Genomic DNA, 72,089 nt, shown 5'->3' with positions numbered 1-72,089 from the left:
CTTTCAGAAAGCGCTGTAACTAGGTTTAAGGATATGATTCCTTCTTTATGTTCTCTAATGTCATATACCAACACAGAGCAGAGTAGCTACCTAAACTCTGTAAGGGAGTTAGAGTATCTCGTCAATAGTTTTACATCCTCATTGAAGACAACTTTGGATGCTGTAGCTCCTCTGAAAAAGAGAGCTTTAAATCAGAAGTGTCTGACTCCGTGGTATAACTCACAAACTCGTAGCTTAAAGCAGATAACCCGTAAGTTGGAGAGGAAATGGCGTCTCACTAATTTAGAAGATCTTCACTTAGCCTTGAAAAAGAGTTTGTTGCTCTATAAAAAAGCCCTCCGTAAAGCTAGGACATCTTTCTACTCATCACTAATTGAAGAAAATAAGAACAACCCCAGGTTTCTTTTCAGCACTGTAGCCAGGCTGACAAAGAGTCAGAGCTCTATTGAGCTGAGTATTCCATTAACTTTAACTAGTAATGACTTCATGACTTTCTTTGCTAACAAAATTTTGACTATTAGAAAAAAAATCACTCATAACCATCCCAAAGATGTATCGTTATCTTTGGCTGCTTTCAGTGATGCCGGTATTTGGTTAGACTCTTTCTCTCCGATTGTTCTGTCTGAGTTATTTTCATTAGTTACTTCATCCAAACCATCAACATGTTTATTAGACCCCATTCCTGCCAGGCTGCTCAAGGAAGTCCTACCATTATTTAATGCTTCAATCTTAAATATGATCAATCTATCTTTGTTAGTTGGTTATGTACCACAGGCCTTTAAGGTGGCAGTAATTAAACCATTACTTAAAAAGCCATCACTTGACCCAGCTATCTTAGCTAATTATAGGCCAATCTCCAACCTTCCTTTTCTCTCAAATATTCTTGAGAGGGTAGTTGTAAAACAGCTAACTGATCACCTGCAGAGGAATGGTCTATTTGAAGAGTTTCAGTCAGGTTTTAGAATTCATCATAGTACAGAAACAGCATTAGTGAAGGTTACAAATGATCTTCTTATGGCTTCGGACAGTGGACTTATCTCTGTGCTTGTTCTGTTGGACCTCAGTGCTGCTTTTGATACTGTTGACCATAAAATTTTATTACAGAGATTAGAGCATGCCATAGGTATTAAGGGCACTGCGCTGCGGTGGTTTGAATCATATTTGTCTAATAGATTACAGTTTGTTCATGTAAATGGGGAATCTTCTTCACAGACTGAAGTTAATTATGGAGTTCCACAAGGTTCTGTGCTAGGACCAATTTTGTTCACTTTGTACATGCTTCCCTTGGGCAGTATTATTAGACGGTATTGCTTAAATTTTCATTGTTACGCAGATGATACCCAGCTTTATCTATCCATGAAGCCAGAGGATACACACCAATTAGCTAAACTGCAGGATTGTCTTACAGACATAAAGACATGGATGACCTCTAATTTCCTGCTTTTAAACTCAGATAAAACTGAAGTTATTGTACTTGGCCCCACAAATCTTAGAAGCATGGTGTCTAACCAGATCGTTACTCTGGATGGCATTTCCCTGATCTCTAGTAATACTGTGAGAAATCTTGGAGTCATTTTTGATCAGGATATGTCATTCAAAGCGCATATTAAACAAATATGTAGGACTGCCTTTTTGCATTTACGCAATATCTCTAAAATCAGAAAGGTCTTGTCTCAGAGTGATGCTGAAAAACTAATTCATGCATTTATTTCCTCTAGGCTGGACTATTGTAATTCATTATTATCAGGTTGTCCTAAAAGTTCCCTAAAAAGCCTTCAGTTGGTTCAGAATGCTGCAGCTAGAGTACTGACGGGGACTAGCAGGAGAGAGCATATCTCACCCGTGTTGGCCTCTCTTCATTGGCGTCCTGTTAATTCTAGAATAGAATTTAAAATTCTTCTTCTTACTTGTAAGGTTTTGAATAATCAGGTCCCATCTTATCTTAGGGACCTCGTAGTACCATATTACCCCATTAGAGCGCTTCGCTCTCAGACTGCGAGCTTACTTGTGGTTCCTAGGGTTTGTAAGAGTAGAATGGGAGGCAGAGCCTTCAGCTTTCAGGCTCCTCTCCTGTGGAACCAGCTCCCAATTCAGATCAGGGAGACAGATACCCTCTCTACTTTTAAGATTAGGCTTAAAACTTTCCTTTTCGCTAAGGCTTATAGTTAGGGCTGGATCGGGTGACCCTGGACCATCTGTTGTGTGGGCCGCTGAAGAGGAGGTACTGCTGGCCCACCACCACCAGAGGGCGCCCTGCCTGGAGTGCGGGCTCCAGGCACCAGAGGGCGCTGCCGCCTCACGAGAGCAGCCAGGGTGACAGCTGTCACCCATCACTGGACACAGCTGTTCCACTCAGCACGGAGGTATATCAGCAGGACGGCGTCTCCACCTCAGTGCCGAGATATCGCCTTGAGATAGAGGTAACATTCTCTGCAGCATATTCTGTGTTAATTGATAACACTTGTTAAACCTTTCAGGACAGCTGACTACCGCAGGCCGAGTGATTAGATAAGTACTCACCTTCCTGCTTTTTTTGTGACGAGAGGTGGAGGCGGCTTCTCCCCTCTCCGTGTAATTGGGTGCAGCCGCATCCACACCTGTGTGTTTGTTGCTCTCTCTTGCCAGCAGTACCGGATCCGACGAGCGGAGGCAGTGGCCACCTGGGAATTCGGGACTTGGCGGTTCCAGTACTTCCAGGGTTCGGTGGCAGAGGAGATCTGGATGGTTCCGGTTCGACTTGGACGGACGTCTCCTACCTTCGAGCCTGCCCACACGACACCAGCAGAATTCGGCTTAACCCCAAATTGTTGATTGTTGTATTGGTTGTGCTCGTTTCACAATAGTAAAACTTGTTATTTATCTTCTCCATTGTCCGTTCATTTGCGCCCCCTGTTGTGGGTCCGTGTTCCTACACTTTCACAACACCATCCCTTGGTTATGTTGCTTTAGACGTAGACTGTGGGGGGGTTCCCATGATGCACTGTTTCTTTCTCTTTTTGCTCCGTATGCATCACTCTGCATTTAATCATTAGTGATCGATCTCTGCCCCCCTTCTCGGCATGTCTTTTTCCTGGTTCTTTCCCTCAGCCCCAACCAGTCTCAGCAGAAGACTGCCCCTCCCTGAGCCTGGTTCTGCTGGAGGTTTCTTCCTGTTAAAAGGGAGTTTTTCCTTCCCACTGTGGCCAAGTGCTTGCTCATAGGGGGTCGTTTTGACCGTTGGGGTTTTTCATAATTATTATATGGCCTTGCCTTACAATGTGGAGCGCCTTGGGGCAACTGTTTGTTGTGATTTGGCGCTATATAAGAAAAAAGTTGATTGATTGATTGATTGATTCTGCACAGTGTGACAAACCCACTGATTCATTCTGCACAGTGTGACAAACCCACTGATTCATTCTGCACAGTGTGACAAACCCACTGATTCATTATGCACTGTGTGACACGCCCACTGATCCATGCTGCAGTGTGACACGCCCACTGATCCATTCTGCACAGTGTGACACGCCCACTGATCCATTCTACACAGTGTGACACGCCCACTGATCCATTCTGCAGTGTGACACACCCACTGATCCATTCTGCAGTGTGACACACCCACTGATCCATTCTGCACAGTGTGACAAACCCACTGACTCATTCTGCACAGTGTGACACACCCACTGATCCATCCTGCACAGTGTGACACGCCCACTGAGCCATTCTGCAGTGTGACACATCCAATGATACATTCTGCAGTGTGACACACCCACTGATCCATTCTGCACAGTGTGACACACCCATTGAGCCATTCTGCAGTGTGACACGCCCACTGATCTATTCTGCAGTGTGACACGCCCACTGATCTATTCTGCAGTGTGACACACCCACTGATCCATTCTGCACAGTGTGACACACCCACTGGTCCATTCTGCAGTGTGACACACCCACAGATCCATTCTGCGCAGTGTGACACGCACACTGATTTATTCTGCAGTGTGACACGTCAACAGATCTAATCTGCAGTGTGACACACCCACTGATCCATTCTGCACAGTGTGAAACACCCACTGATCCCTTCTGCAGTGTGACACACCCACTGATCCATTCTGCACAGTGTGACACACCCACTGATCCATTCTGCAGTGTGACACACCCACTGATCTATTCTGCAGTGTGACACACCCACTGATCCATTCTGCACAGTGTGACACATCCACTGATCCATTCTGCAGTGTGACACACCCACTGATCTATTCTGCAGTGTGACACACCCACTGATCCATTCTGCACAGTATGACACGCCCACTGATCCACTCTGCACAGTATGACACACCCACTGATCCATTCTGCAGTGTGACATACCCACTGTTCCATACTGCACAGTGTGACGCACCCACTGATCCATTCTGCACAGTGTGACACGCCCACTGATCCATTCTGCAGTGTGACACGCCCACTGATCTATTCTGCAGTGTGAGACACCCACTGATCTATTCTGCAGTGTGACATACCCACTGATCCATTCTGCACAGTGTGAAACACCCACTGATCCATTCTGCACAGTGTAACACACCCACTGGTCCATTCTGCAGTATGACACACCCACAGATCCATTCTGCACAGTGTGACATGCACACTGATTTATTCTGCAGTGTGACACGCCCACTGATGTATTCTGCAGTGTGACACACCCACTGATGCAGTCTGTACAGTGTGACACACCCACTGATCCATTCTGCACAGTGTGACACACCCACTGATCCATTCTGCATAGTGTGAAACATCCACTGATCCATTCTGCAGTGTGACACGCCCACTGATCTATTCTGCAGTGTGACACACCCACTGACCCATTCTGCACAGTGTGACATGCCCACTGATCCATTCTGCATAGTGTGACACACCCACTGATCCATTCTGCACAGTGTGACATGCCCACTGATCCATTCTGCACAGTGTGACACACCCACTGATCCATTCTCCACAGTGTGACACATCCACTGATCCATTCTGCAGTGTGACACGCCCACTGATCTATTCTGCAGTGTGACACACCCACTGATCCATTCTGCACAGTATGACACGCCCATTGATCCACTCTGCACAGTGTGACACACTCACTGAGCCATTCTGCAGTGTGACAAACCCACTGATCCATTCTGCACAGTGTGAAACACCCACTGATCCATTCTGCACAGTGTAACACACCCACTGATCCATTCTGCAGTGTGACATACCCACTGATCCATTCTGCAGTGTGACACACCCACTGATCCATTCAGCACAGTGTGACACACCCACTGAGCCATTCTGCAGTGTGACACACCCACTGATCCATTCTGCAGAGTGACACACCCACTGTTAAAAACTGCACAGTGTGACACACCCACTGATCCATTCTGCACAGTGTGACACACCCACTGATCCATTCTGCACAGTGTGACACACCCACTGATCTATTCTGCAGTGTGACACACCCACTGATCCATTCTGCACAGTGTGATACACCCACTGATCCATTCTGCAGTGTGACACATCCACTGAGCATTCTGCAGTGTGACACGCCCACTGATTTATCTGGCAGTGTGACACGCCCACTGATGTATTCTGCAGTGTGACACATCCCACTGATCCATTCTGCACAGTGTGAAACACCCACTGATCATTCTGCACAGTGTGAACACCCACTGAGCCTTCTGCAGTGTGACAAACACCCACTGATCCATTCTGCACAGTGTGACACACTCCACTGAGCCATTCTGCAGTCTGACAACGCCACTGATCCATCTGCACAGTGTGACACATCCACTGATCCATTCTGCAGTGTGACACGCCCACTGATCCATTCTACAGTGTGACACACCCACTGATCCATCCTGCACAGTGTGACACGCCCACTGATCCATTCTACAGTGTGACACGCCCACTGATCCATTCTGCACAGTGTGACACATCCACTGATCCATTCTGCAGTGTGACACGCCCATTGATCCACTCTGCACAGTGTGACACACCCACTGATCCATTCTGCACAGTGTGAGACACCCACTGATCCATTCTGCAGTGTGACACATCCACTGATACATTCTACAGTGTGACACGCCCACTGATCCATTCTGCACAGTGTGACACGCCCACTGATCCATTCTACAGTGTGACACACCCACTGATCCATTCTGCACAGTGTGACACACCCACTGAGCCATTCTGCAGTGTGACACACCCACTGATCCATTCTGCACAGTGTGACACATCCACTGATCCATTCTGCAGTGTGACACGCCCACTGATCTATTCTGCAGTGTGACACGCCCACTGATCCATTCTGCACAGTGTGACACGCCCACTGATCCATTCTGCACAGTGTGACACATCCACTGATCCATTCTGCACAGTGTGATACACCCACTGATCCATTCTGCACAGTGTGACACACCCACTGATCCATTCTGCACAGTGTGACACGCCCACTGATCCACTCTGCACAGTGTGACACGCCCACTGATCCATTCTGCACAGTGTGACACACCCACTGATCCATTCTGCACAGTGTGACACACCCACTGATCCATTCTGCAGTGTGACACACCCACTGATCCATTCTGCACAGTGTGATACACCCACTGATCCATTCTGCACAGTGTGACACGCCCACTGATCTATTCTGCAGTGTGACACACCCACTGATCTATTCTGCAGTGTGAAACACCCACTGATCCATTCTGCAGTGTGACACACCCACTGATCCATTCTGCACAGTGTGACACACCCACTGATCCATTCTGCACAGTGTGACACATCCACTGATCCATTCTGCACAGTGTGACACGCCCACTGATCCATTCTGCAGTGTGACATGCCCACTGATCCATTCTACAGTGTGACACGCCCACTGATCCATTCTACAGTGTGACACGCCCACTGATCCATTCTCACAGTGTGACACGCCCACTGATCCATTCTACAGTGTGACACACCCACTGATCCATTCTGCACAGTGTGACACACCCACTGAGCCATTCTGCAGTTTGACAAACCCACTGATCCATTCTGCACAGTGTGACACATCCACTGATCCATTCTGCAGTGTGACATGCCCACTGATCTATTCTGCAGTGTGACACGCCCACTGATCCATTCTGCACAGTGTGACACGCCCACTGATCCATTCTGCACAGTGTGATAAACCCACTGATTCATTATGCACAGTGTGACAAACCCACTGAGCCATTCTGCACAGTGTGACAAACCCACTGATCCATTCTGCACAGTGTGACAAACCCACTGATCCATTCTGCACAGTGTGACACACCCACTGATTCATTCTGCGCAGTGTGACAAACCCACTGATCCATTCTGCAGTGTGACACACCCACTGAGCCATTCTGCAGTGTGACACACCCACTGATCCATTCTGCACAGTGTGACACATCCACTGATCCATTCTGCAGTGTGACATGCCCACTGATCTATTCTGCAGTGTGACACGCCCACTGATCCATTCTGCACAGTGTGACATGCCCACTGATCCATTCTACAGTGTGACACACCCACTGATCCATTCTGCACAGTGTGACACGCCCACTGATCCATTCTGCACAGTGTGACACACCCACTGATCCATTCTGCACAGTGTGACATGCCCACTGATCCATTCTGCACAGTGTGACACGCCCACTGATCCATTCTACAGTGTGACACGCCCACTGATCCATTCTGCACAGTGTGACACGCCCACTGATACATTCTACAGTGTGACACACCCACTGATCCATTCTGCACAGTGTGACACACCCACTGAGCCATTCTGCAGTGTGACACACCCACTGATCCATTCTGCACAGTGTGACACATCCACTGATCCATTCTGCAGTGTGACATGCCCACTGATCTATTTTGCAGTGTGACACGCCCACTGATCCATTCTGCACAGTGTGACACGCCCACTGATCCATTCTGCACAGTGTGACACGCCCACTGATCCATTCTACAGTGTGACACACCCCACTGATCCATTCTGCACAGTGTGACACACCCACTGATCCATTCTGCAGTTTGACAAACCCACTGATCCATTCTGCACAGTGTGACACATCCACTGATCCATTCTGCAGTGTGACATGCCCACTGATCTATTTTGCAGTGTGACACGCCCACTGATCCATTCTGCACAGTGTGACACACCCACTGATCCATTCTGCACAGTGTGACACACCCACTGAGCCATTCTGCAGTTTGACAAACCCACTGATCCATTCTGCACAGTGTGACACATCCACTGATCCATTCTGCAGTGTGACATGCCCACTGATCTATTTTGCAGTGTGACACGCCCACTGATCCATTCTGCACAGTGTGACACGCCCACTGATCCATTCTGCACAGTGTGATAAACCCACTGATCCATTCTGCACAGTGTGACAAACCCACTGATTCATTATGCACAGTGTGACAAACCCACTGAGCCATTCTGCACAGTGTGACAAACCCACTGATCCATTCTGCACAGTGTGACAAACCCACTGATTCATTCTGCACAGTGTGACAAACCCACTGATTCATTCTGCACAGTGTGACAAACCCACTGATTCATTCTGCACAGTGTGACACGCCCACTGATCCATTCTGCACAGTGTGACAAACCCACTGACTCATTCTGCACAGTGTGACACGCCCACTGAGCATTCTGCACAGTGTGACACGCCCACTGATCCATTCTGCAGTGTGACACGCCCACTGATCCATTCTGCAGTGTGACACACCCACTGATCCATTCTGCAGTGTGACACACCCACTGAGTGACATTGCCAGAAAAACCATAATGCAACAGTACTGAAGCCAGCAGCATCTTTCCATTTGAAGCAGCACACATGGGATCAGGTTCCTTTGTGAGGGACATAAAAGTGGACTTTTTCTTCAAAGACAATGTGAGTTTGGGGGGGGGGGGGTGCAACATGTTTTAACTCTTGTAATGTGGGCAGCCACAGCCCAGTACCTGGGAACCAAATTTGGGTCCCGAAACACTGCATTGGTCCCTGACATGAGCAAAACACGCAAACTCAAAGTGCCACTCCACCATGAAACTGTACAACTAGCGATGCAGAAGTTGCTTCTCCAATCACAGCCACAGAACTCCATAAGAATTGGCTTGGTGGCTTCCCTCACCAATCTCATTGCACAGTCACCCAGTTTTTGAGAACTGCTGTGGCAGACAGGTTTACCACACAGTACCACACTGTTTATGACATTACTTAATGCGATATTTTGTGTTAAACTTCTGAATTAAAGCTAAAAGGCTGCACTCCAATCACGTCTCGATTGTGCAGAAGAAAATGTTCAAAACTGTGTCACCTTCCAAATAGTTATGGACCATCTCCAGTGGTGCTTTAAATAAAATTAAGGAAATTCAAAGTTTTGTCCCAGAATAAGAAGTGTTCTGTCAGTTTTTTGTGGAACTAATGTGTCATCCATGTGAGTTCATATTAAATCTCATGTATTCAAAGTGAGTAACACCAGGTTCTCTGTTAGTCTGCGTGATGCAGACTGATGAGTCACACTCTCTGGTCTAAATATTTCCCACTGTGCCGTTAATCATCAGCAGTCACAAAGACAAACCCAGTTAAAATGGCGAAAACGCCCCATTATAACTCAAAACATATTAAACCTCATTCAGATCAAAGCTCTGCTCACGCCTTAAGACATTAAAGCTTACCTTTAGCGCAGTGACGTAATAAAAAGACCAGTTATCTTTAACCCCTGTAAAAAGATCCGAACTGCAGCCGCGTGTCTTCTTCCTCCAGCAGACGCACCGAGTGACTGGCACGCGCTGCGGTCATCTTAGCCACGCCCACCCCCGTGCAGCGCCCTTACACCCAGACTTACGGTAAAGACTGATTATACTAAGAGGGTCCGGATCTGCCAGTGGCGGCGCCAGAAAATTTTTGTTGGGGGGGCTGAGGGGGGTGGCTGGGGTAAAAGTTGGAGGGGCTCCACAAAATGCCGTCGAAATAAACAATATATAGTAAATTGCTTTATAAATGCCAAGGTATATGTTTTAGTCACCCGTGCTCCTCTAAAATGTGGTATCAATGCACACACACATCACTTAGAATGACTGAAAATTCAGTAAACTTGCACATAGGTATAAATAAAGATAAGTGAAGTTTTAAGAGTGGCCGTAATAAATATTTAGGAAACCTAAATTTTTGGAGTATGGAGTTAAATTTGTCTCATTAATACTTGCAAATGCACAGAGGGTGATTTACAAATATCCTTTTATTTGTACACGCGCTTTGTGATCCACAAACACAAATTTCTGATTTGTAACTTGTGTGTGGGTTTTTACAAATAAATGTTTATTTGCAAAACTGAAAATTCTGTTTGTGAAGGGTGATTCATCATTGGTGGATCACCGAACACACACATTCATCACTTTGCACAGTTACGCAATATTGAGACATTCTCAGCACAAAACTGCAGTTGAAATCCACAAATATGTCAGTTGCTATTCACATTATTGGCAGAATTATTAAGGGGGCTGTGGGTAGGCTTGGCTCATTATTGGGTGGGCTTAAGCCCCCCCAAGCCCCCCCTTGGCACCACCACTGGGATCTGCACACGTTTAATTTTGAAGTGATGTTTGAGCTATTAATAAAATATTTGGTGCGGATCGGCTTAGAGCAGACATCACCCTGACCAAGTTGTGACACAAAGTAGGAGGAGAAAATGTATTTGATTAGTTGATTAAAAGGAGACTCTGTCACCAGTTAGCTCACGAGTTCAAATAAGTTGACTGTTTATGTTACACGTGCATATATTTCTGAGTTGGAAGTTGGAAAATCCAAATTCAGAGTTTACAGCGAATGCAGCATAAACTTCATGACTTCTGCATGATTTCCAGATCTCATACTGTTTGCCATAAAATCTTCACTAAAGTAAATACTTGACCAGAAATAAAATTGTTTGTGATTTTTGTGACATACCACAGAAATAAATGTACTTTATAACGAGATCTCAAGAGGAAAGTCCATTTTGTGGAAAATCGAAGGGGACCACACCTTTAAATATAGTCTGGTATATTGAATTCAACAATGTCAATTTATTTTACATAGTTGACATGAAGGCAAAACAATTATAATAATTTGATGGTAATCATTTGTAAAATCATAATAAGCTGCAGGAGCGAGTACAGTTGTCAAATTCCTCCCCCTGTTGTATTTCTTGGGGTATTTCTTGCTCCTGGACCACATTTCCTGTTTATATGAAAATTATCCTGTGGCTGTGCGGGTCTGTTTTTGTTTATTTGTTTGTTTTTTAAGAAGCATCCACAGCATGAAGCTGCCATCACCATGCTTCATTGTAGGGATGGTGCATGGTTTCCTCCAAACCTGACGCCTGGCATTCACACCAAAGAGTTCAATCTTTGTTTCTTCAGACCAGAGAATTTTGTTTCTCGTGGTCTGAGAGTCCTTCAGGTGCTTTTTGGCAAACTTCAGGTGGGGTGCCATGTGCTTTTTACTAAGGAGTGACTTCCATCTGGACACTCTACCATACAGGCCTGACTGGTGGATTGCTGCAGAGATGGTAGCCCTTCTGGAAGGTTGTCCTCTTTCCACAGAGGAATGCTGGAGCTCTGACAGAGTGACCATCGGGTTCTTGCATGGTCACCTCCCTGACTAAGGACCTTCTCTGCCAATCGCTTAGTTTAGACAGGCTTCCGACTCCAGGAAAAGTTGTGGTGGATCTGAACTTATTTCCAATTACAGATGATGGCATCCACTGTCCTCATTGGGACCTTCAAAGCAGCAGAAACGTTTCTGTACCCTTCACATGGAGTATTTTCATGAATTCGAGAAATTTGGTTTTGGGAAACATTCTGCTGTGGGAGGGTAAATATGTCAGCGCATGTAAGACAGTAAGCTAAGTGCAGAGAGGAAGCGTTTTAGCTTGTGTGGAGCAACAAGTTTTGGGGAATAAAACACAGCTGTGGAGCCACATTATCTCCCACTACTGGTGCGGTTACTGACAGTACCATCTGTTCACACCATGTGCAGTAGTCCCCAGCTACAATTATACTGATGCCAATTTATGCAATAAGCATCATCACAGACAAAACATCCATCCATCCATCCATTTTCTTCCGCTTTATCCAGAGTCAGTTCGCGGGGGCAGCAGCTCAAGTAAAGCCGCCCAGACCTCCCGATCCACACACACCTCCCCCAGCTCCTCCGGGGGAACCCCAAGGTGTTCCCAAGCCAGCCGAGAGATGTAGTCCCTCCAGCGTGCCCTGGGTCTTCCCCGGGGCCTCCTCCCAATGGGACATGCCCGGAACACCTCTTCAGCGAGGCATCCAGGGGGCATCCGGAAAAGATGCCAGAGCCACCTCAACTGACTCCTTTCGACGTGGAGGAGCAGCGGCTCGACTCCGAGCTCCTCCCGAGTGACCGAGCTCCACACCCTATTTCTAAGGGAGCGCCTAGCCACCCTGCGGAGGAAACTCATCTCGGCCGCTTGTACTCGCGATCTCGTTCTTTCGCTCATGAGCCAAATCTAATGACCATAGGTGAGGATCGGAACGTAGATCGATCGGTAAATCGAGAGCTTTGCCCCCCTACTCAGCTCTCTCTTCACCACGACAGTCCGATACAGCGACCGCATCACTGCAGATGCTGCACCGATCCATCTGTCGATCTCGCGCTCCAGCCGTCCCTCACTCGTGAACAAGAACCCAAGATACTTAAACTCCTCCACTTGAGGCAAGGACACTCCACCGACCTGAAGAGGGCAAAGCACCTTTTTCCGGTGGAGAACCATGGCCTCAGATTTGGAGGTGCTGATCTTCATTCCGGATGCTTCACACTCGGCTGCAAACCGCCCCAGTGCACACTGAAGGTCCTGATTTGACGAAGCCAACAGAACCACACTGTCCGCAAACAGCAGAGACGAGATTCTGTGGTTCCCAAACCAGACCCCCTCTACACCCTGGCTGCGCCTAGAAATTCTGTCCATAAAAATAATGAACAGAACCGTTGACAAAGGGCAGCCCTGGCGGAGGCCAACGTGCACTGGAAACAGGCTTGACTTACTATCGGCAATGCGAACCAAGCTCCTGCTGTGGTCGTACAGGGACTGGATAGCCCTTAGCAAAGGACCCCGGACCCCGTACTCCCGGAGCACTCACCACAGGGTGCCCCGAAGGACACGGTCAAACGCCTTCTCCAGATCCACAAAACACATGTGGACTGGTTGGGCGAACTCCCATGAACCCTCGAGCACCCGATGGAGCGTGTAGAGCTGGTCTAGTGTGCCGCGACCAGGACGAAAACCACACTGCTCCTCCTGAATCCGAGGTTCGACCATCGGTCAAATTCTCCTCTCCAGTACTCTGGAATAGACCTTACCGGGGAGGCTGAGGAGTGTGATCCCCTATAGTTGGAACACACCCTCCGGTCCCCCTTCTTGAACAGAGGGACCACCACCCCGGTCTGCCAATCCAGAGGCACTGTCCCCGATCGCCATGCAATGTTGCAGAGGTGTGTCAGCCAAGACAGTCCCACAACATCCAGAGACTAAAGGTACTCAGGACGGATTTCATCCACCCCAGGAACCTTGCTACCGGGGAGCCTTCTAACCACTTGTGTGGTTTTCCTGTTTTTGCACTTTTACATCTGTTAGTTCCATGTTAGTTTTCTTACTTAGTTCATTTGTGATTGTTCTTTTAGTTTGATTACTATTACACTGGCCAACACGATTTTTCTTGCATGGAGTTTTTCTACAGATTTTGGGTCATTTGGGGGCGCTGAATCCAAATCTGGTGTTAGTTTTTGCCAGTCACTTTTTTGAGATATGAAAACAAAATCTTTTATAAAAAAAAATTGATATTTTATGCTGAAAGTTTAAAAAATTCCCATTGCATTTAAGCATCTATATATACGTAGAATAATGTTTGCAATGGAAGGCAGCTACTCCCTTAAGAATGGATTTCCAAAACTACTTTTATGCTTGCACCCATTTTGAGCATTATTGACCACAGTATACAAATGCTAAGTAAGTGAAATATGTTGAAAAAATACAATCTGGAACATTACGTTCATTGCAGGTAAGGCACCATTGAAAAGCTAATTTTTTTCTTAGTTTTGTGCATAACTAGTGGCGTGAAACTTGTGAGTGAATGAGCAAAATTTGCGGAATCCATCAATATGGAACATACACATGGCAAAAACACATGATGTGATAGAGAGCTCGGATCAGATTCAGCACCCCAAAATTACCCTAAATCAGTTCTCAAAGTCCATGCAAGATTTCTGTTTCTCAATTTCTTTCTCTCTCTCTCTCTCTCTCTCTCTCTCTCTCTCTCTCTCTGTGTGTGTGTGTGTGTGTGTGTGTGTGTGTGTGTGTGTGTGTGTGTGTGTGTGTGTGTGTGTGTGTGTGTGTGTGTGTGTGTGTGTGTGTGTAGGCGTGTCTTTGTTACTGGTCTCCCCTACACAGCTGCATCACATCCCATGATCACATCACTTGTCACTCATCTGTTTCATTTGTGTCACTGTAAATACTGCACCTTTCTGCTCTGAGTTTACCGGATTATTCTGTGTCACCTCCCATCCATTGCTATGTGTAAAATTGTGAGTTTTGATTCTCCTTGTCACCTCCCGTGTCTAAATGTGTTTTCACTTTACCTTACATATGGTTACTGCCTGCATATTTGGGTTCACTCAGAATCTGCAAACCTAACAGAATAATCTGGCTAATCATGAAACCAGCAGGTAGTAACTCGGACCTTGCACCCTTTAAATCAATTTTCTTTTTTTCAAAACTGACTACCACAGCTGTTACACTCCCGGTAAAAGATTTGGATTTTTTGACCAAACACGGGTCTTGGTTGAAGTTAACTCCTGGGTCTTTCACTGGTTCCTGGATTTATTCACCCTTGACAACCTGTTAATAGGGGCTCCCTGATGGGGTTTGGTGGTCGGAGGCTTACCTGCCATCAAAGACCCCACTCCCAGAAATTGATTATTACTGTTCAGACTCTGAGAACGGATTCACATCAGATGCTGAGGGAGACCATGATGTAGTCTCCACAGATGAAGCTGGTGTTCTTGATCTTAGTAACATTAAAAGCTTTTTTTTAAAGATCCGGGACCTGTATCCTGACTACACGCACACTACACACACACTTTAGTCACTTCAGAGAGAAAGAAAATATTGCACTCCATGACAATATCATAGACCTCATAACTGCCTACCCTGACTTAAGCAACATCAGATCACTATTTATACAGCTGATCTAATCAATCCTTACGTACCAGCTTGAGCTCTGTGTTCTCAGGGTGTAAGACTACTTTGTATCCCTAGGGTGAATAAAACATCTGTGAGCCACAGAGCCTTCTCTTATTTCACCCCTGTTTTGTGGAATGATCACCCTACAGAGATAAAACAGTCAGATTCTGGTGAGACATTCAAGTCCAGACTTAAAACACATCTATTTTTCCTCTCGTATGGCTAGCATACTTGCATAGTATGGTACTATGTTTCTTATCCCTTTAAATCATCTTATTAGCAACAGAACAGGTCTTGGCCTCACTTCATTTAAATTCTGGGTCTGTTAGTGAAGCTTAGAGCTAGCAGCCAGCGGTCACCGTCGTATTCTCTCTGCTTCCTTTTTGATTTATTGCTAGTGAACTCATACCTTAGGTGCAGTTTTTCTGGGCAAATGATTGTTTTCTTGCTCGCTCGCTCTCTCTCTCTCTGTCTCTCTCTCTCTCTGTGAAAAATACTGATGGTGTCTCACAAGGTTGACAGCTGCCACCACAGGGCACTGGACTGACTATGAGATGCCATGGCTGAAGCTGACACAGAACACTGCCATCTGCTTTTGGAATATACTCTACCAGGAGGATGGGCCCACGGATGGCGTGAGGGATGGAGGTTGGCCCTACATCCCAGGGTGCTGGATGAACCCCTGCCTGCAGCACAATTGCTTGCATGGTTGTCTCAATAATGGACTGTGTTTTTGATGTTATTCTGGTTTTCTGTTTCCTGTTTCTTCAGCTTGCAAAAACTTTATAAAACCTTGTTACTGTTAGACTGGCCTAAGCAGTGGGTCACCCCTCTGAGTCTGGTCTACTTGAGGTTTCTTCCTCAGTATCATCTGAGAGAGTGTTTCCTTACCAGTGTCGCCTGTGTGCTTGCTCTAGGGGCTGGTAAGGTTAGACCTTACTCGTGTGAAGGGCCTTGAGGCAGCTTTGTTGTGATTTGGCACTGTTTAAATGAAATAAATTGAAATAAATTGACATCTGTGTTCCTGTGGGGCCATCTGGCCATTCCTCAGTCTGCGTTGTTATTCCTGTGGGGCTGCACAACTGCCCACTTGACTGCACCATGGAATCTTGCCAGCCGCACGGCCATCCTCCTGACTCCACTGTGGAGTCCTGCCAGCTGCATGGAAGTCCTCCTGTCTTTTGCCATGGACTCCTGCCGGCCACACAGCCACCCTCCAGACTTTTCCTTTGACTTCTGCTGGCTGCACAGCCGTCCTCCAGACTTTGCCTTCGACTTCTGCTGGCTGCTTGGCCGTCCTCCTGGTCTCATCACTTTGGACTGGTTGCGCAAGTAGTTGCCTATTTTTGTTTTTGGTGGTTCTTGGCTTCTGGCCCCCTCCTCCCACCATGGTTGTTGTTATTTTTGTGTGCCTAGTAGGCATGTGGAGATTAATCAATACAAATCGGTATCTTGATACAAACATGCGGAATGCAAGTGCATCAATTCATTCAGTGTGCATCGATTCAATTGATGGTTGAAATCAAGATGAATCGCTCGCTGCCTGCTTGCATCAGTTTTTTCCGATGCACATTGAATGCACCACAGACGGAAGCCAGAAAGCACATTTCTGCTACAACAAAAATGATGACATCAATAGCCTTTTTGCTTAACGATTCCCTTATCGGTCTTTCAGTTCGGTACACCAGAGCAGCCATTGTTTTTGAGGGTGTTTATCGGGAATTGATCATTTCTCTATGTGGATTGCAGACTGCAGCAGGTCTGCTTGAAGCAACAAAGCAGCGCTTCGACCTGCTCTTCATTGGTTCTCCGCTCTGCTTCCAATGGTAGGCCCACATTTTCTTCTTTAACCCTTCTCAAAGCCATTCAGAGATGTCAGTCGTGCTGATTAAAGTTTGTGCTGATTAAAGTCATGAACTGGGACTCTTGTCTTGTTGCATGCAAGAAATGAGAATTGTCAGATACAGAATCTGGTGTGACCACCATTTGCCTCTCACAGCGCAATACACCTCCTTTGTGTAGAGTTGATCAGCAGCCAAACGCCATGAAATGTGAGCATTTTTCCACTCAACTCAGTTACAACGACAAACTGCAGCCAGGTCGAGACCCCGATGAGGACGACAAGCATGAAAATGAGCTTCCCTGAGATGGTTTCTGACAGTTTGTGTAGCAGTCCTTTGGTTCTGATTGTTGCAGCAGCTGTCCAGGTGCCTGGTCTCAGATGATCTTGGAGTGAACATGCTGGATGTGGACATCCTGGGCTGGTGTGGTTACACGTGGTCTGCAGTTGTGGGGACGGTTGGATGTCCTGCCAAATTTTCTCAAATGCCTTTGAAGACGGCTTACAGTAGAGAAATGAACATTCAGTTCACGGGCAACAGCTCTGGTGATCATTCAGCATGAACAGTGAACAATCAGCATGCCAAATGCATGCTCCCTCAACATTCCAAGTTCAGGGTAATGATAGCTCTCATAAATAAACTGTTTTTTAATCTGTTTGTCCTTGCTTTGATGCACCTGTAGCACCGGTCAGTAGGGCAACAGGTCAAACAGTTGTAAGCTGTGAAGTGAGAGGAGAGAAAACAAGGCCGGCATTTAACAGACATGTACTCTGTGTCGGGGAACAGTGCTTCTCAGTGATCATGTTATTGTACCAATCCTCATGCACATAAATACGGAGCCCCCCACCTCTGCACTTACCAGAGTCCTGAATCTGATTCCAGTGGTGGAGAGAGCGGCCAGCTCAAGGCACACTAGCATTGAGGATCCTTGCCAGGTCTCCATGATGATTAGGACACAGCTGCCTAATTCAAGGTCATCTGTTTTGTGAGTGATGGATCTGGATTTGGTGAGATACAGGCTTGGCAGAGGTGGCTTGTTGTTTCTATTATGTGTTGTGGGTGGGTTTTTGTTGGCCGTTGGGGCCATCCCTCCGGGGGGGGGGGGGGGGGGGGGGGTCCTGTTGTGCTTTGGCCTCTGTCAGTTTATTTATGTTAATTGTCATGGTGTTCTGTCTGTGCCTTCCTGTTTGTTATCTTTGTGATCTGTCTGTTTCAGTCCTGTGTCCAAGGCTGTTGTTTGTGTAATTTTCCTGTTTTTGCATGTTTACATCTGTGAGTTCCATGTTAGTTTTCTTACTTAGTTAATTTGTAGTTGTTCTTTTAGTTTGATTACTATTATGATATGGTTTTGGTACTCACTCCCGGGGATTCTTTTGAGGTTCATGTCACTTTGTGTTTGTCAGTTTCTGTGTGTGCAGGCGTGACTTTGTTATTGGTCTCCCCTACACAGCTGCATCACATTCCATAATCACATCACCTGACATTTGTGTCACTTTAAGTACTGCATATTTCTGCTCTGAGTTTGCCGGCTTGTTCTTTTTTACCTCCTGTCTGTTGCCATGTGTAAAATCGTGATTCTTGATTACTTTTGTCACCTCCCGTGTGTAACCGTTGTGAATATTGACTATCCTTTACACCTCCATGAGTTTGTTTGTTGACATTTCTGTGTTTGTTGTCCTGTGTTTAACCCAGTTCATTTATTGCCTTCCTTGGTGCCAATTCGGTACTTTAATGTTTCCCATAATCCCCCTGGCGGCCCCCTGCATTTTCCAGAATGCACTGTGGTGCCAGCAGAGTTCTGGCATCTCACAATGCATGGAAAAGGATGTGGATGGCGTTGATCCAGTGAGTTCACGGGTGATTATGATGATGACACGTTCTTGCAAGTTGAGACGATTATCTAGAGGAGGTGTAGCACCTGTGATGGACTGCTGCCATACCCCGATGTTGTCTTATTGTCCATACTTCACGAAGTTTGTTTACATTGTGCCTTGAATTGGAACTCTGCTGAAACCGACCTCTCGCCTGAGTCATGGACCGCGAGACGGTGTGAGATTCACAACTGCGAAACTACAAATATTGTGGCTTCTATTTTGTTTCGACTCCTGTGGAACCCTTTTTGAACTCACTCTGACAGAGGTCTCAAGTTGAAATACACCCAGGGAGTCATTTTCCACTGAATCTTGTCTTGCAGGTCATAGCGGTGAAATGTTGGAGAATATCGTGCATTAGCATGAGAGCGTGATATGTTGAGTCTTATGCCGAATGAGTGAGACTTGAGAGCTCTGCTCTGATTGGTTGGACTTGACTCCCGTGTTTTGGGCAAATAAATAACCTGTGTTTTCACCTTACCTCCTGTATGCTTACTACCTGCATATTTGGGTTCACTCAGACACTGCAAACTTAACATGAAAACATTGTCCTGTAACAGCCTGTTATTTTCCAAAAGTATTTATTTAACTGAGGAGGGGGAGAAAATATAGGATAACGTTAACTACAACATTAACTGTAGTCATAATAAAAATATAAAATCAAAGGTATCAGGCAGCAGCTCTATGTTTTATTTATTTCAAAGTGGTTGGGAAGTGGCACCTGGTGTCAATAGTTGAGCACCTTGTATGGCAGTATGCTGACATAGACGTGTGTGTGTGTATGGGTGAATGTGAAGCACTCACTTAGTTAATTTTTATTTATTTTCCAAATATATGGGGAGTCAAATCAGCTTGCGTTGTTCTGTTCAATTTATTTCAAGGTATGCCTGCACATGCAGTGTACAACCCCTGGCAAAAATTATGGAATCACCGGCCTCGGAGGATGTTCATTCAGTTGTTTAATTTTGTAGAAAAAAAGCAGATCACAGACATGACACAAAACTAAAGTCATTGCAAATGGCAACTTTCTGGCTTTAAGAAACACTATAAGAAATCAGGAAAAAAAAATTGTGGCAGTCAGTAACGGTTACTTTTTTAGACCAAGCAGAGGGAAAAAAATATGGAATCACTCAATTCTGAGGAAAAAATTATGGAATCATGAAAAACAAAAGAACGCTCCAACACATCACTAGTATTTTGTTGCACCACCTCTGGCTTTTATAACAGCTTGCAGTCTCTGAGTCATGGACTTAATGAGTGACAAACAGTACTCTTCATCAATCTGACTCCAACTTTCTCTGATTGCTGTTGCCAGATCAGCTTTGCAGGTTGGAGCCTTGTCATGGACCATTTTCTTCAACTTCCACCAAAGATTTTCAATTGGATTAAGATCCGGACTATTTGCAGGCCATGACATTGACCCTATGTGTCTTTTTGCAAGGAATGTTTTCACAGTTTTTGCTCTATGGCAAGATGCATTATCATCTTGAAAAATGATTTCATCATCCCCAAACATCCTTCAAATTGATGGGATAAGAAAAGTGTCCAAAATATCAACATAAACTTGTGCATTTATTGATGATGTAATGACAGCCATCTCCCCAGTGCCTTTACCTGACATGCAGCCCCATATCATCAATGACTGTGGAAATTTACATGTTGTCTTCAGGCAGTCATCTTTATAAATCTCATTGGAACGGCACCAAACAAAAGTTCCAGCATCATCACCTTGCCCAATGCAGATTCGAGATTCATCACTGAATATGACTTTCATCCAGTCATCCACAGTCCACGATTGCTTTTCCTTAGGCCATTGTAACCTTGTTTTTCTCTGTTTAGGTGTTAATGGTGGCTTTCGTTTAGCTTTTCTGTATGTAAATCCCATTTGTTTTAGGCGGTTTCTTACAGTTCGGTCACAGACGTTGACTCCAGTTTCCTCCCATTCATTCCTCATTTGTTTCGTTGTGCATTTTCGATTTTTGAGACATATTGCTTTAAGTTTTCTGTCTTGACGCTTTGATGTCTTCCTTGGTCTACCAGTATGTTTGCCTTTAACAACCTTCCCATGTTGTTTGTATTTGGTCCAGAGTTTAGACACAGCTGACTCTGAACAACCAACATCTTTTGCAACATTGCATGATGATTTACCCTCTTTTAAGAGTTTGATAATCCTCTCCTTTGTTTCAATTGACATCTCTCGTGTTGGAGCCATGATTCATGTCAGTCCACTTGGTGCAACAGCTCTCCAAGGTGTGATCACTCCTTTTTAGATGCAGACTAACGAGCAGATCTGATTTGATGCAGGTGTTAGTTTTGGGGATGAAAATTTACAGGGTGATTCCATAATTTTTCCTCAGAATTGAGTGAGTCCATATTTTTTTTCCCTCTGCTTGGTCTAAAAAAGTAACCGTTACTGACTGCCACAATTTTTTTTTCTTGATTTCTTATAGTGTTTCTTAAAGCCAGAAAGTTGCCATTTGAAATGACTTTAGTTTTGTGTCATGTCTGTGATCTGCTTTTTTTCTAAAAAATTAAACATCTGAATGAACATCCTCCGAGGCCAGTGATTCCATAATTATTGCCAGGGGTTGTATATTTGGTGTTTGGAGTTTGGTGCTTATATTTGTTTGTCCGATGAGTTGTCTCAAGAAATCTAAAATAAGAAATTTATTTAGAATAAACCTTTTTTTGAAATGTTTTGCAGGGGTTAAAAGGTAGGAATGGATGCAATGAAGTGGACCACACAAAACATGAAATATCTTTGGTTCATACTGTCTGCAATGAAATACAAGTAAGAAAAAAAAATGTCAGGACCACTATAAGCCATCGCCCCCACCACCACCACTACATTTTCCATATCCTCCAAGCTTTTGTGATTTGGGGTTAAAAAACACACACACACCAAAAGCTATGGTTGAACTACATATACGAGGGCTGTCCGTAAAGTATAGGTCCTTTTTATTTTTTCAAAAACTATATGGATTTCATTCATATGTTTTTACGTCAGACATGCTTGAACCCTCGTGCGCATGCGTGAGTTTTTCCACGCCTGTCGGTGATGTCATTCGCCTGTGAGCACTCCTTGTGGGAGGAGTCATCCAGCCCCTCGTCGGAATTCCTTTGTCTGAGAAGTTGCTGAGAGACTGGCGCTTTGTTTGATCAAAATTTTTTCTAAACCTGTGAGACACTTCGAAGTGGACACGGTTCGAAAAATTAAGCTGGTTTTCAGTGAAAATTTTAACAGCTGATGAGAGATTTTGAGGTGATTCTGTCACTTTAAGGACTTTTCACGGTGCGAGACGTCGTGCAGCGCTCTCAGGCGGCGTCATCAGCCTGTTTCAAGCTTAAAACCTCCACATTTCAGGCTCTATTGATCCAGGACGTCGTGAGAGAACAGAGAAGTTTCAGAAGAAGTCGGTTTCAGCATTTTATCCGGATATTCCACTGTTAAAGTAGATTTTTTTAATGAAAGACGTGCGGACGGGTCCGCGCGTCGGGACGCAGCCGACGCGGCGCGGCGGCACAGGAAAAACACCTCTGTGTTGATAACCATTTGTTAAAATCCAGTTGGCTTTTGATGGCTTTCAGTGGAGTGAGTATATGAGAAATTGTTTATCAGCTGGAGATGTTCCAACTTGTCCTCAAGGCTTCCAACGGAGGTGTTTTTCCTGTGGCGGAGCGTCGCGGCGGCTGCGAGCCGACGCTGCAATCCGCCCGCACGTCTTTCATTAAAAAAATCTCCTTTAAAATCTCCGACAGAATCACCTCAAAATCTCTCATCAGCTGTTAAAATTTTCACTGAAAACCAGCTTAATTTTTCGAACCGTGTCCACTTCGATGTGTCTCACAGGTTTAGAAAAAAGTTTGATCAAACAAAGCGCCAGTCTCTCAGCAACGTCTCAGACAAAGGAATTTCGACGAGGGGCTGGACGACTCCTCCCACAAGGAGTGCTCACAGGCGAATGACGTCACCGACAGGCGTGGAAAAACTCACGCATGCGCACGAGGGTTCAAGCATGTCTGACGTAAAAACATATGAATGAAATCCATATAGTTTTTGAAAAAAATAAAAAGGACCTATACTTTACGGACAGACCTCGTATATATATACGGTGAATCCTCTTCCATGAGTCCGTCGATCTCTGAAAGAAAAATCACTGTTTCTAAAAATAATGGTGTGACATTTTGAGTAGCGTTTATCAGGCAATGTGATACAAATTGGAAAACAATCTATGTGATAATGACAATAAATGTTGCTTTAAAATGATTCCTCCTTTTAAAAAAATAATAACCAAAAATTTACATTTGACTAAAGACTATGTAACATGAACACAAATTTATTTTTATTTAATAATACAATCTGGAGGTAATTTACAGTAGGGTTGGTCAGATGTTTACCTATTACAGCTTCTGCATCTGGACCCTTGCCTTCTTCCTGGCCTGATTCTTTATTTTGGCTGGTTTGGCCCTCATTGTTGCAGCACTTGCAGCAGCAGATATAAATTGCAGCAGTCACTCCGACTGCAAGGATGATAAGAAATCCTATGACCTGAAGAAAAAAAAAAAGAAAAAAAAAAAAAACCACAGAAAAACAGCAGACGGGGACAAATGTGTGAAACCATACTGGTGACCCACATTGTTATAGCAAATATTCGTGTTTACTGATTTATTTTGAAATAAAATATGTTCAACGCATCCAATGTTGGCTCACCTGAGACTCTCCATACCACTTCTTGGTTGACATCAATAAATCCACTGGTGGATGTGAAGTAATATTTGGGTTGCACATTTTCTGTGGTTCACCGTCAGGAATAAATACAAACTGGCCCTTCCGCTCTGACTTTGCACAGACATAGTATCGGCCATCCATGAAGAGCAGGACAATCCATATAAGACTGGCAACCAGATTAAGTAATACTTGATTCAAGAGCTCTTTCCTACGTTTGCAGGTAATGGCTTTGCTGCACATCATCACCAGAAAAAGTATAGCTGCAGGAACCAAAAAACATCCAACCACCAAACAAATATTCCATTCATGCACACAAGGGCATGAAAACTCCATCTCCAGTAACTTCTCAAAGCCAAGAAGAACAAAGCCCAGCAATGTATTTGATTCAAGAGGGCTTCTTTTAAGTGCTTCTTTCACTTTATTGAACAGAACTTTTTTTGTTTCCATAAAAAATCCTGAAAAAAGGAAAAAAAAAAAAACCCCCACAAATGATTAAATCAGAGACTATGTGAACTATTTCCTTTTAGTACATGTTTGATAAGTGTTGGAAATTAACAGTCAGAATCTTTATCATTATGTTATCATTTGGGAGGGGATGATCTACAGGTTAAAGTGGTGGACTACAGACCAGAGGATCCTCAGCTCAAATCCCCGTCAGAATGGGAAATAACTGAGGTCCTTAATACCCAAGTTGCACCTGGTGTCAATAGTTGAGCACCTTGTATGGCAGTATGCTGACATAGACGTGTGTGTGTATATGGGTGAATGTGAAGCATCATTGTAAAGCACTTTGAACTTCTGCTTCAGATGGATACACACTATAGAAATGCAGTTCATTTACATTAATAATGTGCTGGAGCTGGTATGCCCAACCAGTCGATCGTAGACTGAGTTTGTGTCGACTGGATGAAAAAACAAATAAATAAATAAAAATTTGTCATTGAACTCATCGAGAAGATTTAATGCTGCTATAATGCAGAAGGTGGCAGCAATGCACCAATGAGGATGCCAGCTGCCGTTAAACATCATAGAAGAAGAAAACATAACATAGCGTAGGCAAAAAAATTATCATTATAAAATTATCAAAAACTTATCATTTCATTCAGAGTGGGAGGAGGATTATTTTTTGTTTTTTGAATGGCAAATCAATCTGTCTTATCTGCAATGCAAACGTGGCTTTACTGAAGAAGTTCATTTTGGAGCGGCATTTCAAGACCATCCACAAGAGCTATGATGCAAACATCCTGGCTAAAATCACCTCTGCGTGCACAAAAGGTCCGATAATTGAAATGTCAGCTAGCAGCACAACAGTGCATAAATATGGAAGATGTGATAGATGTGGCTAACAAGACTGCATTTTCTGTTTGGGCCAGGAGTCTGCAGAGGCATTTATTCTGTGCACAGCTGGAGGAGACAGGTGCAGAACACACAGATCTGCTGCTGCACACAGATGTTCGATGGCTCAGCAGAAGTAAATTTCTGGAACAGTTTTCTGAATTGTTTCCCAAAATTAAAGAATTTCTGAAATGTTCAACTCATGCTGAATATCCACAGCTAGAAGACAGTCAGTGGCTGTTGGATTTTGCCTCTCTTACTGATCTGATCGTCAAGCTCATCTGTAGCTGCAGGGTAAAAACAATACATCATCAACATCATCACGTCCGTGAACACGTTTAAAAAGAAGTTACACCTGCTATCAAGCAGGCTGCAACAGTGTGACCTGTGGAACTTTCCACACATGGACACAAAACTTAAGCATCAAAGCACTTGAGAGTGTACGTTGTGATGATCAAGTACAGAGCAACTTGACAGGCGCTTTACTGACTTTGCATCCATTTAACCTGTTGCAGTTTTCTGTTTTCAATTTCAGGAACATATAGATGTGGCTTGTCTAACGTCCAAAGTGGCATCACTCTTCAACCTGGATAGCTGTGCCACTGAGAACGAGATCCTCTCACTGAAAAATGACACTGAGCTCAAATCCTGAGCAACACCTGACATGACTGCCCAATTCTGGAGTCCAGCGCAGAAAGAGAAATACCCCAACTCAGACAAAATTTGACAGAATTTGACTACATTTTTTTGGATCAACATATTTCACACATGAAAATCCAGTCAAAATACAGATCCACCATGACTGATGACCACCTTGCAGTCTGTTTACGGCTCCTACTGTCTGGACTATGAGAGACTAACTTCCTCCTCTCAGTAAGGTAGGGATATTCCCTACCTTACCCCAGCAAAGGTAGGGGTAGTCCTAGGCCTACTTGTGCATATTCTTTCACCACGCACCTTTACTTCAATAATGTCTTATTATTGTTAAAACTTTATCTTTGTGCCACAAAATTGTGTTGTTATATTGGTACACAATAAATTGTGGCTACGCTATGGCATTTGATGTGGTTTGGCAGGTCTCAATACACTGTCAGTTTAAAAAGTAGATCTTGGTTCAAAAAAGGTTGGGCACACCTGTGCTAGAGGTAGTGGACAGGTCCGTACTGTACAACATAACTTCATTATCACAGCAGCAAAATGAATTGAACACCATCTGGATCATGTCCGTATGTTGTCTACTCCCTGTTATGACACTTGTCATATTATTTGTGCTAAGAAAAAATAGGTAATACTCACTTGTTGCAAGTTGAGATGCACCTTTCAGGTTTTCATGCAGCATGGTTGGTTCATTGACTGCTCCCTGCAGACTACATGCAGTAGTTTCACTTTTGCCTTGTCTTCTTGAGGGTAGGGTGGGGTTTGCTTTGTAGCAAAACATGAAGCACTTCATAATGTGATACTGTCAGGCAAGGTATCCTATTTCATTAAGCCTCTATTGCTGTAAGCATAGAGAGAGTTCGCATGATAATGGAGTGGTTTGCACCCTTTCCTCCCTTTCCTGCCCACCCATGGACCTGGGAATATATTAAATTACACAAGTCTTAAACAGAAGCCCATTGGGGTGGTGATTAATCCTGAAAACTGTGAAGCTGATGTTCGTCTATGAATCGCCCTGCATGGGCCCGTACCTTTTTACAGCTGGGGTCCTGGGATGATGCAGATGAAGTGTCAAGTAGCCTGAAGTACACATCTGGAATCGAACCCCAGTCTTGGTTGTACAATTCTTAGTCCTACGTAACCACCTGCTCCATAGGTCAAGCACAATAATCTATATTCTAATAGCCAAGTGGCCCCTGTGTGTGTGCGTGTGTATGGCTTTGATCACGCAAAAACCGGGGAGAGCTGACATTTGCCGTTTGGTGTGCTTATATATTTTGGGTCAAGGATGAATGCTGTGAAAACAAACAAATATGAGACAATGAGATATGAGAAATATGAGACAAATATTTTTTGAGAAGTTAGCGATTTTAGCTAACCAGTAAACAATGGACATTGTGCTACAATACACCATGGGAGTTCGGTGTTTTGGGGTTTTAAATGTTGTTATTGTGGTTTATGTTAGTTTAACAGTGTTGTTAGCATTACTGATTTATTGTGTTTTTGTAGTTCAATTGGTTTAATCACTTTAATTTAGTAATATGTTGCTGTTACCATGAGTGAGTTCAGGGCCATGTTAATTTATAATAATGTTTAATAATAATTTATTAATTTATATAGCGCCAAATCATGACTAATCGCCTCAAGGCGCTTCACAAACATCATTTAAAAGCAGAATTAAATGAAATAAGATTAAAACACAATAAAAAAAAAATTTAAACATAAAAAGGTAAAAGAAGTAAAATAAATAAAAAGGAATTAAAAAAAAGACACACAATCACATAAAATACTAATGATAAAATGGAGAAGAAGTGTGTCTTCAGCCTGGCTTTAAAAGTCTCCACAGAGTTCGACTGTCGTATCTGCGCAGGCAGATCATTCCACAGAGCTGGGGCGCGGTGATAGAAAGGTCTGTAACCTCCTGACGTTTTCTTCACCCTCGGGACACACAGTAGTCCTGCACCCTGTGAACGCAGAGCCCTTGCCGGCACATAGGACTCAACCAGGCCGGCCAGATAGGGGGGGCACCAGTCCGTGAACAATTTTATAGGCCAATAGTAATACTTTAAAATCCGATCTCAAAGAGACTGGAAGCCAGTGAAGGGATGCCAGAACCGGCGTAATATGGTCAAACCTTCTGCCTCGTGTCAGACGTCTGGCAGCAGTATTTTGAACCAGTTGAAGACCCCTGATGCTGGACTGCGGTAAACCAGAAAACAAAGCATTACAGTAGTAATCTAGAAGAAACAAAAGCATAAATCAATGTTGGTACCATAAGTGAAATATGTAGTGCTTTTAATGTCTTCCGTCACTGTTTGTCAAAACAAAAGCAAGAAGCACCTGCTTAGCGCAGATTACAGAAAGACAATAAGCTGTGCGTGCATGCAATATATTCATGCACAAGTTGTGGAGAGCTGAGATCAGCCGTTTGGTATGCTCATGGCCGGAGTGGGACTCATTTTCAGCCCTGGAGTTTCATGCCTCAAACCGGCCCATTTTAGATCATGACTGTAACAGGAGACCCCCTGCATTTTGCACCAGTTTCATGCTGCTTCTTTCCGTTTCCTATGCGTGTGTTAACATGCTGTTGCAGCCCAGTCTCATGTTTTTTTCGTGCTCCCGTCATGAAATGAGTCAAATTTCGTGACAAAGTTTTTTTTTAACTCAGTATTCCTAAGCCTACTCCAACCCCCAACCCTAACCTTAACCATAACCCAATCCTACTCCTTCCACCCACCCTAACCATAACCACCCGGACCCTCCCACTTCACTTTTAATTTTGTGCAGCCATCACTGAATGACTTAGAATGAATTTGTGCTGCTGTGACGAAAATGAGGCACTTTTCGTCACAATATCACAAATCAACAGATTAATGTATATTTCGTGCTTCTGAGTCACGACTTGCCGTGAGACCAGGTTGGTTGTTGTGAGCAAAAGTCATTGCTCCTCAAAAGCAGAATCAACTCTAAGACATTGTCATGACTAGCAGCAATGTTCTGTAGCTAAGGCCACATTTGCAGATAACTTCAATAACATCCACTTTATAATTGTCCAGGTCTTCCTTGCAAAAGAGATCTCGATCTCAACAGGACTAACCTGCTTAAATAAAGATTAAATTAAAATTTATAATATAGTTAGGGGAGGGTAGACACGTATGCTATGGTTATGGTTAGAGTTAGGAGTAGGGGAGGATTATAAATAGAAAAAAAAACAAGTGTCACGAGAATGGTGCGCTTCTTGTGACGGAGCACAAAAACAAAATGTGAGAGTGGGCTGGTATTATCTCGTCAGGGTTCTGCTGCTGAGCTGGTGCCTCTGTAATTAGTCCCTGAATAGACTATGCTCTCTCTTTCATACTTCCTCCAGTTTCTCTAGACTAGCCTGAGTTGCGTATTGTGGCGTACTGACTACGCCGAGTTGAGCAGCTCTATGCCGTGTTTTTGCTCCCCTACGCAGCAGTATGCTGAGGGCTACATGAGGTGGAGGCAAAGAATTAAACGTTTAAATTTTTTCAGCGTAGAGCACTGGACATAGAAAGTATGCAGTTTTTAAGCAAGGCTACACAACACTCCGCAACTGCTTGTAAATCTACACAACACTACTGTACACCAAGCCTCCGCAATTCTACACGCCAGGGTGAAAAATCCTTTTATCAGTACACACCTGGATTGATAGATTCTCTTCATGCCGCCGGACTTTGCTGGCGGTGATGCTTCAAAACCACAGAAGAAGGAGAGGTGAGCCAAGCTTCCAAACTCCTGCTCACGGACAGCAGGAGGACATGTCCACTGTTCACTTCTTGTAGTGGATCGCATGCGCGACCGCCACATGTGCTCCTCTTTGCTTTTTCACCTCCTCCAGTTCTCTCACAAGTGCAGCAAATTAAAGTGCATTACCTCCTGCTCATGGACAAATCGCCAGTGAGAGGACATTTCCATGTTCAAGTTAACTCCACACTGATGGATGGCCAGTGAGGGGACATGTCCACCGTCCATTTCTCATGCACATACGTGCGCGGTTCCTGGCAGCTGCTCCATGCACTTTCATCTCCTCCAGTTCTCTCACGATTGGAACACCTTAATAAAGTCCATTAACTCCTGGAAATAATGTCTTCTGACTTTTTCCAGTGTATCAAATCCACCACGTCAGTCTGTATCACTCTCCCCTCGCGTGCAAGGTAGGTGTGTGTGTCTTTCTCTCTTTCTCTCTCTCTGTGCAACGTAAGTGCCGTTCATGTAACGTTTTGAGAACAGAGCTCATTTCCACACTGTCAAAAAAGTAAAGGAGTACATACATATGTGACAGTAAGCAACTGAAAGCAAGACTAGGAGCGCAACCACACGCAAACCCACACAGCCTACACAGAGACTACACCAAAAGCTGTTTAATGTTCTAGCATACTCCATAAGCATCACAATGCAACTGTATGCAAGGCTGGTGTGAAAGGGGCTTTACTTTTAATGATAAAAACTATAACTGGCCACTGCTATCATTTGGGCGTAGAAAGTGGTTATAATGGAACTAATGTTTGCTTGTTCACACACTCTTTTACAACAGCTGACCTGTTCCTTCGGTACTGACAGCAGCAATCCCCTCATCACTGGTTCCTGGCTCTGACACTAAAACACATTTTAAAAATGGTCATGAATCTCAGCGCAAATCTCCTCTTTTTCCAAAGCCTTCTGATCCATACAGGTCAGTTTTATTAATCTAGTGCTGAATCATCTACCGTCTCAGGGCACTTTTCATATAGAGCAGGTCTACACCAAATTCTTCATTATATTAATTCTAATAATATTCACTCAATGAGCAGTCCTACCTGCCCACCCTGGACTTGTAGGCTCATGGCTGTTGCTTGGTGCTGGATCTTGCTTTTGCATGGGTTCAAGCAACTGAAATTTTTTTGACCCAACATTTTCTGTGAGTGGACGGCCGAGCACCGAAGATGCAAGGTCAACTCTTAATTTCATTAAAATGTATTTTCTATCTTGTATGTATTGTCTGTAATAATTTTCCACAAATGGACTTAGGGGAGGTGATGGGCTGGTGGTTAAGCGTTGGTCTTGAGACCAGAGAATCCTTGGTTCAAATCCCAGCCTGACCAGAAAATCACTAAGGGTCCTTAGGCAAGGTCCTTAATCCCCTAGTTGCTCCCGGCGTGTTACTGTAATACTAGGGCATAATTTTGGGTAGGGACGTGACCCTAGCGTCCCTACCCAGTATTACAGCCCCCTACTGTGTAATCACGACCAATAAAACCGCTGTCCTCCATTATTATGGCACATAAAGGGTTAAATGTATGCCACTGCTCGATGCCCCCCTCTTTAACGTAGATATCCTTGTCTGATTAGCAGTGATGCAGGTCTAATCTGACCACTTTTGTTTTTTTAGTAACGAGTAATCTAACGCATTAATCTTTCTAAATCAGTAATCAGATTAAAGTTACTTCTCCAAGTCACTGTGCGTTACTATTATTTTTCATTGTGGGTCGACAGCAGCATTAAACTTTGGTTATGCAAACCGATTGTTTCAGCAGCTGTCCGAGTGGCTGGTCTCAGACGATCTTGGAGGTGAACATGCTGGATGTGGAGGTCCTGGGCTGGTGTGGTTACACGTGGTCTGCGGTTGTGAGGCTGGTTGGATGTACTGCCAAATTCTCTGAAACGCCTTTGGAGATGGCTTATGGTAGAGAAATGAACATTCAATACACGAGCAACAGCTCTGGTTGACATTCCTCCTGTCAGCATGCCAATTGCACGCTCCCTCAAATCTTGCGACATCTGTGGCATTGTGCTGTGTGATAAAACTGCACCTTTCAGAGTGGCCTTTTATTGTGGGCAGTCTAAGGCACACCTGTGCACTAATCATGGTGTCTAATCAGCATCTTGGTATGGCACACCTGTGAGGTGGGATGGATTATCTCAGCAAAGGAGAAGTGCTCACTATAACAGATTTAGACTGGTTTGTGAACAATATTTGAGGGAAATGGTGATATTGTGTATGTGGAAAAAGTTTTAGATCTTTGAGTTCATCTCATACAAAATGGGAGCAAAACCAAAAGTGTTGCGTTTATATTTTTGTTGAGTGTATATATATATATATATATATGTGCGTATGTATGTATGTCTGACATACACCGTCAACTGTGGGACCTTATATGTAGACAAGTGTGTGGCTTTCCAAATCATGTTCAGTCAACTGAAATTACCCCAGGTGGACTCCAATTAAATTGTAGCAACATCTCAAGGATGATCAGTGGAAACAGGATGCACCTGAGCTCAATTTAGTGGTAATAAACTATTACTAGCATACTGACAAAAAAAATGAACTTCATGTTGTGTGTTGGGGGGGGGGGGGGGGGGTGTGTGGCTGGACATTTTGGTGTTCTTTTCTTTTCTTTGCTCTCCAGGTGGTATGAAAACTGATTTGTCTGTGGAGAGGGTGCTGGCAGAAGAGTCCTTCACCCTCATCAACGTTATGTGCAGCACCTGTGGATGGTGCTCACGTGCAACCTTGAAGACTTTCAGCTGAAGCAGATAATTAGATGGCGTTCTGCATTTAAGCCGTGTGTGATTCGAGCGGAATTGCCGGGGGCTCGACCTTGTGATGTTCGTTTGTGAGATGCTGAGGACCGCGCCTGGGTTTGACACATCGTGCCTGAGAAGGAAGAAGGGTGAGGGACACATGCTGTCAGCACACATCAGAGGTGATTGTTTGACTACTTGTTGATAGTAACTTGGTATTTTGTTACGCAGTATATTTGAATTGTGATGAGAATTGTGCAGCTCGCTTCTCACTGCCGTGGCGTGCGGACAACTGATCCTCCACCTGTTGTGAGAAGCTGCTCATTTGCATAAAGCTTAAATACAGACCTGAATGTGTTGCTGATGGTGTGTGTCTTTTGAAGGATATTGCTTGTAACTGCTGACTTACCTCACCTCTTCTATCCTTCGCAGAGAGCTGGTTTGTCGTGTCCACCTGGGGGGTGTTTGGCGGTAACAGTGAGTCCAGAAGCGCCGGGCTTCGATCCTTTTAGGCGCTGGAGAGCGTGCCAGCCTTCACTCCACCAGACTGACGCTGTTTTAGTTTGTACACATTTTTATGCACCAAAGGGTGGAAGAAATAAATTGTTTTGTTATTGGAACCGCTTTCTGGTTATTTTAGCGCTGGGTTCCGTCCGACGCAGGTCTGCTCCTCAACCTGCATCGACACATAACACTTCATCCATTTTGGAATAAGACTAACACAACAAAATGCGGAAAAAGTGAAGCGCTGTGAATACTTTCCAGATGCACCATATGTGGCCGTACGCATGTGTGCTTGTCAGAAACGGATGAAGATCCGAAGACCCCTGTTGGCCCCAGAGTCCCCGATTATCAATCAATCAATTTTTTTTTTATATAGCGCCAAATCACAACAAACAGTTGCCCCAAGGCGCTTTATATTGTAAGGCAAGGCCATACAAAAATTATGTAAAACCCCAACGGTCAAAACGACCCCCTGTGAGCAAGCACTTGGCTACAGTGGGAAGGAAAAACTCCCTTTTAACAGGAAGAAACCTCCAGCAGAACCAGGCTCAGGGAGGGGCAGTCTTCTGCTGGGACTGGTTGGGCTGAGGGAGAGAACCAGGAAAAAGACATGCTGTGGAGGGGAGCAGAGATCAATCACTAATGATTAAATGCAGAGTGGTGCATACAGAGCAAAAAGAGAAAGAAACACTCAGTGCATCATGGGAACCCCCCAGCAGTCTACGTCTATAGCAGCATAACTAAGGGATGGTTCAGGGTCACCTGATCCAGCCCTAACTATAAGCTTTAGCAAAAAGGAAAGTTTTAAGCCTAATCTTAAAAGTAGAGAGGGTGTCTGTCTCCCTGATCTGAATTGGGAGCTGGTTCCACAGGAGAGGAGCCTGAAAGCTGAAGGCTTTGCCTCCCATTCTACTCTTACAAACCCTAGGAAGTACAAGTAAGCCTGCAGTCTGAGAGCGAAGCGCTCTATTGGGGTGATATGGTACTACGAGGTCCCTAAGATAAGATGGGACCTGATTATTCAAAACCTTATAAGTAAGAAGAAGAATTTTAAATTCTATTCTAGAATTAACAGGAAGCCAATGAAGAGAGGCCAATATGGGTGAGATATGCTCTCGCCTTCTAGTCCCCGTTAGTACTCTAGCTGCAGCATTTTGAATTAACTGAAGGCTTTTTAGGGAACTTTTAGGACAACCTGATAATAATGAATTACAATAGTCCAGCCTAGAGGAAATAAATGCATGAATTAGTTTTTCAGCATCACTCTGAGACAAGACCTTTCTAATTTTAGAGATATTGCGTAAATGCAAAAAAGCAGTCCTACATATTTGTTTAATATGAGCTTTGAATGACATATCCTGATCAAACATGACTCCAAGATTTCTCACAGTATTACTAGAGGTCAGGGTAATGCCATCCAGAGTAAGGATCTGGTTAGACACCATGTTTCTAAGATTTGTGGGACCATTTACAATAACTTCAGTTTTATCTGAGTTTAAAAGCAGGAAATTAGAGGTCATCCATGTCTTTATGTCTGTAAGACAATCCTGCAGTTTAGCTAATTGGTGTGTGTCCTCTGGCTTCATGGATAGATAAAGCTGGGTATCATCTGCGTAACAATGAAAATTTAAGCAATACCGTCTAATAATACTGCCTAAGGGAAGCATGTATAAAGTGAATAAAAGTGGTCCTAGCACAGAACCTTGTGGAACTCCATAATTAACTTTAGTCTGTGAAGAAGATTCCCCATTTACATGAACAAATTGTAATCTATTAGACAAATATGATTCAAACCACCGCAGCGCAGTGCCTTTAATACCTATGGCATGCTCTAATCTCTGTAATAAAATTTTATGGTCAACAGTATCAAAAGCAGCACTGAGGTCTAACAGAACAAGCACAGAGATGAGTCCACTGTCCGAGGCCATAAGAAGATCATTTGTGATTAAAACACAAGAAGAAGACCTGATCCCTTTAGTCGCCATTTTACAGAAATAAATACTATAAAGTCTGACTGTCCGAGCAGCTGAAGAAATTCATGTTAACACTCTGCATGCCAGAACAAATAAAACAACACACACAACTCTCATCAGAGCCCTGAGACCATTTTTAATTAACACCTCTATTTGTTAAATGTGACTGAACTAAAAGGTCAACCAACATATAAAAACTACTCAATTAATCCTGCCAGGAAGAACACCAGCTGCTGAGTGTGAGGACAAACATGAGAAATACAAGACAGAAAACAGTGGAGGTGATGAAAATGCAAGTGAATTAAAAAATGGATGTGAAATTTTATTACGTCTCTCTCTGTCTGTGTTAGCAGGATGACGTCAAAACTACTGCACGGATTTTGATGATATTTTCACCACATATAGATACTAGGCCATAGAAGAAACCATAACATTTTGGAGGTGATCTGGATCCAGATTCTGGATCAAGATTTCCCTTTACATAGGCTTTCAATGATTACGTCAAAACTACTTCACAGATTCTCACCAAAGTTGCACCTCAGATAGATATTAGGGCATGGAAGACTCCATTAAATTTTGGAGGTATTCTGGATCAAGATTTCCCTTTATATGGGTTTCAACTACTTCACAGATTCTCACCAAATTTGCACCACATACAGATATTAGTAGGGAGGGGTGTTATTTAAAAAAATTGGAAATCTATAAATGTTTGCACGGAATATGGAAATATACACGGAATAAACCATAGCAGGATAAATTTTGGGTCATTTGGTTCCAAAAACCCATATGGACGGAGCGTTTGAAAATTTCAAGTAACGCGTGTGTCGTATATGTGCTGTTGACGTAGAAAGCCACTCTGTTGCATATAATTAGTTCATTGTGGCCATGTCATTGTTTACATGTGATGATTATACTCAACTGATGTTCCTGAAATAAAAACTACATAGATTTTGTTTGTTACAATTGATCGTAACGTTTTTTTGTCAATTACTCTTAAAAAACACCAGATACGCTTATTGTTACTATACGAGGTCTGTCCATAAATTAACGGTCCTTTTTATTTTTTTCAAAAACTATATGGATTTCATTCATATGTTTTTACGTCAGACAAGCTTGAACCCTCGTGTGCATGCGTGAGTTTTTCCATGCCTGTCAGTGACGTCATTCGCCTGTGAGCACGCCTTGTGGAAGGAGTGGTCCCGCCCCCTCGTCGGATTTTCATTGTCTGGAAATGGCGGAATGATTTGGGGTTTTTTTCCATCAGAATTTTTTCAGAAGCTGTTAGAGACTGGCACCTGGAAACCATTCGAAAAATTTAGCTGGCTTTCGGTGAAAATTTTACGGGCTTCACAGAGAATAAGGACTTTAACTACAGCTTTAAGGACCCCTTTAAGGACGGTCAGTGCGCCGCGCTCCGAGCTGCGATGATGCGGCACAAACCACTGGATCATTTCTAAACGGATGGCTCTGTGGACACGAGACCGTCATGTGCTCTTTCTCTGGTTATCAGAAGAGCTGGACATCAGCCATTTTCCGGCAGATTTCACTTTTAACAAGAGATTTTGTCATGGAAAGCCGCGCGGAGGCTTCGCGCGTCACGACTGATTCGCTGATGAAGCGAGACAAAGGAACACCGTTTCGTAGTGTTAGAGGACAAGTTGGGACATGTCCAGCTCTCCACAAGTTCTCTTATACTCACTCGACTGGTAAACACTGAAAGCCGAGATAGGCATGTCCAAACTTGCCCTCTAACACTCCGAAACAGAGGTGTTCCTTTGTCTCGCTTCCAAAGCGAATCGGTCGTGACGCGCGAAGCCTCCGCGCGGCTTTCCATGACAAAATCTCTTGTTAAAAGTGAAATCTGCCGAAAAATGGCTGATGTCCAGCTCTTGTGATAACCAGAGAAAGAACACACGACGGTCTCGTATCCACAGAGCCATCTGTTTAGAAATGATCCAGTGGTTTGTGCCTCGTCATCGCAGCTCGGAGCGCGGTGCACTGACCGTCCTTAAAGGGGTCCTTAAAGCTGTAGTTAAAGTCCTTATTCTCTGTGAAGCCCATAAAATTTTCACCGAAAGCCAGATAAATTTTTCGAATGGTTTCCAGGTGCCAGTCTGTAACAGCTTCTGAAAAAATTCTGATGGAAAAAAGTCCTTTTCATTCCGCCATTTCCAGACAATGAAAATCCGATGAGGGGACCGTTAATTTATGGACAGACCTCGTAGAAGCTGAATATAAACTTGGGGTCAAGCAACATTTGGAGCCAAATTTCAAGTCTCTAGGTGCAGCGGTTCTCAAGATATGACATTTTTGTCGATATTTTTGGCGATTTTTGAACCTGATATCTTCACCGGCTCCGTCCATATGGGTTTTTGGAACCAAATGATTTATTCCATGTATATTTCCATATTCCATGCAAACATTTATAGATTTCCAATTTTTTTGAAATAACACTCCATAATATTAGGGCATGGAAGACACCAGTTAATTTTGGAGGTGATCCAGATCTGGATTGGCGGACGTCAGAAATCTCTGTTTGCTCTTGTTAATTTATGCCATTTCCACAGATGAGTCTACTTTCCTGAAACAATATGTTTGTGTTGTAAATGATTGCTTTGAGACAATGGAAATGACAAAGTTGTTAAAATACTAAATAATTGATCGCTATATTTACACTTGATTTCTATACACATGCATTTTTCATCACCTCTACTTACATTTCATTTTTATTACTTTCAACCCTCATACTGTAAAAAGGTGTTTTATCTTCTTGACTGAAAAGGAAAGTCGTTGAATTGCCCGGAAAGTCGTTGAATTGTTCCCACACGGACAGCAGTCACACTGCGAGCCTCAGCTTAGTCCACTTTCTTTGGCCTATGATTCTTCCACAGTACGAAGGCAATGAAAGTCCCTGTGGTCAAGAAATAAAACATTTGAAAGAAATGCAGCACTAACAATTTACAGTGCATTTTTTTTATATATATACACGTGTGACAGCGGCCTCACCTATAACAGGAGCAGTACGACTTGCTGCAACGCCAGGAAGAATCACAGAGTACTCCCGAGGAAGAAAATACTTATGAAGTACGTGATCGCTGTCCACAAAAGGCTAGCAAGAGAAAAAACATTTTAGATCACATCATACACTGAACAAAAATATAAACGCAACACTTTTGTTTTTGCTCCCATTTTCATGAGCTGAACTCAAAGACTCAAAAACATTTTCTATATACACAAAAGATCTATTTCTCTCAAATATTGTTCACAAATCTGTCTAAATCTGTGTTAATGAGCACTTTTCCTTTACTGAGATAATCCATCACACCTCACAGGTGTGGCAGATCAAGATGCTGAATAGACAGCAGGATTATTGCATAGGTGTGCCTTAGGCTGGCAACAATAAAGGCCACTCTAAAATGTTCAGTTTTATCACACGTCACAACTTTTGATAGAGCGCGCATTTGGTCTCTACATGTCTCCAATGTATTTTAACAGAATTACAGATTCCAAAATCATCGATGGAAACAATTTGTATTTTGCCAAAGTCTGGAAGAAGACCAGTCCAGGGGAATGGGTTCAGATGTTCGGGACACCACAAAGACGAAGAAACTATCATGAACAGGGAAGCTGTTGGAATAAAAGTGCTACAGTCTACATTCAAGGATGTCCAGAACCTGTACATTCATGGACTGAGAGGCAGCCATCCAAGAAAGAAGCTCCTGCTCCAAAACTAACATCTTCAAGTTTGAATAAAGTCTGTCCTAATCAAAAGATTGAAGATCGAGTTGTTGGGCCACAATGATCATAGGTACATTTGAGGAGTGAAGGTAAGAACCTCAGGCGCACTGTACTAACCAGTGAGCATAGTGGTGATAGCATCATGCTCTGGGGCTGTTTTGCCAGCAGGAAGACATTTTAATGCTTAGCCAATGTCACTAAAGGATATATTTTCTCTTTAGCCACAATAAATTTCCTAGAGTCACACGATGTACATGACATGATTCAGATGAGATTTATTCTCATTGTCATATTACATGGGTGCAACAACAACAAAATTACATTTACACTCCAATTACCTCAGACAAAAGACAGCAATTAATCCACAATTATACTTGTTTACCGTAATAATGGCACACATCAGGATTAAAGACAACACATATAATTGACAGTGTTTATGTGCACTAAACCTGAAGCAGTCCGTCATCCGAATTGAGGCAAAGTAAGTGAAGGCCGCATTGTTAGCAGCCAAATTCATATACCAAAGGTTTCATCGAAGCTAGAGTAGTTTTAGCCACATGACGTTTTCTACTACCATTTGGTTACGTGACTAATAGGTTTATTGCATCCACTAAGTGGATGCAATAAGGAAGGAAAGACTATGTGAGAATTGTCTTAGCAAAACCTCACACACCTTGATGGTTTAAACTTGGGCAGAATTAGGTGTTTAACAAGGCAGTGACCCCAAATAAACATCAAAGCTGATTGTGTGGTCAAGGTGAAACTTGCAAAGAGACATTCAACTAAATACTGGGTACACGCTTAATAAATCATTTTGTACCCTGTGATGATTTCATAAAACCCAAAAACATTAATACTTGTACACCAAATTCATGTTTCTTTTTTTTTATTAAAGACGGATGTTTTATCTTCATTCTGCCCCATTTAAAAAAAGCGCTCAATTTGCAATGCGGTTCATGTCCATGGTGTCTGTATGTAAACTTCTGTCCACAACTGCACTTACAGCAGCTGCAGTAAAACCTACATCCAGCAGGCTGTGCAGTAACTTTAAATCATTGAGTTGGATATAACGAAGCTAGAGGGCGGACTCACGCCTGGCCGTGTGCCGTCAAGGAGTGTGTGCTGCCATTACCAAAGATGGCAAACAGCCATGTCTTGGGTTTTTATTATTTCTTTTTTGTTGTTGTTCTTTTTGCTTTCTGGCTTCTGCATTCACTCAACATTGTCCATTCTGGGGACTTCGTTGTCCTTTTGCCCTCTTTGGTAATGGCGGCCATGCCCCAATGTAGACAAGGCAGCATTATGTTAAGGTTATAGCAAGCACGCACTCCAGCTTTGCTATATCCAACTCTATGGTCTGAATCAAAGGTTTTGGAACATTTTTAAAACAACAATAGCATCACTGACATAAAGACATTTCCCGGTTGGGATATCAGAGAGCACAATCCAGCGTACCAGCACGATGACCCAAATGAATAATATGTAAACAACAGGAGGCTGAAGACAACCAGACTCATGCCAACTGCTTGATCCACTCCTGAGCCTAAAGACAAAAACAACTTAGCAAAACGTGTTAAAACACACACACACACACACACACACACACAAAAGAATTATCTGAAGATCCACATGAAAGAATGACTCTAATGAAACACTTTCTGAATAACATGTTAACTGTGTGGACAGAACAAAGTCGTAGTTTCAGGTTTGACAACTAGAAGCTGAGGCCCTGAAGGACGAAGGGCACTCAGGGCCTGATGTACTAAAGGTTTGTGTATGCAAAAAAAGGCACAAAAACCTGCAACGTCTGTGTGTGTCTGCTGTTCATTCCTGTGACAAGCACAACCAGATTATTGTACATTATTATGATGTCAACAGTTTCTGGATGTGCTCGGAATGAGTTTGTTCTTGCAGTGAACGTTCTCAGAAAAATAAAATAAAAATAAATTTTTCAAACAGCCTTTAAAACACCTAAGCAACCGGCTCACGTGTGAAATTTAATTTTGAAAAAATAATTGAATTTAAAAAACTTTAAGTCTCCACTGCAATCTTGGTTGGGTAGAAATTATTTTTTAAATCCAAGTTGTTGTTTTTGAACTTTCGGTTTTTGTTCAGGGTCGCCACAGCGGATACAGCCAGATCCGCATTGATTTTTTGCACACGTTTTACGCCGATGCCCTTCCTGACGCAACTCCAGTGTTACCAGGAGAAACGCACACAGCCGCTGGTGTTCCCAAGAGGTCTCCCCCCCCCACACACACCTATCTATCTATCTATATACAGGGGTGCACATAACTGGTACTCATGGTGCTCGTGTGTGCTAAGCATCATTGATGCACAGCAGGGGGGAACACTTCCTACAATCTGTCATTGCTTTCCTCAAATGAAGTGCTTCCCTTGTGTTTTCTGCTGTGCATCATTTATTTTTAGCACGAGGCCTCATCTGGATCATCCAGCTAGTCACTGATGAACTTCAAACGGGCATGGATATGTGCTGGCTTGCAGGGGGACCTTGCTTGTCCTGCAGGATTTTAAACCATGATGACGTAGCATATTACTAAGGGCCCCTTCACACATAGTACGAATGTGGGCGAATTATGCCAAAACAGCACAAATCAGCGAACCACAAAAACATCGAGCCGACGTCGGGAGGGGCATGTGGTCGGGCAGACGTGAACGATCCTGCTGCGAGCAGCTGGAGCATGTGGAATGACACTGCGCAGCTGCTGTGGCAAAAAAAATATATATATATATATGCCACCCGCGGGATTCGAACCTGCAATTTACAAAAGCTCTGATTAACAGACAGAAACTTTACCACTGCGCTACCATCGCTGTCCTATAAAAAGTGCGTAATATGCCTGAAATCAACAAGGAGATAAACGTATTAAAAACACACACACACACACCATTATAAATAAAAAACACCGCATTTTATTGAATCCTTCTTATTGAGCGAACAATACAAGTATGAACCATCTGTTCCTCTGTAGATGACCCATGGCTGGTTATAGATGTACAGTCATGAAATTACATAAATGGAGCAGTGCACTCTTATGTCCACATCTGCTGGTGCATTGTGTCCATATGGCAAGCCAGCCATGCATGCGTGTAGGTCCAACACGTGTCCTGTGGATGCGCGCTGCAGGACAGACATGTGGAACAGAGATCACATGGGTGACGTGACATTCAGATCACCCGCTGTGTGTTATGATCTGATGGTCTGTTTCACCTGGGGCAGCCTGTCAATGTGTGCGCTCGCTTGCTGCAGCCCGTCGCAACAGCGATATATGTTTTTAAGTACATCCACATGAGGACAGCAAGCAGACACACGCACATCACAGTGGACAGTTATTAGGTCACGTCCTTCAAAACATGGTATGTGTTCCCTAACCGTGACGTCCAGAACCAGAGATCTCAACAGCTGCTTCTGTCAGCGGCCACACCCCGTCCATCCAGCGCACACACAGATGTGTCACTCTGTGTCTGTGTTATGTGATCATTTTTTTTAGCTATTTGTTATGTAATTGTTTATGTAGGCAGTGTTGTTCTTATTAATATACCTGTCCTGGCTGTGGTCTCTGTGTTTCTAATGTGACTCATCGTGTGCACTGAGCCATCATTCATTTGTAGCTGTCAGTGAGTCTCTGGTCAGCAGCTGGGAGGCGGCTCACTGTGCTGTGAGCGCCATATCAGCAGTTCATGCAAGTGCGCTCCCACCCACCCACCACAGCCCCCAGCACACCACATGTGGCGGATGGGAGAGGGGGAGAGCAACACATGAGATTCACAGGCACGGCACATGTGTTGCGGGGGGAGCCGACACTGTGGCACACCACGTGTTGCTGTTTTGCAATGCCACACTCGTGGGGGCACTTAGACAAATATAACAGCCAGCTCAAAAGTGATCATCTGCTCACCATTTTTCTGCTAACTGCGCGAATGGCTACACATTTTCTAAGTGTAAAGTGAGCGGTGTTAGATGTTCGTGTATGTCAACTGGAATTTGGCCGACACCTGCCGAGAGGGGGATCAAATGAGCACAGACAGGGCACTCGCTGTCTTTCGGTCGCTTGTGTGTGCGAATGTTGTGGCGACAGATGTACGAAGCGTTTGAGGCAGCTCTGATTTTTAACGTGGCATGCAATTCCTCCTTCATGCGCTAACTGACTTCGTGTTATGTGTGAAGGGGCCCTAATGTAATCTTTACAACTGGGGTCCCAGCTCTCTTCAGGTCACTGAGCAGGTAGGTCCTCCCGTGCTGGGTTTTCTCAGAATCATCCTTACCCCACGAAGTGAGATCTTGCATGAAGCCCCAGAACAAGGAAGATTGACAGTCATCTTGTGTTTCATCCATTTTCTAATAATTGTGCCAACATTTGTTGCCTTCTCACCAAGCTGCTTGCCTATTGTTCTGTAGCCCATCCCAGACTTCTGCAGGTCTACAATTTTGCCCCTGGTGTCCTTAGACAGCTCTTTGGTCTTGGCCATGGTGGACAGGTTGGAGTGTGATTGATTTTGTAGACAGGTGTCTTTTATGCAGGTAACGAGTTCAAACAGGTGCAATTAATACAGGTAAAACGTGCAGAACAGGAGAGTTTCTTTAAAAAAACTAAAAGGTCTGTGAGAGCCAGAATTCTTGCTGGTTGGTAGGTGATCAAATACTTATTTCATGCAATAAAATGTATATTAATTATTGAAAAATCATACAATGTGATTTTCAGATTTTTTTTTAGATCCTGTCTCTCACAGTTGAAGTGTACCTACGATAGAAATTACAGACCTCTCCATTCTTTGTAGGTGGGAAAACCTGCAAAATCAACAGTGGATCAAATACCTATTTGTCTTACTGTGTATATATATATATATATATATATTCATTTACCTGTATTTTGGCATGCTTGGCACCAGAAAGTTATGTTGGATCCAAAAGGATCCAAAAAGGCTAGGACCAAAAAATTATATTGGATTGGTTCCCACTGACCAATAGCGTTAGAGCTTACTGCCAACAGCTAGCCAATCAGAGCGCGGCATACGAAGGTCAGGAACTAGCTGACAGACACTGGTTGAAAAAATGGCAACAAACATGTCAATAACAGCAGAAAATCATCTGCCAGTGAGGTTTGCTGAGTTCACAGAGGAGGAACTGGTGGAGATATTGAACTCCAAGGATGCCAAAAACACTAAGAAGGTAGACAAGCACGCTACTGATGTTTTAGAAGCATTCATCACATCAGAATCAATCATATGCTGTTCACAACAAAATAAATTGATGTAATTTACTTGACTCTGTTGTTTGATTAACTTGGGAGGGGGGTGGAGAACATAACAATTGATGGATGGCAAGTCGTCCAACATAGAGAAATATTGGATTCAGAAAAGTTATATTGGACTTGGCTATGTCTCGTCCAATATAACTTTTCTTCATCCAATATTTCTCTATGTTGGATTAAGGAGTCCAACATAGAGAAATATTGGATTCAGAAAAGTTATATTATATATAAACTCAACAAAAATATAAACGCAACACTTTTGGTTTTGCTCCCATTTTGTATGAGATGAACTCAAAGATCTAAAACTTTTTCCACATACACAATATCACCATTTCCCTCAAATATTGTTCACAAACCAGTCTAAATCTGTGATAGTGAGCACTTCTCCTTTGCTGAAATAATCCATCCCACCTCACAGGTGTGCCATATCAAGATGCTGATTAGACACCATGATTAGTGCACAGGTGTGCCTTAGACTGCCCATAATAAAAGGCCACTCAAAGGTGCAGTTTTGTTTTATTGGGGGGATACCAGTCAGTATCTGGTGTGACCACCATTTGCCTCTTGCAGTGCAACACATCTCCTTCGCATAGAGTTGATCAGGTTGTCAATTGTGGCCTGTGGAATGTTGGTCCACTCCTCTTCAATGGCTGTGCGAAGTTGCTGGATATTGGCAGGAACTGGTACACGCTGTCATATACATCGGTCCAGAGCATCCCAAACATGCTCAATGGGTGACATGTCCGGTGAGTATGCCGGCCATGCAAGAACTGGGACATTTTCAGCTTCCAAGAATTGTGTACAGATCCTTGCAACATGTGGCCGTGCATTATCCTGCTGCAACATGAGGTGATGTTCTTGGATGTGGCACAACAATGGGCCTCAGGATCTCATCACGGTATCTCTGTGAATTCAAAATGCCATCAATAAAATGCACCTGTGTTCTTCGTCATAAGACGCCTGCTAATACCATAACCCCACCGCCACCATGGGCCACTTGATCCACAACATTGACATCAGAAAACCGCTCATCCACACGACGCCACACATGCTGTCTGCCATCTGCCCTGAACAGTGTGAACCGGGATTCATCCGTGAAGAGAACACCTCTCCAACGTGCCAAGCGCCAGCGAATGTGAGCATTTGCCCACTCAAGTCGGTTACGACGACGAACTGGAGTCAGGTCGAGACCCCGATGAGGACGACGAGCATGCAGATGAGCTTCCCTGAGACGGTTTCTGAGTTTGTGCAGACATTGTTTGGTTATGCAAACCGATTGTTTCAGCAGCTGTGCGAGTGGCTGGTCTCAGACGATCTTGGAGGTGAACATGCTGGATGTGGAGGTCCTGGGCTGGTGTGGTTACACATGGTCTGCGGTTGTGAGGCTGGTTGGATGTACTGCCAAATTCTCTGAAACGCCTTGGAGACGGCTTATGGTAGAGAAATGAACATTCAATACACGAGCAACAGCTCTGGTTGACATTCCTGCTGTCAGCATGCCAATTGCACACTCCCTCAACACACCTGTGAGGTGGGATGGATTATCTCAGCAAGGGAGAAGTGCTCATTATCACAGATTTCGACTGGTTTGTGAATAATATTTGAGGGAAATGGTGATATTGTGTATGTGGAAAAAGTTTTAGATCTTTGAGTTCATCTCATACAAAATGGGAGTAAAACCAAAAGTGTTGCGTTTATATTTTTGTTGAGTATATATATATTTTTTTTTTTCTCCCAAAATGAGACATCATCTGTTCTTTATGAATTACATCCTGATGTGCAGCCAGCTGCAAGAACTCAGCTCAGAGGCTATGGAGTTAAATCTGTCTAATTTATACCTAAAACAAAATGCTTTTGACAAAAAAAAAAATCAAAAAATACAGATTTTGTTTATTTCCATTTATGTCCAGAGATCAAGAATCCAGTGCCCAATTTCATCTTTATTTACTTGAAGACTCAATAAAATGTTGACATAGAAAACCTGTAAAGCCTGTTTTTAGTACACAGAAATTTCACAGAAGGTTTTGATAAATGTATAAATAAAATGGAAGGCTCATTAAAAGCCTGCTAATGAGTCTTTCATTGGATTCAGGTGTGTTGGAGCAGGGAGACAACTAAGAGTGTCAGGAAGGAAGATCTGAAGGACCGAACTTGGGCACCCCTGCTGTAGGGAGAATTGTGCTCTGTGATCATTTTCATTGCACGATGTGAGACTATCAGTCAGTATTTTTCCACTGTGTGATTGATGACTGAGTGAACACAGTGAGTGAAGGCGATCACGTGACAGGACGCTGGCTGACGTTTGCACTGAGTAGGGGTGGGCGATACCGGGAATTTTGGTATTGATCCGATACCAAGTAAATACAGGCCCAGTATCGCAGATATTGATACTGATACTTTTTCATATTTAAGCTTCATAGATCCAAAGGATCCAAAAGACCTTGGATAGAATTTCGCCAAACATTGTACGTGACAACAAAATACTTTATTATCACAATCAACATTTTTGTTTAAAAAATATCACTCAACACAAAATCTCCTGAGGTAGAGCGCTGACAAACACAAGGGTGTGCTGCTCCATGTTGTGTGACACAGCGCAGCGTTGGTCTTACAGACACTTTGTTGAATCTGCGTGCGCAGCAGTCAGTGCTTGCGGGAGAGAAAAATGCTTGCGTATCGATCTTTTTACACGAGGATCGTTCAATATCAATACCAGCGGTGGTATCAATATTATCGATATTAGGATCGATCCGCCCACTTCTAACTCAGTGTCCTTCTAGTTTCACGGAAAATATGTGAAGTAACTACATTATCCATAATCTTAATCCACATAAATTAAACATAAAATGCTGCTTTCGTCATCTTTGCCGTTCTAAATGATCTGACTGAGTGGATACCGTGTCAAATGTAAACATGCTTTTCTTTTCTTTTTCAACTGGCTACTTGTGTGTTATCTGAAAAAACGTCGTCTTTAATAAGCTATCTTTTAAAACGCTGCCTTCGTAAACTTTAACACATTGTAAAACCTGCCTTCCCAAAGTTTAAAAAGCTCATTTCTCACCATTTGTAAACTCGCTATTTACTGAGGTTTCCTGTTGTTCTTCTTCGTGACATGAACATCAACACAGGTCCAGACGTAAGAGGATCGCAGCCTGCCCCCTAATGGTTGATATGCAGAATAACGGCAGCTCTGCTTTTTCTCGTAAATGCTTTTTTATTCTCATCAATATCTGCTTTTTTCTCAGCAATACCGACAAAAAAGTTAGCAAACAGCATAAAAACTCCTAAAACATTTTAACAATAAATTATTACCAACATATAGAATAAAGGAAATTAAAAAAAAATTAATAATGCTTGTGCATCAAGTATACTCAACAAAAATATAAATGCAACACTTTTGGTTTTGCTCCCATTTTGTATGAGATGAACTCAAAGATCTAAAACTTTTTCCACATACACAATATCACCATTTCCCTCAAATATTGTTCAAAAACCAGTCGAAATCTGTGATAGTGAGCACTTCTCCTTTGCTGAGATGATCCATCCCACCTCACAGGTGTGCCATATCAAGATGCTGATTAGACACCATGATTAGTGCACAGGTGTGCCTTAGACTGCCCACAATAAAAGGCCACTCTGAAAGGTGCAGTTTTGTTTTATTGGGGGGGATACCAGTCAGTATCTGGTGGGACCACCATTTGCCTCATGCAGTGCAACACATCTCCCTTCGCATCATCCGTGAAGAGAACACCTCTCCAACGTGCCAAACGCCAGCGAATGTGGAGCATTTGCCCACTCAAGTCAGTTACGACGACGAACTGGAGTCAGGTCGAGACCCCGATGAGGACAACAAGCATGCAGATGAGCTTCCCTGAGACGGTTTCTGACAGTTTGTGCAGAAATTCTTTGGTTATGCAAACCGATTGTTTCAGCAGCTGTCCGAGTGGCTGGTCTCAGACGATCTTGGAGGTGAACATGCTGGATGTGGAGGTCCTGGGCTGGTGTGGTTACACGTGGTCTGCGGTTGTGAGGCTGGTTGGATGTACTGCCAAATTCTCTGAAACGCCTTTGGAGACGGCTTATGGTAGAGAAATGAACATTCAACACACGAGCAACAGCTCTGGTTGACATTCCTGCTGTCAGCACGCCAATTGCACGCTCCCTCAAATCTTGCGACATCTGTGGCATTGTGCTGTGTGATAAAACTGCACCTTTCAGAGTGGCCTTTTATTGTGGGCAGTCTAAGGCACACCTGTGCACTAATCATGGTGTCTAATCAGCATCTTGATATGGCACACCTGTGAGGCGGGATGGATTATCTCAGCAAAGGAGAAGTGCTCACTATCACAGATTTAGACTGGTTTGTGAACAATATTTGAGGGAAATGGTGATATTGTGTATGTGGAAAAAGTTTTAGGTCTTTGAGTTCATCTCATACAAAATGGGAGCAAAACCAAAAGTGTTGCGTTTATATTTTTGTTGAGTATATATCTCATCTCATATTGTTGGATATGAAAAAACTTTAAATGTTTGAGTTGAACTCGTTTTTGATCAAGGTGATTATTTCAGCGATTAATGCAATTTCTGCTGATTCTCAGTCATCCTCCACATTTGTTACACTCTAGAAATTAAGCACACACACATGCACACACACACACACAATTGCACTTTTTATTCTTATTTCCCCTATTGCGTTTATGTCTTTTTTTATCTGCCTTATTATTTCTGTTTTTATTGATTTTTTTTAGTGACTGTAACACTGAGATTTATTGTAAATGTAAAGTGCATTATAAATAAAATGTATTATTATTATTATTACAACACCCTGCTTGTGTGTTGGCACACAGGATTTAAAAATAAATAGATAAATAAATCACTGATGACTCATAGGAGATGAGTCTGTGATCATCTGTCACAGAAAGAACAGCAAGTATTAAAATGACATTACTCCCAAAAAGTATATTTGTCTACCTGTATGAACATAGCACATAATTCACATAGGTTCAAATCATCAGTGTTTTATTAGACAATTTTATTGGAAAACAAAACACCAATAATTATTTCTCCAATTAAGACAGCAAATTGAGGTATTTTGAGATGTTCTGAATCCATTCCAACATTTAGCACTGAACTGAGAAAGTCTGGTCAAAATTCCATTCAGCCCTGAATGCTACAGATTCTGGGATTTCAAAATTGATTGGAAGGAGAACTTTAATTGTTGGAATGAATTCAGAACTCCTAAAAACCACATGAATGCCTAAATTTGAGGTCTTAGGTAGACTTGTTGCTCTGAACCTCTTTCACAACTTTATTAAAATGCTTAACTGTCCTATAGAAAAAAGGGACACATCTAAAACCTCAACATTCAACCAGGTTTCATCTCACTGTCTCTATTTTGTGTTTGTGTTCCATCAATGCTTGAAGTGCTCAACATTTACTTGCTGGTGTCATCTGTGGTGAAGGTCGAGGCCTCGGGTTGGGTGTTCGTGCAGGCTGGAGGAGCACGTCGGTCTTCAGCAGACAGTCAGACCAAAGAGCTTAGAGGCTTCAGAGAAGTGATGTCAGAAAATCCTCCTCTATCCCACTTCATCATGAAGCTGTATAACTGGGGATACAAAATGCAAAACATGCACTGTGCATAATTTCTCCAATCACAGCCACAGAAGCCTGTAACTTCTTCTGGGTTGTCTGGGTGTCTTGGTGGCTTTCATCACTCTTCTTCTTGCACAGTCCCTGTCTGCTCCACACAGATTTACACAGAGTGACATGCTGTTTGTATTTCTTCATAGCTGATGTAAGTCCAATACATATTCAGTGACTTGGAAATGTTCATGTATCCATCCCCTGACTTGTCTGAAGAAAACTGGCAATTAAACTGATTAGTTATAGGTATTATACCGAAGTGTTCCATTACTTTTGCAAACCACCATCTTGGCTTTTATATTTTTAAATAATTTATATCTCATATGCTCATGAAGTTGGTGGAAGTTGAGTGCAGGGGTCCATTGTCCAGATCTGGCAACTGACAACCCTCGATTAGAGCATTTATGGACCATCTTCCAGTATCTACAGCATCGGAATCTACAGCATTTGGATGCAGGTGGCTTCTCCGAGGTCTTGAATGGCTCATTACATGGGCAAGAATGAGCTTCAAGCATGCAATGTCCAGGTCTTTAGTCTTGAAGAAAGGAAAGGTGACAGACCGGTTCTGCTTCACCCTGGGAGACACTCAGATTCCATCCATGTCAGAAAAACAAGTGAAGACCCTGGGCAAGCTATTCACTGGCAACCTGAAGGACACTGCTGCATGCCAAGGTACCAGCGATGACCTTGACACATGGCTTGCAGCTGTGGACAAGTCGGGGGTTCCTGGTAAGTTTAAGGCCTGGATCTACCAGCATGGCATCCTGCCTCATCTCCTCTGGCCACTGCTTGTCTACAAAGTCCTGATAACTATAGTGGAGGGCTTTGAGAGGAAGAGCCGCCAGTTCATGTGCAGGTGGCTGGGTCTGCCAGGGAGCTTAAGCAGCATTGCACTCTTAGGGCATAACACCAAGCTACAGCTTTCATGTAGCAGTCTGACAGAGGAGCTCAAGGTCACTTGAGCCAAAGAAGTCCTGCTCTACAGGGATTCTGCCAACACCAAGGCTTCCTCTCCATGTGTAAAGGTCAGAACAGGATGGAAGCAGCACGCCCAGGATGCAGCGGAACGGGTGGAGGCAAGGTTGTGGCACAGCATCCTGGTGGGCACAGTGGCTACTGGGTGGGCCGGGCAGTTTTTCAAAACATACACAAATTCAGCAGAAAGGAGAAACAGAAGCTGATTCAGGAGGAGGTACGTTCTGAGGTGGAGGAAGCTCGCTTGAGCAGAATGGTGGGCGTGTCCAAGCAGGGGCCTGGACCAAGTGGGAGCATTCAGCTGACCTTAAGATCACATGGGTAGAACTCTGGAAGATGAAGCCACACCACTTCAAGTTCCTAGTCCAGTCAGTGTATGACATCCTCCCGAGCCCTGTCAACCTTTTCACCTGGGGCCTGGTGGACTCACCTGCTTGCAAACTCTGCCAGAAAAGGGAACACATCCTCAGCTACTGCTCAAAGGCCTTGGGAGATGGTCGTTATTGTTGGTGCCACAACCAGGTTCTGTAGGCAGTAGACTTCAGACTTCAGACAAATTTATTGATCCCTGAAAGGACAATTACGTTTACACTCCAATTACCTCAGACAAGATACAGCAATTAATCCACAATTATTACTTGTTTACCGTAATAATGGCACACATCAAAATTAAAGACAACACATATACATTTGACATTGTTTATGTGCACTAGACTTGAAGCAGTCTGTCATCCGAATTGAGGCAAAGTGGGTGAAGGCACCAGCAGGAGGGGTCTGCGCCGCCCAGCTTGGGGGTTGAAGGCTGCAGCAGTAATGGCATTATCAACAACAAGTGGCAATATCTCTCCAAGTGTACCCTCACCTTCATTCAAGCAGGTGAGAAGGCCCAGCCCCCAAAAAAGACCTAGGGGGGCCTGCTTGCAAAAGCAAGGGACTGGCAACTACTGGTTGACCTTGTGAAACAGCTGAGATTCCCAGACATCACTGTGGCAGCATCACTCCGGCAAGACATGATGTTGGTATCCGGAGCAAGCAAGCAGATGGTGCTACTGGAGCTAATGTCCCCTGGGAAGATCAGATGGAGGAAGCTCAGGAGCGGAAGAGCTAGGGCTAAGTGTGCTGACCTGGTGGCTGAGTGTCATTGGAATGGGTGAAAGGCCTGCTGCAAGCCCTTTGATGTGGGTTGCAGGGGCTTTGCAGGCCAGTCTCTACATCAGGTCCTGGGACTCCTTTGGATCTGCTGAGAAACACTGATTTATAAATACACGGGTTACAGTCACAAAGTATTTACAAGAACAAATCATGCAGCAACTCAGCTGTTTCCTTTCGGGTTTGTTGCCTTGGTCTCAACATTCTGTCAGAAATTTTTCTGCACAGACATGTGAACATTAAGCCCAGCTGTGTGACCGTTACCTTTATCTGGGTCCCAGCTTACTGTTTTGTACATGCACATCCTGCATGTAGCTTTAAAGTGCACAAACACCATCAGATGTCACCAGGAGCTGTTTTTGTGCTCTTCTGTGTATTGTCAGCTCATACAGAGGGATCTTTGTGGTGCTGCAGCTCTGACACGTTCGTGCCACACGCCACCATCAGCGTCCACATTATGCACCACTGTGGTCAACTTTGTGTTGTTTGCATTGTGACTTGTCATCTGACATCAACAGGAATGGAGCTCTCCATAATGCTACGTTTACACATAACGATGGCAAGTCAGGAGTGCCACAAAGTATACATTCCTTGGCTGCTGATCACGAATGTGATGATTTGGGGCAGAGGCGTGGGGGGCCTCAGGAACTGCTGCAACCTGTTACCACGCGTTGCGATTAATGACACGTGTTGCTGGAGAATTATCAAGAACCATTATGCACGGTAAAGAATAATGTTCTACGCTGTTGCGCACTATCACATGTAACAGTGCATCCTTACATTCTGTCACATTGTGAATGAGGCGAATCGTCTCCACACACCCCCATATTCATCTATGAGCTGCTGAACTTTGTGACTGCATGCTTAGTTGGGCTCTGTGCCATGAAGTGGTGCAGAGAGGAGGAGGAGACAGAGAGAGCCAAATGTGTGGCTCCACGCGGCTCTCGTTTCGCTTGTTTTCCCAAACATCAGGCACAGCAGCAGGTGGAATACCTGCAGGAGCGCGCTGAGGAGCACTGGAATGAGACTTTTAGCCAACTTGGCATCACTGTCCTTCATCAGCATACTGCAGCAATGAAGCTGAATGTGGTGCAACAGGGTTTAATTGTGCACACGTCAGAGAAGAACACTGTCACGCTCTGTTAAGGCTCACCACTTGTCAAGACGGATCAACGCGCTCAGTTGGGACCTCCATGATATGAGGCAAAATGAGGATGGTGCGTGACATTCGTGGAAGATTTTTTTTGACTCTGATACAGAATTACCATTTAACATTTGATGGATTTTCACATTTGATGGATTACTCGGCACCCTGACCGCTGTTGGAGCGACGCTGCCTCAGTAAGCCTTGCCGACCAAATTACCTACAGAAAAATAAACCATACAAATGATGGAATTAGATTAGAATGGGAATAACCCCATTGTGTCTGATGATTTGAGGATGTTCATGCTGGTTATATGGTCGCAAATATGTTTTACTGTAAAACTCAATTTGCAGGTGGAAATCATCAGACACAACAGGGTTATTCCCTAAATGTGTGCCAAACAGGGGGAAGATATGTGAAATGCATTCTATAGTAAAAGCACCAGATTTTGCCAAGACATTGTCTGACATCTAATTTTAAAAAGTGAGGTATGATGCCAATCTCAAACGTTTTTGTTTTTTTAGTCAATGCAATTATGGTTGAAATAGATCAGAGTGTAAGAAAACTTAGAAAATGACACTTCATTTGTGTCTGTGGCATATACCAGAGATCTCAAATTTCCTTGCAACCACCCACTGCAACAGGTGATTTCACTCATTAACTGATTCCATCTGCTCAAACTGATGTTAATCAGAAATATTTCTCAAAATTGAGCGCAGGCGCATCCTGTTCTCACTGATCATCCTTGAGATGTTTCTACAGCTTAATTAAAGTCCACCTGGGGTAAATTCAGACATGATTTGGAAAGACACACAGCTGTCTACATATAAGGTCAGTTGACAGTGCAAGTCAGAGCACAAACCAAGCATGAACTCAAAGGAATTGTCTGTAGACCTCCGAGACAGGATTGTCTTGAGGCACAAATCTGGGGAAGGGTACAGAAACATTTCCGCTGCTTTGAAGGTCCAAATGAGCACAGTGGCCTCCATCATCTGTAAATGGAAGAAGTTTGGCTGCACCAATGCTCTTCCTAGAGCTGGCCGCCCAGCGCCCACCCCATTTCACATATTTCACACATTTTTATTTGTTTATGCTATTTAAAAAATAAAAAGTAATTCAGGCTTTTCAATATGAAAAAAAAAAAAATCTCAAAGTATCTTCTTTAAACTCAAACTCAAAGCAAATCTCTACAGCTTGATAAAAATTTAACTATAAAAGCCAAGATGACAGGTTGCATAAATAATGGGCCGCTTTGGTAACAAATCAAATCAAATCAAATTTATATATATAGCACCAAATCACAACAAACAGTTGCCCCAAGGTGCTTTATATTGTAAGGCAAAGCCATACAATAGTTACGGAAAAACCCCAACGGTCAAAACGACCCCCTGTGAGCAAGCACTTGGCAACAGTGGGAAGGAAAAACTCCCTTTTAACAGGAAGAAACCTCCAGCAGAACCAGGCTCAGGGAGGGGCAGTCTTCTGCTGGTTGGGGCTGAGGGAGAGAACCAGGAAAAAGACATGCTGTGGAGGGGAGCAGAGATCAATCACTAATGATTAAATACAGAGTGGTGCATACAGAGCAAAAAGAGAAAGAAACACTCAGTGCATCATGGGAACCCCCCAGCAGTCTAAGTCTATGGCAGCATAACTAAGGGATGGTTCAGGGTCACCTGATCCAGCCCTAACTATAAGCTTTAGCAAAAAGGAAAGTTTTAAGCCTAATCTTAAAAGTAGAGAGGGTGTCTGTCTCCCTGATCTGAATTGGGAGCTGGTTCCACAGGAGAGGAGCCTGAAAGCTGAAGGCTCTGCCTCCCATTCTACTCTTACAAACCCTAGGAACTACAAGTAAGCCTGCAGTCTGAGAGTGAAGCGCTCTATTGCGGTGATATGGTACCATGAGGTCCCTAAGATAAGATGGGACCTGATTATTCAAAACCTTATAAGTAAGAAGAAGAATTTTAAATTCTATTCTAGAATTAACAGGAAGCCAATGAAGAGAGGCCAATATGGGTGAGATATGCTCTCTCCTTCTAGTCCCCGTCAGTACTCTAGCTGCAGCATTTTGAATTAACTGAAGGCTTTTCAGGGAACTTTTAGGACAACCTGATAATAATGAATTACAATAGTCCAGCCTAGAGGAAATAAATGCATGAATTAGTTTTTCAGCATCACTCTGAGACAAGACCTTTCTAATTTTAGAGATATTGCGCAAATGCAAAAAAGCAGTCCTACATATTTGTTTCTGTGTAGGCTCTGTTGTCCAGGTGGTTTGAAGCTTCCTCAGCTAAACAAGAGTCGAGACAGAAGTCAGACTACCAGAGCAAGAATTTTAGCTGAGGAAGCTTCTGTTATTTGAAGCGAAACGTCCTCACGTCAAGCAACCCAGTCCAGTCGAAGATTCAAGCTTCTCTACTCCTACATATTTGTTTAATATGCGCATTGAATGACATATACTGATCAAAAATGACTCCAAGATTTCTCACAGTATTACTAGAGGTCTGGGTAATGCCATCCAGAGTAAGGATCTGGTTAGACACCATGTTTCTAAGATTTGTGGGGCCAAGTACAATAACTTCAGTTTTATCTGAGTTTAAAAGCAGGAAATTAGAGGTCATCCATGTCTTTATGTCTGTAAGACAATTCTGCAGTTTAGCTAATTGGTGTGTGTCCTCTGGCTTCATGGATAGATAAAGCTCAGTATCATCTGCGTAACAATGAAAATTTAAGCAATGCTGTCTAGTAATACTGCCTAAGGGAAGCATGTATAAAGTGAATAAAATTGGTCCTAGCACAGAACCTTGTGGAACTCCATAATTAACCTTAGTCTGTGAAGAAGATTCCCCATTTACATGAACAAATTGTAATCTATTAGATAAATATGATTCAAACCACCGCCGGCGCAGTGCCTTTAATACCTATGGCATGCTCTAATCTCTGTAATAAAATTTTATGGTCAACAGTATCAAAAGCAGCACTGAGGTCTAACAGAACAAGCACAGAGATGAGTCCACTGTCTGAGGCCATAAGAAGATCATTTGTAACCTTCACTAATGCTGTTTCTGTACTATGATGAATTCTAAAACCTGACTGAAACTCTTCAAATAGACCATTCCTCTGCAGATGATCAGTTAGCTGTTTTATAACTACCCCTTTCAAGAATATTGAGAGAAAAGGAAGGTTGGAGATTGGCCTATAATTCAACTTCAACTTTTTTCAACTTTTTTTTTCTTGTATAGCGCCAAATCACAACAAACAGTTGCCCCAAGGCGCTCCACATTGCAAGGCAAGGCCATACAATAATTATGAAACACACTCTACGTCTAAAGCAACATAACCAAGGGATGGTCCAGGGTCACCTGATCCAGCCCTAACTATAAGCCTTAGCGAAAAGGAAAGTTTTAAGCCTAATCTTAAAAGTAGAGAGGGTATCTGTCTCCCTGATCTGAATTGGGAGCTGGTTCCACAGGAGAGGAGCCTGAAAGCTGAAGGCTCTGCCTCCCATTCTACTCTTACAAACCCTAGGAACTACAAGTAAGCCCGCAGTCTGAGAGCGAAGCGCTCTAATGGGGTAATATGGTACTACGAGGTCCCTAAGATAAGATGGGACCTGATTATTCAAAACCATAATTAGCTAAGATAGCTGGGTCAAGTGATGGCTTTTTAAGTAATGGTTTAATTACTGCCACCTTAAAAGCCTGTGGTACATAGCCAACTAATAAAGATAGATTGATCATATTTAAGATCGAAGCATTAATTAATGGTAGGGCTTCCTTGAGCAGCCTGGTAGGAATGGGGTCTAATAGACATGTTGATGGTTTAGAGGAAGTAACTAATGAAAATAACTCAGACAGAACAATCGAAGAGAAAGAGTCTAACCAAATACCAGCATCACTGAAAGCAGCCAAAGATAACAATACGTCTTTGGGATGGTTATGACTAATTTTTTCTCTAATATTTAAAATTTTATTAGCAAAGAAAGTCATGAAGTCATTACTAGTTAAAGTTAAAGGAATACTCGGCTCAATAGAGCTCTGACTCTTTGTCAGCCTGGCTACAGTGCTGAAAAGAAACCTGGGGTTGTTCTTATTTTCTTCAATTAGTGATGAGTAGTAAGATGTCCTAGCTTTACAGAGGGCTTTTTTATAGAGCAACAGACTCTTTTTCCAGGCTAAATGAAGATCTTCTAAATTAGTGAGACGCCATTTCCTCTCCAACTTACGGGTTATCTGCTTTAAGCTGCGAGTTTGTGAGTTATACCACAGAGTCAGGCACTTCTGATTTAAAGCTCTCTTTTTCAGAGGAGCTACAGCATCCAAAGTTGTCTTCAATGAGGATGTAAACTATTGACGAGATACTCTATCTCACTTATAGAGTTTAGGTAGCTACTCTGCACTGTGTTGGTATATGGCATTAGAGAACATAAAGAAGGAATCATATCCTTAAACCTAGTTACAGCGCTTTCTGAAAGACTTCTAGTGTAATGAAACTTATTCCCCACTGCTGGGTAGTCCATCAGAGTAAATGTAATGTTATTAAGAAATGATCAGACAGAAGGGAGTTTTCAGGGAATACTGTTAAGTCTTCAATTTCCATACCATAAGTCAGAACAAGATCTAAGATATGATTAAAGTGGTGGGTGGACTCATTTACATTTTGAGCAAAGCCAATTGAGTCTAATAATAGATTAAATGCAGTGTTGAGGCTGTCATTCTCAGCATCTGTGTGGATGTTAAAATCGCCCACTATAATTATCTTATCTGAGCTAAGCACTAGTCAGACAAAAGGTCTGAAAATTCACAGAGAAACTCACAGTAACGACCAGGTGGACGATAGATAATAACAAATAAAACTGGTTTTTGGGACTTCCAATTTGGATGGACAAGACTAAGAGTCAAGCTTTCAAATGAATTAAAGCTTTGTCTGGGTTTTTGATTAATTAATAAGCTGGAATGGAAGATTGCTGCTAATCCTCCGCCTCGGCCCGTGCTACGAGCATTCTGGCAGTTAGTGTGACTCGGGGGTGTTGACTCATTTAAAACTAACATATTCATCCTGCTGTAACAGGTTTCTGTAAGGCAGAAATAAATCAATATGTTGATCAATTATTATATCATTTACTAACAGGGACTTAGAAGAGAGAGACCTAATGTTTAATAGACCACATTTAACTGTTTTAGTCTGTGGTGCAGTTGAAGGTGCTATATTATTTTTCTTTTTGAATTTTATGCTTAAATAGATTTTTGCTGGTTATTGGTGGTCTGGGAGCAGGCACCGTCTCTACGGGGATGGGGTAATGAGGGGATGGCAGGGGGAGAGAAGCTGCAGAGAGGTGTGTAAGACTACAACTCTGCTTCCTGGTCCCAACCCTGGATAGTCACGGTTTGGAGGATTTAAGAAAATTGGCCAGATTTCTAGAAATGAGAGCTGCTCCATCCAAAGTGGGATGGACGCCGTCGCTCCTAACAAGACCAGGTTTTCCCCAGAAGCTTTGCCAATTATCTATGAAGCCCACCTCATTTTTTGTACACCACTCAGACAGCCAGCAATTCAAGGAGAACATGCGGCTAAACATGTCACTCCCGGTCTGATTGGGGAGGGGCCCAGAGAAAACAAAAGTCCGGCATTGTTTTTGCAAAGTTACACACCGATTCAATGTTAATTTTAGTGACCTCCGATTGGCGGAACCGGGTGTCATTACTGCCGACGTGAATTACAATCTTACCAAATTTACGCTTAGCCTTAGCCAGCAGTTTCAAATTTCCTTCAATGTTGCCTGCTCTGGCCCCCGGAAGACAATTGACTATGGTTGCTGGTGTGGCTAACTTCACATTTCTCAAAACAGAGTCGCCAATAACCAGAGTTTGATCCTCGCGGGTGTGTCGCCGAGTGGGGAAAAACGGTTAGAAATGTTAATGGGTTGGCGGTGTACACGGGCTTCTGTTTAGAACTATGCTTCCTCTCACAGTCACCCAGTCGGACTGCTTTCCCGGCTGCTCGGGATCTGCCAGAGGAAACTACGGCGGCTAAGCTACCTTGGTCCACACCGACTACAGGGGCCTGGCTAGCTGTAGAATTTTCCACGGTGCGGAGCCGAGTCTCCCATTCGCCCAGCCTGGCCTCCAAAGCTACGAATAAGCTACACTTATTACAAGTACTATTACTGCTAAAGGAGGCCGAGGAATAACTAAACATTTCACACCCAGAGCAGAAAAGTGCGGGAGAGACAGGAGAAGCCGCCATGCTAAACCGGCTAAGAGCTAGTAGCTGCGCTAAGCTAGCGGATTCCTAAAAAACACAAAGTGAATAATCTGTAAATAATTTAGAGGTGATTCAGCAGAGGGAGTGCTTTAGTTAAGGCACGTGAAGATAACACTGTGAAACAAATCGTTATCTAGTTAACTAGATCAATCTAACTGTGCAGATTAAACAGCTAACAGATACAGCAAAACACCGCTGTGCTCCGGAACAGGAAGTGATACAATACCGCAGTGAGAGCCAACCACCAGTAGAGGCAAGCAATGAGGACTACAACTCTGCTTCCTGGTCCCAACCCTGGATAGTCATGGTTTGGAGAAAATTGGCCAGATTTCTAGAAATGAGAGCTGCTCCATCCAAAGTGGGATGGATGCCGTCTCTCCTAACAAGACCAGGTTTTCCCCAGAAGCTTTGCCAATTATCTATGAAGCCCACCTCATTTTTTGTACACCACTCAGACAGCCAGCAATTCAGGGAGAACATGCGGCCAAACATGTCACTCCCGGTCCGATTGGGGAGGGGCCCAGAGAAAACTATAGAGTCCGACATTGTTTTTGCAAAGTTACACACCGATTCAATGTTAATTTTAGTGACCTCCGATTGGCGTAACCAGGTGTCATTACTGCCGACGAATCTTACCAAATTTACGCTTAGCCTTAGCCAGCAGTTTCAAATTTCCTTCAATGTCGCCTGCTCTGGCCCCCGGAAGATAATTGACTATGGTTGCTGGTGTCGCTAACTTCTATGGTAAATCTGTGTGGAGTAGACAGTTCTCAAAAACTGACTGTGCAAGAAGGAGAAAAGTGAGGAAAGCCACCAAGACACCCAGACAACCAGAAGAAGGCTGTGGCTGTGATTGGAGAAATTGTGCAAAGTGCAAGTTTTGCCTTTTATATCATCAGTTATACAGCTACATGATGAATTGGGAGACCTGAAAGTTCAGGTGCATCTGAGATGCAAAATCTTTTGTTTTTGTTGAAAGAAAACTCTCCTGTGATCTACTCCACTATGAAGCGAAGTGTGATGATGTGAATGCAAAACTTGCACTGTGCACAATTTCTCCAATTACAGAATGAGTTATAAGCCTATAACTCAACATTTGAGTTCATTTTCAAAGAAAAAAAATAGAAAAATGTAACTAAACTATATAAATAAAAATAATAAAAACAAACTGTGCAATAAAGTCAGGAAATACGAGTATAAAACGTCACAGCAACAGGTTCATGTGTTCGTTTCCCACCTGGGCCTTTCTGTGTGCAGTTCACATGTTCTCCCCATGTTCATGTCTGACTTATACAGACACACAGTTTAGGTGAATTGGTGAGTCTAAATTGACTGCAGGTGTGAATGTGTTTGTGGTCCTGTGGTAGACGGTCGCCTGTCCAGCACACACAGAAATATTTAACCCTAACTTTTAAGATTTATGTAATGTTATTACACGACAAATTCCCATTTACTTTTTTAGATTATTTTAATACAAACCTACCAAATAAACCTTACATGATGCATATTCATTACTGTAATAAATCCTATTTATTTGAAATGCATAATCCTCAGCTTCATGTATTTAGTATTAATAAAATATGACTAAATCAATAATGATGACAGTATTTATTTAAAATACATAAAGTATATTGTTTGAATTGCATGATAATTATGTTACATATACAAGATAAATGGCATAGGTAACATAATTATTATTAATACTAAATACATAAAGCTGAGGATTATGCATTTCAAATGAATAGGATTTATTACAGTAATGAATATGCATCATGTAAGGTTTATTTGGTAGGTTTGTATTAAAATTATCTAAAAAAAAAAGTAAATGGAAATTTGTCATGTAATAAAATGACAAATCTTAAAAGTTAGGGTAAATATTTCTGTGAGTGAGGGTGTCCCTCCACCTCACGGCCTATGACTGCTGGGATTCAAAGAGAAAAGCATGTTCAACAGGTGCTGGCTTCATCCTTAAATAGGGGACACCCGATTCTCACCTGTTTATTCCACAAAACTGACAAACTCACTGACTGAATACCACACTACTATTATTGTGAACACCCCCTTTTCTACTTGTTTTTACTAATAGTCCAATTTCATAGCCTTAAGAGTGTGCATATCATGAATGCTTGGTCTTGTTGGATTTGTGAGAATCTACTGAATCTACTGGTACCTTGTTTTCCATGTAACAATAAGAAATATACTCAAAACCTGGATTAATCTTTTTAGTCACATAGCACTACTATTATTCTGAACCCTACTGTAAGTCTCATATCCACATAATGTTGTGTGAGACAAAGAAGGATCCTGGCCAACTTTATTTGTTGATCTTTACGCTGTGAAAATCTGGATTAGTTTACATATTGAGTTGACAGCAGAGGATGGTATTGATCCATTGACGTCTGCGTTAGAGACCCAGCACACTTCCACTGCACCACGCCGCTGAAACCAACACTTGGTAAGAAAACCCACAGCTCCTGCCTCAGGAGGCCACTTCTTCATCCATTAGGTCAATGGTGCTCTGCAACATCTTTAAGACCAGAAAAACAAACCACAACACACTTTACAGCTTCATTCAGCAGGAGACTGAAGACAAAGTGAAATTTATGCCACTGTACGTGACTTACAGCAACTAAAGGGTCGAGGAAAAAAAAAAATCTGCTGGTATTTGTTTGAAGAGTTTAGATGCACAACACTAACTCCATTTTTCTCAAATGAGGAACAGCGCAAAAGCTAAACACCACTCCAGATGGGACTTGAACCCACAATTCCTGGCTTAGGAAGCCAGTGCCTTATCCATTAGGCCACTGGGGCTGTGTGTGCACAGCTTGTGGTGTTTCAATACTTTGCTCACACATCAGTTAATGCAGTATAATGTATACTCTGGTAAGATTTTCATGGTAAAATTGATTTTGTTGCTGTTTGGGCTTCAGTAGGGCCTAGTGAGTCCCAGTGAGATCAAATTTTAAGGTTCTGCTACTAACCTATTATATTATTCATGGACTGGCACCTCTACGTAGCTGACCTAATTAAACCTTACGTACCGGCCTTTAAGTTCTCAGGGTGCTGGACTACTTTGTGTCCCTAAGGTGAATAAGAAGTCTGCGGGTCACAGAGCTTTCTCTTATCATGCCCCTGTTCTGTGGAATGATCTCCCTGCGTCAATAAAACAGTCAGATTCTGTGGAGACTTTCAAGTCCAGACTTAAGACGCACTTATTTTCCCTTTCATATGGCTAGCATACTGGTACAGTTTTGTTTTACGCTATTTACTCTTTTAATTCATGTTATTAGTAATTGAAATGGGCCACTGCCTTAACTTCTCCTAAATTCTGGGTCTTTTAGTGAAGTTTAGGGCTAGCAGCCGGCAATCACCTTAATATTTGTGTTTTTCTTGTTGATTAATGCTGGCAAATTATACAGTATTTTTTGCCTTTCTGATGCCTGATTCTGTTTTTTCTCTGTTTAAGGTGCAGCTCCATCCAGAGATGGGAGTTGTGTTTGTGTTGGCGATCCTCCTGTCCTGTGCACCAACAGCAATTCTTGTATATTCGTCCGTGAATTGTTCTGTGAATTATTTCTGTAATTTATGTTTGTAGCATGGCCCAAACAGAGGGTCACCCCTTTGAGTCTGGTCTGCTTGAGGTTTCTTCCTCAGAGGGAGTTTTTCCTTACCACTGTTGCTCTGGGGGTTGGTAAGGTTAGACCTTACATGTGTGAAGCACCTTGAGGCAACTCTGTTGTGATTTGGCGCTATATAAAGGAAATAAATTGAAAAATGAATTGAATAGAATGTCAGAAAATGACAGGGTTCAAATTTTCAGACCCCTGTTTCTCTTCTGCAAGGAGGCAAACGTTAGTACAGGTGTACACTGAAAATCAAGTTAAATTACTTTAAAATATACACCAATATATCTGTCTTGTTGAGAGGATTAAAATAAAGTATAGTTTGACTACTAGGTTCTGATCAATAGTTACATGGGTTTAACGGTTCAAGGTCATCCTGGGGTAAAGGCTCAGATGTTATTGAAACTGGTGTCAAATGATTTCTCTTGTCATACTGAAGCAGAAAATGCATTTTAACTGATTTGGTGATGGCACCATTTACAACATCCAGTGAAAGTCTTGGTGACCCCCAAAGACCACTACTGGCCTTGTAAATGTAATTTCCACCACACCATTGCCTTACAATATAAAGCGCCTTGGGGCAACTGTTTCTTGTGATTTGGCGCTATATACATGTGCTCTGATGTCACTGTTTATCTCCATAGAAACTACCCAAACAATCTTTCATACAAACTGTTTAGGGACATTACAGTGTTGTGGTGGAAATTACGGCAATAGTGTGGGACAACTACATTTTGTTTTTAAAAAAAAAATCACAACAGTTGTATGACATTGAATACCCCAATTATGTTTTGATTATTTTACTGATATTTTATTCAGAGATATTTTAAAACATTAGAAAAATCGTTTTACCATTCATTTTTATCATTGAAGATCAAAAGTCTGGGTGTGGGACAAGCACAAAATGGCAATATTTGCATATAATGATGCTGAGAAAAGGTGAAAGTCATCATAGACTACTAGAACAAATTTCTTTGTTCTAGTAGTCACACTTTCATTGTAAAGATAACTATAAAAGTGTGAAATTTCCCCTTTTTTCTGTTTTTCATACAATATGATCAAAGGACATAAGTGCCCGTAGTCTAAGAATCACCCAAATCACCCTCTATGCATTTGCAAGTATAAGCGAAGTGCACATCTCGGGCATTATGGGTACGCCAAATCGTTCGGCTACCAACCCACATGCTGTGACGGCGGAAAACAGCGAGAAGTGCTGTGATTTGGATCATTTCAACTGCTGGAAAGTTGATGATTTAAAGCGTTTTGTAAGCTCCGCAGATTGCCTGTTACAGCCAGGACTACGTACGGCAGTGGACAGAAACGGAAAGAATAGCTGGCTGCGCTTGTGTGCTGCATCGGTACAGAAAGTACCGCTGGTGCCGACGAAGGAGAAAGAGAGAGCTGCTGTCGAAAACAACCAGTCCTTGTTGATCGTTGGAGACAAATTTCTGACCCCTTGAAGGCCACTAACGAATAAATTTTTATCAACACTCAGCGAGATATATATATATATATATATAATGATTTGAGTATAAATCAAATCGACATTTGTGCCTCGAGGAATCACTTTTCCAGTGGAGCTGTTAAGCACATGGAGAGAATTCACTGCTGAAGACGGAGGAAAAAGGGACAGAACCACCGGAAACAGTTTTAAGCGCTAATATGTCCTCTGATCTATTGTCCGTCCATGTGTGTAAATAACTCGCTGTCAGAAAAATAATAACATAAATAATAATAACCGGCCTGATTTGCTGCGGAGGAAGACATGTCTTGCTTCAATTTGAAGTCTTTATTACCGCAGGAGTGTCATCACTGCCGCACATTAGCAAAAACCTCTGAATATATCCAGCCTGGATCACAAGGGACAGGGTCAGAGCAACAATTTCTCCAGTCATAACCCTCCCCACGTCTCCAACACAGGTGCCAGACTTATCTACTCAAGGTTGACGCCAAGACAAACTTATTTTTCTCAAATGGGGAGAGTGGCCTTCTCTGATCTTATTTCCTGAGGTGTCTTTTCTCTTTTCACATGGAAAACTCTCCTGCATTAAGTGGTAACATTTAAACGTTAAGTTAGCACAATATATATTTAGCATACACAATATCAATTAAAAGAAAACTCCACATTCTCCCATTATGATAATAATGAAAAATAATAAAACAAGAACTTTTTCCAACACTCACTTTGTTTAAAGGAAATCAACTTTTATACTTTATTTTCTTTTCTGTAAAACAGCGTGTTTTAACATCAATAGATCCTCTTTATCCAGAGTATGTACAGATATCACAGTCGACACAGTAAGAGTCAACATCCACCTTCTTATCAAAATACACAAACATCACAGACTAAAATAAAATATAAATAATATTATTGTAAAATACAAATATGTACATATGACTGTGACTCTGCAAACACCCACAGGTGGACACGGAACACAGAGGAAGTGACAAATCCCATCCACCGTGTGTGCCACAGAGACAACATGAAGTGTGCCTGTCCATAACGCTCCTGTCTGGCGGACCAAAGACAAAGACAATGTACAATTATGTGTATGTGTGTGTTTTGTTGTACAGCACTTTGGAAACTTTGTTTACGAAATGTGCTATATAAATATAAGGTATGGTATAATTAAAACTTTTTTTTTTTAAATTACAATCGGTAAGATTAGTGTAAAAAGAGTGTTCTGTTAGGTGATCATGGATCAGATAGAACAGGTTTCTGTACACAAAGCTGGTTCCCAAAATGTTCCTGGTCCCAAGTGAATAAAAACTGTACAGCCGAAGCACTGGGAAAGGCTTAAAAAGAATATATCAGCTAAAAAGAAGTATCTGGGACCTGCAATCTGTAATTTTAGGTTGATTAGCACTTTAATTTTGTTAACCTAACAAACACCTTGAAGTGAGTGAACTCACAAAGTCTGCAGTGGATTTGTTTTAAATTTGTTTCAGTACAAATTAGTATTAAACAGAAGGAAAAGGTACACATGGCCAGCCGTGTGAACACCATTTTTTCCCCTCTGCATCATTTGACAGATTTACAAAATTTGCCCCCCAGTTTAACAAAAAATAAATAAAAATAAAACATCTGACCTGTATGTCACATTTCCTTTGTGTAGTTTCATGTGCATGAGTTCAGGTTGAAGAAATGACCTGCTTAACTAACAAAAAAGGTACTTTGTGCAAAATAGTACAATAAGTACATACAGTATCCTGTATATAATAATCACAGCATCATAATCAACATTTGTATTCCATTTTCTGACTGATCTGTTGTCCATCTGTAGTACTTTGATGGTACTTGTTCTGCATTTGGACAGACATCAGTTGGACAGTTCAGCAGGGTTTTTGATTGGTCAGTCGTCTAAAAGCTTTAGGCGTGATATTGTACAGTAATATGACACGGAAATACATAAAATACTGCGTGCACGTCTCCAGTGTATTTGCCTGACCAACAAAAATACATTCGTACTTAATTAATTAAACAACTGAATCAAGGATAGAATATTAATAGTGGGAACATTTTCCAACAGAATCTCCATTTTAAAAAATAAATAAAATAGGACTTTATCACTGAGTGAAGTAATATTAAAACACAAAGAAAGAGAGAGCTCCAGTACTATGTCAGATTACTATATCAATAAATATCTTATATTACACTTTATTACTCCATAAGATTTACTATGTCATACTTTTGAGAGTTTTTAAATGTACTATGTTTACTATTTAACATGTTTTGTGCTGAGATTCAGAATTCACTCAGAATGAAATCGTCCCCCGAATGTGAACGATCTCAGCCTCGGTCTCTGTGTCTCAGTCCCTCTTTACAAATATCAATACTGCCCCTGGTGGCTGTTTATTACTATTAAATGCAAAATGATTAGGAAGTGGATACTTTTAGTAATACCACCTGTTCACTGGCATGTTGAGATCAGTCCTGATCATCAACTGTGACTGTGTCCATCTCGCTAATAATATCTCAAACCGGCCACATGAGGGTGACAGAGGGCCCCCAGTACCACTCACGCGGTTATTCTGCTCCTGTGTCTGACTGTGAATGAAATAACTCAGTGTTTTGATCAAATCTGGACCAAACCCACGAGTTGTTATTTTGGGGGGAAAAAAAACAGGCCAAAAGTCAAGGTCACAGGCCAAGAACAAGTTCAAAATTATACTGTGTGACACTTCTATTGGTATGATGACCTTGGGTGACCTCAAAAGGTCAAATATATTCAACTCAAACAGCCCTGACCTGAAAAACTGATTGAATATGGTGGACTGCTATTTGTGAATTTGCACCAATCATAATAAGGTGCAGGGCGTCCCTGTGAGCACACAGCATGTTATGTTTCCACACGTGACATCGACAGCAACTAAAATGGAAAAAGTAGCACCAGTTTGTCAAATTGTTCTCTTATTTGAACTAAAACTGACATTTTAGTAATTCATCTCCTTAAGAAATGACCTGTCAGATTTCACAGGTGGGATCAAATGTCTTTTGTTGTCACCTTAGTATTTCTCTGTTTTTCTTGTTGTTTAATGCTGGCAAATTATACAGTATTTTTTGTCTTTCTGATGCCTGATTCTGTTTTTTCTCTGTTTAAGGTGCAGCTCCATCCAGAGATGGGAGTTATGTTTGTGTTGGCGATCCTCCTGTCCTGTGCACCAACAGCAATTCTTGTATATTCGTCCGTGAATTGTTATGAAATTTATGTTTTGTAGCATGGCCCAAGCAGAGGGTCACCCCTTTGAGTCTGGTCTGCTTGAGGTTTCTTCCTCGGAGGGAGTTTTTCCTTACCACTGTTGCTCTGGGGGTTGGTAAGGTTAGACCTGTGTGAAGCACTTTGAGGCAACTCTGTTGTGATTTGGTGCTATATAAAGGAAAATAAATTGAAATTGAAAATTTTGTTGTGATAAAAATGGGCAAAGACTATTTAATCAAAACATTCCTAATTTAAAAGTGTTGCATGGCAGAGAGAAGTTATTGGTGAGAAGTACTTAGATTAAATATTGGTCAAAAAAAAAAAAAAAAAAAAAAAAAAAAAAAATCACAGAATGTGTCCTGCTCTGTTCTTTTCTTAATGTTTTCTAACAGTGTTTGAATGGTGCAACACCTGAGCGTGATCAGACTTTTTCCCCTTTTTGGTCATGAATCAGTCAAACACACACACCAGTAGAGGGCGCTGCTGTAAATGAGCTGGCCTTGTTTTTTCAAAAATTAAAGTTGCTCAAAATTTAATATATGTTAAAAAAAAACAAAAACAAAAAGTGGTGTTTCATAAATATTAATAACTAGAATAGTTTTGACTGTGTTGAATGTTTGGTCTGCAAAGTAAAAATCAAACAATGTCAATGACCATTGGATTCTATGACAATAACACGTAACAGAACTAAGCATGACAGATGGTGCAAACTTAAAACCTCATTAACTCAACCAATAATTTGCATCACTTTTTACCAAAACCTATACAAACTGAAATTGACCTTTGTCACCATTCTTACCGTTTTTACCCCATAACTCTGTAAGATTTAGTCACAGATAGTCCAAACTATACATTTTTGGAATTCTTATGCCCAGACAAATAATGTGGTGTAGTTTTCATTATGATTGGAGCATCTTAATTTTGACCCCTGTGTATTTCTTCAATTAACCCCTACCTGGCTACCTACTGAAAATTCAAATGGCCAATTGTTTTATTTTCTAAACAGTAATGTTTAAGGTGTATTTGTGCTGAATTTGGTGCTTCTATCACCATTTGCACGATTCCTCTGTAAATATTCTGCACTATGGTGTTTCTGACCAGGTTTTGTCTTTTGACCTGCATATTAGAGAGACAACTAGAAATTCCTGTTTTCTCTTCTGGAACATTGCAGTAATTAGACTGATCCCGTCTGTGGCTGACGAACAGACACAGATTCCTACTCTTCAGAAGTGACATTCTTATGTTTTATTTTGTGGCTTACCACCTGGGAAATTTAAGAAGTGATCTTAAACACAGCTGCTATTGTTTTGACATGAACTAGGAAATTACTCTGGTGTTCATTTCCTTTCAGTGTTCACATGAGGGCACATTTCAAGGTTTTGCAGCTCACCAATGAAACAGTGAACGGTTTTACAGCACAGGCTGTGCCTTACGTACCGACTCGAGCCCTATGGTGTCAGAGTGCTGCTTATCATATGTTCATAGAAAACACCAGCAGGCTGGAGAGTCTTACTTTTGTGGTTTTTACATGTGCTTTTATACTGTAAAGTACTTTGAAATATCACATTTCATTGGTGAATTTAGGGTATTGGTGAGCTGACGGGTTCGCCTTTAGCACGCTGTCTCACTGTTAAACTGTCTACTGTTACTGGAACTCATGACATCATGCAGATGTTTGACAATAAAATCCTCACAGGAATCACAGAAGTGATACAGCGTCCGTGTTAACTCTGGAGGCGGATACGACGTCCCTCTGCAGCCCCCTTAGACACCCACCACGAAGACTCTGGGTCAAACAAACCTCAAATGTGGCTTGAGTGAGCCCAAATTGTGGTGGACTGTCAACTGCCGAGAGTCACTTGTTCCTGAGCACAATCCAGGTGTCTGGAGGCCACGGGGATGGATGTAACATCTTACTGCAGCACACACACTAACAGTAGGACAACGGACTGCAGAATGACACAGGCGTCAGCAGTCAAGATCCAAACCAGTTCCTGACCGCACTTACAGATGCGCACACAAACATATAGGCTTTTTGCTAAAACAGGATAAAATATGAGCTCGGTGGCCAGGGGGTCACTTAAACCCCACCCACTCTTTGACAAAATACAGTAATTAGTGTTCTGCACCAATCCCGCGACCTACGTACAAATATTAGACGTACGGTTTGACAGTCCTATGTCACAGTGTTGTACACGGAAGACAAATACGCACATAGAGCGTTGGACCTTTGAGCACTGATCACATTGATCGGGGGCGTTGGTGTTTCTGTCAGCGAGTCTCGATGACCACAGGTTCAAAAACACCAGGAGTCTCCCTGAGAAAAGACACAAACATTCATTGTGACAACGTCCAGGCTGAATTCAGAGAGAAAAGAAAGTTTCCAGATCTGTGGTACCCGCTTCTGAGCTGCGCCCCGCTGAGGGCGGTCGTCCCGTCTTTGCTGACAAACAGCCTCAGGTTGCTGTCTGAGGAAACACATATTCCAGAAGGGGTCACTTCAGTACCCACGTCATGTGCAACAATTTAAGAAAAAAAAAAAAGATCTAAAAACTTAACTGTGCCCCACCTTCATTGTTGCTGCTGTCAGAAAAGTTCTGGCTCTGGACAATCTTCTCCACGATGTCGTCGGCATTGATGCGGGTGTCATCCACGCCGCTGGGCTCCCGCTGCACCGGGTCCTTCTTCCTCCTGCTGTTTGGCCGCACATCACTATGTGTTTAATAGCGGCATCAGTTTAATTTCAGGTGGTTCCAACAATAACTAACTGAACAATTACAATGTTTCCAGTTCACCAAACCTACATGTCTTCAAATGTGGGAGGAAACTGGAGAACTGGAGGAAACCCACACAAACACGGGGGAACACGCAAACTCCACACAGAAAGGCCACAGGTGGGAATCGATCCCATGACCGTCTTGCTGTGAGGCAACAATGCTAACCACTAAGCCACCGTGCTGCCCAGAGAAAAGTGGAATCCAAAAGTGGAAGAAAGTCTGAATTTTCCCTACAGTGAATCCCGGTGTTGCCAACCGAACGGTCCCCTCTAAAAATTAGTCAGAGACTGACTCAGACTGACTCTCTACACCCAAAGTGATCAAAGGGAATAATATGATTATTAACCTTCAGATGACAAATTAAAACCTCTTAAATAATTCTAAAGTCAGTTTTAAGCAGAAACAAGGCCATTTTAAGATGAAATGAGGCGATAATCTGTGAACCACAGCTGATGCTCTGAAATGACGCATGTGCAGTGAAGGCAGGGCGGATTGATTTTTAGGGGGCACCGTTTGGTCGGTGACAGCAGGATTTCTTGTAGTTCCAGGTTTCCTGAGTTTTGCTTGCCAGCTTGGTTTTATTTGCTTGGTATGATAACTCTCTGAATTGACCTTCTGCCTGGTTTTGGATAACCCCCTGTTGCGTTACCTGTTGGGCTGATGACCCGTGTGCCCGACCACTGCCTGTTTAACAACCATCCTGTTTGCCTGCTGTGATAAAACTGTGCTGATTTTACCTGCCGTGGGACAATAAACCTGCTTCTACCTTCCATTGTTGTGTGTCTCTGCCTAGCAATTACAAACTGAACACTGCCACCCTCTGGACACTTCACTAATGTGTAGCCATTTCAAATTATGAATTTCATATTTAAACACACACAGTCAGTGAAGGGTCTGTGGGTGTACTAGCACATACATTATCTGTTCTACCTTGTGGACAACACTAAGACAAATGATCCAAAATGTACTCATTAGACCAAGAATACTGGGCATCATTCATGATAAAACAGCTGCAATCTCTCTTGAAACAGTCACATCTTTAAGTCTGTTCAGATTCGATCTTGGACATTGAGTCTACAAGATATAAACTGAATCCTGGCAGAAGCAACAGCAAATCTTTGGTCACTTCTATAGACCCTAAAGCATGGAAACGTATTACATGGAGAATAGGCCTTGAACTGGGAACCTTCTTTTTTGGAAGTACGTGCACTGACCACTTGACCGCCACACTACGCAAAAACGTCCAAAAATATTGTGATTTATAAGTTTACCTGAAATTATTCCAGTGGAACAAAAAAACAGTTTTGGCATTTTCTGGTCAAAATGTGTAAATAATCACGGGTTAGGGGAGATGATGGTCTAGTGGTTCAAATCCCAGCCTGACTGGAAAATCACTAAGGGCGCTTGGGCAAGGTCCTTAATCCCCTAGCTGCTCCCGGTGTGTAGCGAGCGCATTGTATTTCAGCACCCTGACATCAGGGTGAATGTGAGGCATTATTGTAAAGCGCTTTGAGCGTCTGATGCAGATGGAAAAGCGCTATATGAATGCAATCCATTTCCCATTTGATAAAGTGGTGACTTTACAAGCTGTGATTCTTTACAAAGCGTGATTTTATTTGCAACCTCAGCAGATGCTGTGAGATGTCAGCGCTGCTGTTTTTGTCTTCTCCGCGGAACCAACAGCCGAGGTTAGTGAGTTCAAGTACACGAGTGCCCACGTGTGATCAGTCCTGCATGTGCGCTCACCTGGAGGATCGGCTGGACTTCAGGACAGACGGGAGAGGAGGGCGCTCCGGTTTGGTGGGAGTGACGCGCCGCTGCAGCTCGGTGGGGGGAGGAGGATGGGAGGACGGAGCGAAGCTACACGAGGCGCTGCTGCTGGAGGAGGTGCTCTGATGGTGGCTAAGGTCAGTCAGGCTGGAGGAGAGGGAGTGTCCCGTGCTGTATCCTGGAGGAGAGACAGCAGGAGACGAGTGAAGGACAGGAGACAGGACAGGAGGACCTGAAGAAGCAAGTGGCAAGAAAACAAGAAGTTGAAGTTCTGTATGTAAAACAAGAGCAAGGCAAGTTAAGTTGGTGTTTGGTCTGGACTGGTGCTTTAAAGATGCTATA

General features: G+C 42.9%; 3 protein-coding genes, 1 long non-coding RNA gene and 1 other non-coding gene across 7 annotated transcripts in view; all 5 read right to left on the bottom strand.

The window, feature by feature from the left end:
• Positions 1 to 9,757, bottom strand: part of pip5kl1 (phosphatidylinositol-4-phosphate 5-kinase-like 1) — a 130,167-nt gene extending 120,410 nt beyond the window's left edge. The window contains exon 1 of the mRNA XM_034192719.1: positions 9,692 to 9,757. The gene's annotated coding sequence lies outside the window, so the exon portion shown is untranslated. The remainder of the gene's footprint in view (positions 1 to 9,691) is intronic.
• A 5,377-nt stretch (positions 9,758 to 15,134) lies between these two features.
• On the bottom strand, positions 15,135 to 35,247 carry LOC117529548. The gene is made up of 3 exons (XR_004566037.1): positions 34,793 to 35,247; positions 25,985 to 25,991; positions 15,135 to 15,154 (listed from the first exon to the last, which is right to left on the bottom strand). It is a non-coding gene; the product is annotated as an uncharacterized LOC117529548 (long non-coding RNA).
• A 2,028-nt stretch (positions 35,248 to 37,275) lies between these two features.
• Positions 37,276 to 49,116, bottom strand: dpm2 (dolichyl-phosphate mannosyltransferase subunit 2, regulatory). Its single transcript, XM_034191832.1, has 5 exons — positions 49,090 to 49,116; positions 46,766 to 46,779; positions 39,887 to 39,974; positions 37,700 to 37,802; positions 37,276 to 37,604 (listed from the first exon to the last, which is right to left on the bottom strand). The coding sequence occupies exons 1-5, from the start codon at positions 49,114 to 49,116 to the stop codon at positions 37,549 to 37,551; spliced, it is 288 nt and encodes a 95-aa protein (XP_034047723.1). The 3' UTR covers positions 37,276 to 37,548.
• Positions 49,117 to 61,615: 12,499 nt separating this feature from the next.
• trnar-ccu lies at positions 61,616 to 61,688 on the bottom strand. The gene has a single exon. It is a non-coding gene; the product is annotated as a tRNA-Arg (tRNA).
• Positions 61,689 to 68,074: 6,386 nt separating this feature from the next.
• LOC117529914 (protein FAM102A-like) overlaps positions 68,075 to 72,089 on the bottom strand; it is a 100,727-nt gene continuing 96,712 nt past the window's right edge. Inside the window, exons 8-11 of one of the 3 annotated variants that reach the window (XM_034192820.1) lie at positions 71,724 to 71,979; positions 69,770 to 69,912; positions 69,599 to 69,668; positions 68,075 to 69,517 (exon numbers count right to left, since the gene is read on the bottom strand). In XM_034192820.1, the coding sequence (XP_034048711.1) occupies positions 69,472 to 69,517; positions 69,599 to 69,668; positions 69,770 to 69,912; positions 71,724 to 71,979 (515 nt within the window). In that variant the 3' untranslated portion in view covers positions 68,075 to 69,471. The remainder of the gene's footprint in view (positions 69,518 to 69,598; positions 69,669 to 69,769; positions 69,913 to 71,723; positions 71,980 to 72,089) is intronic. The other 2 variants (XM_034192821.1, XM_034192822.1) reach the window with 2 other exon arrangements.

Source organism: Thalassophryne amazonica, chromosome 17 (assembly GCF_902500255.1).
Source record: "Thalassophryne amazonica chromosome 17, fThaAma1.1, whole genome shotgun sequence".
In the NCBI taxonomy this organism is placed as follows: domain Eukaryota; kingdom Metazoa; phylum Chordata; class Actinopteri; order Batrachoidiformes; family Batrachoididae; genus Thalassophryne; species Thalassophryne amazonica.
The sequence above is the reverse complement of the archived record's forward strand: the minus strand, read 5'-3'. Positions and strand labels throughout refer to the sequence as shown.

What these genes read in the sequence shown, in the direction of transcription:
- dpm2 (XM_034191832.1), bottom strand. Translation starts at nt 49,116, where the DNA reads ATGGAACACAAACACAAAATAGAGACA. An exon ending in TCATTTGGGTCATCGTGCTG is followed by an intron (nt 37,803 to 39,886) that starts GTACGCTGGATT and finishes TTCTCTTGCTAG; the next exon opens with CCTTTTGTGGACAGCGATCA. An exon ending in TCGTACTGCTCCTGTTATAG is followed by an intron (nt 37,605 to 37,699) that starts GTGAGGCCGCTG and finishes TCTTGACCACAG; the next exon opens with GGACTTTCATTGCCTTCGTA.